The following is a 67,536-nucleotide window of genomic DNA, read 5'->3' as shown; positions in this document are numbered from 1 at the left end:
AAAAAAAAAAAAAAAAAAAAAAAAAAAAAAAAAAAAAAAAAAAAAAAAAAAACAAACCTCACTCAAATCTCACTGGTTAAAGTAATAATCATTTTTTATTGCTCATGAGTCTATGTGTTAAATAGACAGTTCTGCAAATCTTGAAATAGTCATAATATTCCTTTGTTGGATATGTAGTTTACAAATGTTTTATCCATTGCTGTGGCTTCATTTTCATCCTCTTAACAAGGTCCTTTACACATTAAGTTAAAACCCGAACGTTCCCTTATCCTACTGGCTGGGCATGTGACAGGGGTATGGCTCACTTCACTGGTGCCCAGATGCTCAAACCGCTAGGGGGAGCATGCAGACGGGCAGGTGCAGAGGCCGTGGGGAGTGCTTTCGGGCTCCCACCCCATGGCAGCGTCTAGGACTTACAGTGCACTCTTTCAGCTGTGCCATCTGCAGTCAGCTTGTGTTAGTCAACTCAACAGACCCTCTGCTTATTGCAAGGACAGGGGGCCAATGTGACAGCCTGAGCTCTTGCCCAGTGTATTGGAAGAATCAGATCATATGTGGGTTGAAAGGTTGAGTGCAAGGTTTTATTGAGTGGTGGAAGTGGCTCTCAGTGAGATAGATGGGGAGCCGGAAGTCGGGGGATGGAGTGGAAAGGTGGTTTTCCCCTGCGGTTGGCTGCCCAGTGGCAGGACTCTTCTCCGACTACCCCTGGCTAAACTCCCCTTCGGCATTCGTGTCCTTCCGCCATCGCTGATCTGCCCGTGTCTGCTGGTGTATTCTGCTCCTCTCGACGTCCAGCCTCGTGTCTGTGTCCGCTGAAGGTCTCAGGTTTATATGGGCACAGGATGGGGGGCGTGGCGGGCCAAAAGGCACCTTTTTGAGTGCAAAAACAGAAACCCCTGTCCTCGTTTAGGTCAGTGGGCACAGGCCCTAGGATAGAGCCCTCACCAGGGACTGCGCCCTTCTCTGCTGAGCACTTCCCTGCCCCACTCTTGTATCAAAATGCTTTTAATTTGAATGAGGGAAATCTCTCTTGGAAGATTTCAAGTGGTGGGGAATATGGACTTAAATAGAAGCAAAACATAGCTTAACCATATTTGAGCTTCTGAACCTCCTCACCTTCAAAAGTATGTAAAAAATAGTTTAATTTCTATCATCTGCATGGTTGTTTTGTTCCTAAAATGTGTATCTATTTTACCCCACTGTGAAAATAGAGTAAATGGAACCATTTCCTGCTTCATAGAGAAAGAAAGCATTCAATTGTGTCTTGAGTGATTAGAAGTATTGAACAGTATGAAGAAGGTAGCAGAAATTACAAGAGCAAATGTATGAACAGGCATTAAATTGTGTAAGACTGTTTTGTAAGGGTGTGAAGTACACTTAATAAAGTAACATTTATCTTACTCAGTAGTCAAAAATAAGATAAGATATGGTCCAAATGTTTAAAAATTCAAATGCCCTCCCAAAGTGAAATTTTTATCTAGTGAACAATGGAGACTCGTTGAATGTATAAAAATTGAAAAGTGGTTTTAGGAAAATGATTGCATCACTGGTAGAATGATTCAGGCTTCTTGCAGGCCTAACTGGGATACTTGGGAGAAGGATGTTCCAAGCAAAGGGAATAGCTTGAGCAAAGGTTCTAAGGCAGAAGTGTGCCTTGTGTATTCGAGGAATGGCTGGAAGGCCAATGTGTTGTGAAAAAATAAGCAAGGGAAAGAGGAACAGAGAGGAGGCAAGAAATGTAACAGGGAGGGGGATCATCTAGGACCTTGTAGGCCTATGTAGGCTGTAGGTTTTTCTCTGAGTGAAATAGGAAGCTACTGTATGGTTTAGCGGAAGAGTGACAGCATCTAACCTAAAGGATCACTCTGACTTCTATGTTGAGAGTAGACTCCGGGTTGGTGGCTAGAATGAGGGAGGCCAAGGTTAGAAGTAGAGGAACCTAAGAGGAGGCTATGACAACTATAGAAGATAAATCAAATGAGTCCCCACAGGGATTTTTAGTGCCCCTCCCAACTCTGCCATTCATAGGAACCTTCAGGGAGTTGGATCTAATTGGGGTTGATATTATAGTCTTAAATCTCAAAACATAATTAAAAGAATGTAAGAATTAAAGCATAAGAGTTTAAAAGTTGTGGGCTCTCAGGGGGCTGCTGCTGGGCCGCTGGGTCTCTCTTTGTGGACTTTGTCTCCTGAGGCCTGGAACAGGAGGAACTCCAGTCCGTTCCAGCCTCCATGGCAGCCCACGGTTAGGTGCACCAGGGTTTGCTGATGTCATCTTGTGCTGTTCCACCCTTGGCGCCAGCAGAGCTGCTGCCCCACTGTCCCAGAAAAGCCTGAGCCTGTAGTTTAGGTAGGATGCCACATCTGCATCCTCAAGACCTGTTATCCATGCGCAAAAAGATGTTGGGAAAGGCCATTTTGCCAGGAGGGGTTAGGGGAGGGACAGATAATCTATTTTTAATAAATAACATCCTAGAAAGACCAAAAAAATTTTTAAAAAATAATAAAAGTTTTGGGCTCCATGAACTGGAGAGGTCAGAGAAATAGAAGAATTGTAGGAGTTACTGAGATAAACAGAAGGTAGGTAGTGGTAGAACGATAGGATAATTTAAATAGAAATATTGAAAGATCTTTGTTGTTCCTTAAATGGTCTATAATCATGGAAGTAAGTCTGAAAAGGACTGGAGGGGAAAAAGACTCAGAGTATAGGAGGTTGAGAAACTTAGAAGCCTTGCGAGTGAATAAATTGTCTATGTGATGAGTAGTATTAAGAAAGATGACTGGATTAGTAGCAGGCAGAAGGACTGAATAAGAAAATTTCTGAAGGTAATAAGGTAAGTACAACGAGAAGGGGTATTATTATAAAGCAACATGTATAAAGCAGCAGGGCTTTAAAGTAGGAGGGACAAAATGATCTGGAAGCAGCAGGGAGGAATTCTGCACTATTTTCGTCTTGAAAGTCAGGACCTCTATACGTCCAAAAAAAAAAAAAAAAATAGAAGAATGACAAAGTGGAATTTGGCTTATGGCAGAACTCCAACAAACCTCAATTGCCTTGGGCACTCAAAATACAGGGATCTTCCACCTCAGTTGTCAATGATATCATGATAGGGATTTAGAAGGAATCCGTATATAAATATGAATATCAGAGAAATTATAACCAGTCAGAATGGATTGCAGGTATTATATAGAAACTTCTCATATACATAAGAAGCAAAATGTAAATTTGTGTGTTAAGGACATATAATCAGGGAGGAAACAGGGCAACAGAAGACTGGACATGTCTGTCTGCTTTGAGATACCCCAGTATGGGTCCTTACCAGGAGGCCTCATCAGTGCTCTGTGAGTGTGCACAGCGTTTAGCCAGCACCTGGCTCTTCTTATGCAGAATAGAGATAACTGGATCCTTAGATTCCAGGCCAGGTAGCTTACATTTAGTGAACTAACCTGCTTGTTCTAGCCACATTTGAGACACTCTTTAGGAGTAATGAAAAATCCCTTAATAAACATAAAGTTGAAATTGGCATTAAGAAGGAATGTCCACACCCATAGTAAAGAACTTTCTTTTACAATCTAGAAAACTTGTGAAGGAAATTTCTGTTTGCAACTTAGCGTTAGGAGAGAATGAAGGGGAAAGCGTAGTTCAGAAAACGTAGCCTTTCTCGGGAGCTCCCACCATTCTCATGGGATGGCAAATGCAGGAGGACGGGGAAATCTCCAGCATGGGTAGCCAAGGTTTATCTTACTCCTGTGTGTTTTGAGCAGAGAGAATATCTGAGGAATCCTCAAAACCCATCTCATAATCCTCAAACCAACCTAAGGTTTCCTATGTTGATACCTTCTCATTTACTCTCGTTGTCAGACCCTCAAACCACTTTTGTCTCAGGGGAGGGAGGAACAGAAAAGACTTTGCCCAGGACTGCTGGGAGGTAGAAGGAGAAGGGGAAACACCGGGGTTTCTGCACAGGAAAGGGGTGATTCTGCAGCGCTGTGGCTAAACTGCTGGCACAGAAGTACACAGCCGAGTCCCTGGGTTCTGAGGGCTGGATCTTCAGCGTGGAGAATGATGCCTCAGGCATCTCAGCTGAGAATCGATCCTTGGGCATCCCTGAATCATCTGTCGGATCCTTGTTGTTAAAGTAAATCAGGAACTCCAGTCCCCGCATCATGGTCTGTCTGTACCAGAAGAGGTAGGTATGGCCTGAAATTGGTTCGCATCTCAGAGTCACTTCTTTTCCCATCTCTGTCACCTTATGCCGGGGTGACTGGATAACTCCAGCATCTGTGTGCTCTATGAAAGAAGGAAGAATTGGGGGACAGAATAAAGAAAATATAAGGTATCATCCATGCAGGAGCCCAGTATGACAATGGTTAATATCCTGAAGACTCACTTGCTACCAGGATACAAAAGGACACACAGCAGAGAGTCCAGGAGCCCATGGCAGAGTGAGAGCAGATGTGGAACATTCCAGGCCCTCTGTGAGCATGAGCAAATAAATGAATGTTGTGACACTTTATCCCCACAGGATGCATCTGTCAGTGACATCACTGAATGGGCCACCAGCCCCAACTTCTTTAAGAGGAGGCTGCATCTCTGGGAGATGAATCAGGCAGGACTGAACTCAACTCTAATGGATCTGAGATACAGATGCACACATGCAGAGGCTCCCTGGGTATTTATTTTGATATTAACAATTCATAGCACCTTCTCCATAACATGCCTTACATAGGAGCCTGCCAACTATATCCATCTGCACCTCAGACTCCAAGTATTTAAAGATGAACTCATTGTCTTACTGCAGGTGAGCTTCTCTGCAAACTCTCTCATTCCTCTCACTGGTGGCTTGGTGCTTCTACTCCTTTATGCGTACTTCAATTATCAGTGAGTTAGGAGTTAGGCATCTGAGAAGATGCATGTCAACTGCATTGGTAGGGATACAGGAGCTGAGATGATGCCCTGAGAAATGATTATATTTGAAGCTCTTCCTTGCAGTGAAAAACCTGGGTTTATTTATCCTTGAACTGTATTGAATTCCCAAGGCCCATGGAATGGAACCTCTCACATTCTCTATTCCCACAATAAAACAGAGGATAAGATTGTCTTATTCTTGAAGACTTGCAGCTAAAATGTTCTATTCTTGAATTAAATCTTATTACTACCCCTAGAAAAGTTCAATGTTTTTTCATCATTAACACCTGGCCTTTTCCCCATAACCTCACTTCTGCAAACCTACTTCCTCTCAGGGATTATGGAAAGCTGAGAGAAAGATTTGTTTTTTGAGTTGGTCAATTCAGTTACTTGCCATAAAAGGGCATATTTTGACTCTTGGCACAGAGGTATGCTTCTGAGTTCACTGCATTCAAAAGTACTTGCCAATGTTAAAGGGCATTAGTTTGCAGACTAGCTTGTGTTACCGGAGGGGCCTATTTCCCTGTGGGCTCTATCCTTTTGCAGGGTCTGTTGTACCTAGGATATAAAACTGTGGTCATAATTCTGTCTTCAAAAATTTAATTGCTTACCACTCCCTGTAACCACGTACCAAGTGTGGCAGGCAGCATGACAACCTCTCAAAGATGTCCATGTCTAATTCCCAGAAACTGGGAATGTGTTAAATTATGTGGCAAGGGGAGAAAGGAAAGTTCCAAACGGAATGAAGCTTGCTAATCAGCTGGCCTTAATACAGGGAGCGTGTCCTGGATTTTCCAGGTGGGCCCAATGTAATCACAAGGGTCCTAAAATGTGGAAGAGGGAGAATAAAGAGTGAGCCTCAGAGTGATGCAGAGCAAGCAAAGGCTCAGCCAGTCCCTGTTGGCTTTGAAGATTGAATGGGGCCATGAGCCAAGGAATGCTGGTGGCCTCTAGAAGTTGAAAAGGAGAGAAAAACAGTTCTCCCCTAGAGCCTCGGGAAGGAATGCAGTCCTGCCAACACCTGGATTTTAGGCTGGTTTTGGACTTCTGACCTGCAGAACTGTAAGATAATTGCTTTTAGTTGTTGTAAGCCACCAAGTTAATGGTAATTTGTGTCAATAGAAATTGAGTACCTTCTAGTAGCCATGGAACTGATGGGTGAGAGACAGAAGCCAGATACAAAATATAGGTAGAGACAGATGCATGATCACATGGAATGAATTTCAAATCAGGCTAAAGGAAGTCTATAATGCAGCTGGGCTTTAGAAAAGGAGGAAGGAAAATAATCTGGAAGCACCCAGGAGGAATTCTGCACTATTTCCATCTTGAGTGTCAGGACCCCTGTATGTAAAAAAAAAAAAAAAATAGGAGAATGATGAAATGGAATTTGGCTTACGGCAGAACTCCAACAAACCTCAATTGCCTTGGGCACTCAAAATACAGGGATCTGTTGCCTCAATTGTCAATGATACCATGATAGTGATTTAGAAGGAATCAATATTAAATATGAATATCAAAGAGAAATTATAACCACTCAGAATGGATTGCAGGTATTGTATCGAAACTTTTCATATAAATAAGAAAAATGTAAATTTGTGTGTTAAGGACATATAAGCAGAAAGGAAACAGGACAACAGAAGACTGGACATGCTTGTCTGCTTTTAGATACCCCAGTGTGGGTCCTCACCAGGAGGCCTCGTTAGTGTTGTCTGACTGTGCACAGCCTTTAGCCAGCACCTGGCTCTTCTTATGCAGAATAGAGACAAATGGATCCTTAGATTCCAGGCCAGATAACTTACATCTAATGTACCAACCTGCTTGCTCTAGCCACATTTGAGACACTCTTTAGGAGTAGTGAAAAATCCCTAAGTAAATGTACATTTGAAATTGGCATTATAAAGGAATGTCCACAATCATAGTAACGAACTTTCTTTTACAATCTAGAAAATGTGTGAGGGAAATTTCTGTTTGCAACTTAGGAGAGAAGGAAGAGGGCCTCATAGTTCAGAAAATGCAGCCTTTCTCGGGAGCTCCCACCATTCTCATGGGATGGCAAATGCAGGAAGGCAGGGAAATCTCCAGCGTGGGTAGCCAAGGTTTATCTTACTCCTATGTGTTTTGAGCAGAGAGAATTTTTGAGGAATCCTAAAAACCCATTTTGTAATCCTCAAACCAACATATGGTTTCCTATGTTGATACCTTCTCATTTTCTGTCTTTGTCACACCCCCAAACCACTTTTTTCTCAGGGGAGGGAGGAACAGGAAAGACTTTGCCCAGGACTGCTGGGAGGTAGAAGGAGAAGGGGAAACACCGGGGTTTCTGCACAGGAAAGAGGTGATTCTGCAGCGCTGTGGCTAAACTGCTGGCACAGAAGTACACAGCTGAGTCCCTGGGTTCTGAGGGCTGGATCTTCAGCGTGGAGAATGATGCCTCAGGCATCTCAGCTGAGAATCGATCCTTGGGCATCCCTGAATCATCTGTCGGATCCTTGTTGTTAAAGTAAATCAGGAACTCCAGTCCCCGCATCATGGTCTGTCTGTACCAGAAAAGGGAGCTGTGGCCTGAAATTGGTTCGCACCTCAGAGTCACTTCTTTTCCCATCTCTGTCACCTCATGCCGGGGTGACTGGATAACTCCAGCATCTGTGTGCTCTATGAGAGAAGACAGAATTGGGCATCAGAATAAGGAAAATATATGGGGTCATCCATGCAGAAGCCCAGTATGACAATGGTAAATATTCTGAAGACTCACTCGCTACCAGGATACAAAAGGACACACAGCAGAGAGTCCAGGAGCCCATGGCAGAGTGAGAGCAGATGTGGAATATTCCAGACCAGGCCCTCTGTGAGCATGAGCAAATAAATGAATTTTGTGACACTTTATCCCCACAGGATGCATCTGTCAGTGACATCACTGATTGGGCCACCAGCCCCAACTTCTTTAAGAGGAGGCTGCATGCCTGGGAGATGAAACAGTCAGGAATTAACTATAATTGATTTGAGATAGAGATGCACACATGCAGAGGCTCCCTGGGTATTTGTTTTGATATTATCAACTCATGGTTCCTTCTCCATAACATGCCTTACATAGGAGCCTGCCAACTATATCCATCTGCACCTCAGACTCCAAGTATTTAAAGATGAACTCATTGTCTTACTGCAGGCCAGCTTCTCTGCGAACTCTCTCATTCCTCTCACTGGTGGCTTGGTGCTTCTACTCCTTTATGCGTACTTCAATTATCCATCAGCGAGTTAGGAGTTAGGCATCTGAGAAGATGCATGTCAACTGCATTGTTAGGAATACAGGAGCTGAGCTGATGCCCTGAGAAATGATTATATTTGAAGGTCTTCCTTGCAGTGAAAAACCTGGGTTTATTTATCCTTGAACCATATTAAATTCCCAAGGCCCATGGAATGGAACCTCTCACATTCTCTATTCCCACAATAAAACAGAGGATAAGATTGTCTTATTCTTGAAGACTTGCAGCTAAAATGTTCTATTGAATTGAATCTTATTACTACCCCTAGAAAAGTTCAATGTTTTTTCATCATTAACACCTGGCCTTTTCCCCATAACCCCACTTCTGCAAACCTACTTCCTCTCAGAGATTATGGAAAGCTGAGAGAAAGATCTGTTTTTGAGTTGGTCAATTAAGTTACTTGCCAACAAAAGAGAAGGGCACATTTTTTGCTGTTGGCACAGAGGCATGCTTCTGAGTCCCCTGCAGTTGAAAGCACTTCCCAAAGTTAAAGGGCATTAGTTTGCAGACTAGCTTGTGTTACTGGAGGGGCTATTTCCCTGTGGGCTCTTTCCTTTTGCAGGGTCTTTGGATCGGTATATAAAACTATGGCCATAATTCTGTCTTCAAAAAGTTAATTGCTTATTACTTCCTGTAACCAGGTACCAAGTATGGCAGGCAGCGTGATGACCTCTTAAAGATGTCCACGTCTAATTCCCAGAAACTAGGAATGTGTCAAATTATGTGACAAGGGGAGAAAGGAATGTTCCAAATGGAATGAAGGTTGCTAATCAGCTGGCCTTAATACAGGGAGCGTGTCCTGGATTTTCCAGGTGGGCCCAATATAATCACAAGGGTCCTAAAATGTGGAAGAGGGAGAATGAAGAGTGAGCCTCAGAGTGATGCAGAGTCCCTGTTGGCTTTGAAGATTGAATGGGGCCCTGAGCCAAGGAACGCTGGTGGCCTCTAGAAGCTGAATAGAAGAGAAAGGTAGTTCTACCCGAGAGCCTCGGGAAGGAATGTAGCCCTGCCAATACCTGGATTTTAGCCCAGTTTTGGACTTCTGACCTGCAGAACTGTAAGATAATAAGTTTTTGTCATTGTAAGCCATGAAGTTATTGGTAATTTGTGTCAATAGAAATTGAATACCTTCTAGTAGCCATGGGACTGATGGGTGAGAGGCAGAAGCCAGATACAAAATACAGGTAGAGACAGATGCATGATCACATGGAATGAATTTCAAATCAGACCAAGGGAAGCCTATTCAAAAACATCTTCTTATGTCTGCCTAGGCCTCATCTTCTTCCAGGAGACACACTGGACTATGCCTCATATGTGGATATGCTGGTGGCATCACTGTGATTGTCAAATCCCTGGGGAGAGGGTCCCTCTGCTGTGGTCCTGGGTAGCACCTCCATTTCTTGCTATTCTACTCTCTACAGAGCAGGTAGGGTTGGCCTTGGCTGGTTTGGGGCCAGGCTTTCCAAGGCTCCTTTGACACAAGAACTCCTTCTCTGGTTTTCTCAGCTCAGAACATGGGCCCTGCACCACCCCAGCTCTTTGTGCCCCCACATCTTAAGCGAGCTCAGAGGTATATGCACTGCAAAGCACACCTGTCACTCAGCCCCACTCAAAGCTCAGTTGAAAGCAAAACCCACCTCTACAATGGAGGAAGAAGGGTCGGTTACTAATTCCTTTATTCCCAGCCATCATTCAAGACGTCTGCAAACCAACTCCCCGAATCTAGGTCCAACCTCAGAGTAACCCTTAACCGTCTTTTTCCAGGGAGCAATCTCTGCTCCTCCCTGTAGACTCTGGACGACAGCGAAGCCACAGTGCCTCCTAGTGGCCAGTAGGCTGGAACAGCACAAATGTGCTGTCTTTTGCCAAGACACAGGGACTTGGGCTTTGTTTCACTGAGTACCAGGTGTATAGAATATTATGATTAGTTAGTGTTAGAAGGCCAGAGAATAATATTAGTGCTATGGGGTAGGACAGAGACACCCGAGACATTGACAATGCGGTCAGAAAGGTGGAAACATAATACCGGGTTTAATACTGATAAGCAGCAGGTCTCAATGTGAAACTTGATGGGCTGGCTAACATGGTGCTGAATCAGAATTTAACCATTCTCTGTCCCCTCCAAAGGGCAGGCTAGCCCTGCATGGAAGAGAAAGTTCGCCACTGATCTTAGCACACGTTGAAAGCGCACCAAAGAATCTAGCTTTTCTCTAGAGAACCAGTAGGAAAACAGGAAATAAGGAGAGACTAAAATGAAGAGAACAAATACTATAACTGATTTCCCTTCCATAGAGAAGATTTGGCAAGGAATGGGAAGATTAAAACAGGATTATTATTTTTGGGGTGCCCCATAAAATGGGGTAGGTGGAACAAACTGTTGTCCCAGGAGACTGGCTTTAAACGGGGTAAAACAATAGTAACATATCAGTTACTCCCTCCAATTTTGACCACTGCCCCTGGGGAATACTCATAAAACAGCAAAAATACATCCCCAGGGTGCAGTAATTAAATTAATTTGAAGCCCAATCTGTACTATCTGACCTAATCTCAACATTCTCTTGATTGTGTTTCTCATCTTGCCGTATGGTCCAATGGAACACAGAGGTTATGTGATAGAAATAAATAACAATATAAGAATACCCTAGTAATAACATGCCCCAAACAAAAATATGTCTCAACTGGATTATGAATGGCCTTTAAGTTTTTTTTAAAAAAGTATTTGATGTCAGAGTTTAATATCTCTATACCATTTAAGTTAAATATCAGACACATCACAAAGAATCTAACATTAAAATTCAAGGAAAATTAGAATTCCAAGTAAAGTTATTTTCACCTTAATCCCAATAATTAAGGATAATGGCACTCACTCTTTCTGTTGTTATCTACATAGTTGGAAAAAATATCAAAAACATTAAAAATTTCAGTTAATTAAAGTCCTAAAAAAATAATAATAAGGAATAACTTGGCTGGAATGTTGGTGAGGGCAAGAGCCCTGGGAGGTAAGCACAGCAGTCCATTTGTCCTAGAGGGCATTTGCAGATCCTGACTCAGCACTCAGGAAGCTGACTCACAGGCCGGGGGGTAAAGGCAAAAACCAGAACATACCAAATGTGTCATTGCCAAATTCCAATAGTAACAATAAGCCAGAGACAAACCTGTTCTCCAGATGCTCCAGGACACCTCAAGCCTTAAACTGATTCAGGGAGCCTGATCGTTTATACCTACATGCACTTTCAGAAGCACAGAAAAATGATCGCTGCTGAAAAATATGGTCCATCCTACACCAAAAATTATTTCCACAGCTATAGCATTTGGCACAATGTCAAACATCATCAGATTGGTAAGGAGAAATACAAACGCCATTAAAACTCAAGCAGCATAACTGAGAAACAGCACAAAAAGAAAATCACAAAAATATCCTGTGAAGATCTCAGGGGTGAAAATGATCAGACAGACTCTGAAACAACTGTGTGTCCTATGTTCAAATAATAAAAAGTGATCTCAGAAAATATGAGGGAGTTATTAACTATAAATAACATAGCAGATTGGAAAAAGAAAAAAATAGAAATTTTGACAAGGAGATGGTGAGTGAGTGGTCATTTTAATCCATCACATCGGTGAGGTTTTATTAGAGGAATAAGGAAAGGGAGATGTGCAATGAGCAAATGGACATAAAGCCTGACCTGCCATCAGGAATTAGATTGGATAAGGAGGGGAGGGAAGTCAGGAGGGGCTAATGGACAGTGACAATGCTTTCAGACAATTTCCAGTATGCTGCTTTTTAGTAATTCTAACCAATACTTCAGGAAGATTTCTAGAATTATCTTAGTTTAGGCAGAAGAAGAGTAGTGAATATGGAGCTAGACACACAGAGTGTATTATCAGAGAGGGCAATTGATTGCTTCAGAAGTTCTTACAAGGAATATTTTAATCCACCAAGGAACTTTTAATATATAAGGCAGACAAGTGGAAATGTCCTCTGAACTGACTGGTCCAGGTCTAGAGATACTCTTGGGCTGGGATGATTACATAGAAGGGTTAGACAGTTCAGGAGAAGCAGAATTCATCTGGAGCTAAGATTTGGGACTGGTTGCCGGGGTATCCATTTGTGTGCATTTCTTTGAACTAGAAAAAGGGCTGAATAACGTAGCTGAAATGATAATCACTATCATTAACAACATCATTATTAACATACTTTAACAAAAATAAAACAGAAGGGAAAAGATTTCCAAACGCATACTGTGTGTTGAGACTTTGCTAGACAGCCAGGGTGTCACCAAGGATAACAAGTCATTCACACGCTGACAACTACAGAGGGGGAGCCTGCTGTTTGCTGCTTGGTATAATCACTATCTGTATTACTAAGTTTATTGTACATGTTTCATGATCTCATACTTTTATGGGAGAGAAACTATCACTACCCCTGAGGACTCAATCTCTGATAAGTCACTTTAGGTTTCTTCAGTTGTCCCCAAGAAGTGTTCCAAATCCCTGAGACACATTTTCAAACAACAATGATAGCGCTCATGTTTTAAGAAATAGTTCATTTCCTCCCACTGTATGAATCCTAGCTATATCTGAAAACTCGCTTCTTCCCTGGGAGGATGAGGAATAAGGAAAGGCCGCTGTGAGCTGAGTAGAGAGGAGAGAGCCCTGCAGTTTTATGCACAGGAGGGAAGTGTCTCTGCATCGCTGTGGCTAAGCTGCTGGCACAGAGATACACGGCCGAGTCCCCAAGCTCTGCAGGCTGGATCTTGAGAGTGGAGTCTACTCCTTTGAGCCTCTCTGCGGAAAATCGATCCTTAGGAAACCGTGAATCATCTACTGCTTCCTCATTTTCATATCGAATCAGAAGCTCCGGGCCCTGTCCCAAGTTCTGCCGGTACCAGTAAAGGGTATTGTGGCCAGAAATAGGATTGCACCAAAAAGCCACAGGCTGTTTTTTCTCTGTGATCTTGTATCTCGGAGACTGGGTCACTCCAGCTTCTGTGAGTTCTGTGGGGGGAAAAGAATTTGAAAACAGAAGGAAATGACTAGAATAATCTCTGGGAGATTATGTGAGGATCATGGTGTTCCTAGAACTCACCTGCCCCCAGGAGACAGAGGGCCACCCAGCAGAGGAGCCTGGTGCCCATGGCAAGGTCAGGGCAGGATGGGAGCTTTGCCAGATCAGGGTCACTGTGAGCAGGAGCAGAGGAAGTGGGACGTCGCTGTCCTTACACAGAAGTTCCTACAGTGACATCATTGTCTCCACAAATGCCTAAGTTCTTAGAAAACAATTGTTGTAAACTAAAACACAGCTAAAAGTTTGTTTAACGTATTCATAGACTGGAAGTTCATCCAAGCATCCTCACTCACATATTCAGGGCTTAGGGGATTAGCTCTCTCACTACATCTCTAAGCCTATCCTGTGCTGGATGTTTCTACTTGAAAGTCTCAAAGGCAACTCAAAATATATGTATCAATTAGTGACCTCTTGATTTTAGCATTTTGCTAAGCATTTTCCTTCTCTTTTGGTATTTCTTTTCTACCAGGTCCTCCATGCTCCCAGTCCTCTAGGGTAATTGACACAGCTTTATCCTAGAACTGCATTGAACCAGCCGACACACTCTAACCGAAAGGGGTAAAATAATTCCCTAAGCACAAAGTTGGGAGGTTTCATTTTATCTGAAGGCCAATGACCAGTTCCCTTTTTGCTGTTACCAGTCTTCATTATGCGTTATGTATCAAGCCTTCACTACGATTCTGCCTGTAGTTCTTGGTCACCAATGTATTGAAAGTAAGTTCTGATATCTTAACCAAAACGGGCGAAGAACACTCTAACTCCTGAAAATATCAGGGTGAATATCTAACAATAAATGCAAAATTGAACAGAACTTCTGGGATCTTAAACACTTACACCTCTATCATATTTTACAATTGAATTGCAGTGTTAGTATCCAGCAGTTTTTTAAAAAATTATGCAACATTAGTTATGACACACTTCTCATTGTCTGAGTGGTAGAGTGGGAAGGCTTGAGGGATTGGAGAAGCCCTGAGAATCAATATGAATGAACTAACCAATGATATGTATGTTCAGAGAAAGGGAATAGTACAACTCAGCCTAGAGAAATCCAAGTTCCTAAAACCTAGGGGACACATGTCAAGGTTATCAGGTGAAGACCTGTGAGTGTAGAATTATCAGAACCATCTCTTTTCCATATAAATTGTTCATCATTGTGGTAGAAAAACTGCTAGTCGGAGGCCACCTTATGTCGACACCAATTAATAATTTCATGATGGAAAGTGTCTTCACATCACAGTGTCACTATGTCTTCCATCCTTGTGACCAGGGCTTAAGGCCCTGGATGACAACAGCATTGAGAGAGTGGAGGCTGGGTGGCTGGAGATAGGACCTATCAGGTTGCATGTGAAATACTTGAAATGGGGGCATCCCATTTCTAGGAAAGAGATTCCCCAGGTATTCTCAGGCCTCCCCTGCTTCCTGAGCACCAAAACAAATGAACAAAAAAACACCCATGATTGTGTCAGGGCCCAAAGGGCCGTCTCATTGCTCACGGAAGGAAATGCCAGAGTTCTAGAAAATCTGGTTCTTGTTAAGAATATTTGCGGTGTTGGCTGGGCGCGGTGGCTCACGCCTGTAATCCCAGCACTTTCAGAGGCCAAGGCAGGCGGATCATGAGGTCAGGAGATCAAGATCATCCTGGCTAACACAATGAAACTCTGTCTCTACTAAAAATTAAAAAAAAAAAAAAAATTAGCTGGGGGTGGTGGTGGGCGCCTGTAGTCCCAGCTACTCAGGAGACTGAGACAGGAGACTGGCATGAACCTGGGAGGCAGAGCTTGCAGTGAGCCGAGATCATGCCACCGCACTCCAGCCTGGGTGACAGAGACAGACTCCATCTCAAAAAAAAAAAAAAAAAAAAAAAAATTGCGGTGGTGTTACTGGCAACATCTATAATTGTCCACTCCCATCTTCTACATTCCCCTTACATCCTCCTGTCGATCATCCAGTACACACTAGAATAGGTTGGGTGTAGGGCAGGGCGCATTGCTAAGGTTTCTCTGATGTTCTCCCAAGGAGGCATATTTCTCTCTGCATTGGTCTGTGAGCATTCAGGTTTGGTTCCTGGCTCTCCTCCATCTACCCCTCAAGTGGGCTCAGAAGATTCTCCACTCAATGGTTTGCTACAGTTCAGATTTCACTGCTGACCAGAACCCACTGGCATCAGCGGAGAAAGATGAGTTTCTACTGACAACTCAAAACACCTGCAAACTAGATACTGAATGCTAGGATGAAGCCAGACTTTTCCTTTAAACTCGACTTCTCAGGCAACACTTAACCTTCTATCAAAAACATTTGGACCCCATCAAACCTCAGTGCCTCCTGATGAGCCACTGGGCTTAGGCCCTCCATACATGGCTCAGGGAGGGTGATGGGACTTCTAAACAATGGAAACTAGATCAGGGCTACTATCGGACAGTGTTTGTGGGGGACTGAAGGGAATTCCTTCCAGCTCCATCTGATCCTTCTGTCCTGCTAGAGACCCCTCCCCACAAACAGTGTTTCGGTCCTTCTAGAGTCCCCTCCTCTTACACAAACACATATTATCCAACCACAACTTAGAACAAGCACTACCACTCCTCTGCGTACGTTCAGGCAATTCCCCAACATCTGTGAGTTCTTTACCAACCTGTAGAGAACTCAGAATCTCCTGTTTCAGTTAAAGCAGTCCTATGTATTTACTAAACAGCTTCTTGACATGCATTGTTAGCTAAGTTTTGTACTCCTCTCAAAGATGTCAAGCTATTTTGTCCTCAGACTATAAATTTTCTTATCTTTTGGGGGGACTTTTAAAAATCATAGCCTGTCCCTATAGAAAAAGGATACTATAGGGTTAAAAGAAACCTTATCTTGTGTGTTCATTTTGTGGTAATTATAGAATATTTCAAAGATATTGAAAATGAATATAAAAAATACTCACCACAAAACTGAAATCATGTCAACATTCCAAGATCTTAAGATTTTTTTCTTCTAATTTTATTTAAAAAGCTGATACCTTTGGAAGAGCTGAATCATACAACAAACAGAATATTAAAATGTATTTCAATCATTAACATCATTTGACATTTGCTTTATCTCTTTTTGTGTATTTTACCCTCAATTTCTGAAGTAAAACACTTTATTCTTATTGATTCAGTATGTCTCTTCTTAAAAGAGGCCATTACCTTAGAAAACCACAAATGCCTTTATTACACTCAAAAACTTTATTTCAAAAACATTATTTTCTCATATATACTTCACATTCCCCTTTCTCCAGTTGTACCAATGTGTCCTTCGGTTTTATTTTTTTCTACAGGACATTATCAAAGATTATGCATTTCTTTTGGTTGTCAGGTCTTTTTAGCTACTTTAAAACTAGGTATATATTTGGCCCACTTATATTTTCCAATTTTCATGGTCTTGATTTTTGTAAAAGTCCATGTCCGCTGAGTGGTAAAATGACCCCCAATCAGAATTTGCACATTATCAGAGGTTAAATATTTTGGCAAACACCATGCCATAGTTGATGTGTGTTTCCCATTGCATCTGATCAATTACAGGAACATATAATGCTATCTTTACACATTTTTGGTGATACTAAATTTAGCATCATAGACATGAGATCTCTCCATTGTGAAGATATCATTTATCTTTTATAGTTAATAAGCAATTAGTGGAGTGATACTTTGACACAATACAGATATCTTGGTCTCCAATAACTTTTCGGATGTTGGTTTTGACATCACCTGATGGTCTCTGTCTGTAACTGCATTAATGGTTACATTGATTTTCTAATTAAATGTACTACCTAGCATTATTCTGTAATGAAGACATTCTTACCTACATCTTTTTATTGTCCTTATAGCCTTATAGATTTTTAAAATTTGTTATAATTTAGTGTCCTCATTATTATTCTCTAATGTTTAGATACTCCTGTTTGGCTAGTGGGAGCCCCGTGAAACTGCTACTGTGGATTTTTTGTATGTTTTCTGTGTCATGAGACTTCCTTGATTTCTGCCAAAAGATGTTTTTGACTTTCCCTGCTCTGGATCTAGAAGAAGTCATTTCTGCTTTGTTTCTTTTAGAAACATGTAGAAATTAAATACTATGCAATAATTCTGCCCATTACTGCTGGGAATACAGCTACAAATAAATAAAGCAATTGTCCATCGACTTTATATTGCTTTTTACGTATGGTATGGTTAGAGTTAGGAAATACATAATTTTTTTAAAAGTTCATATCGATACCTCCAATTCAAATAAACATCACAGATTTCTTCCTTGTCTTTCCCTATTTCTTATTTGTATCTCTCTTCCCGTTGTAAGAACTCTGTTTCCCAGCCATGTCAATGAATTTACTTATTCTCTGTTGTACAGTATATTAAAACTGTTTCGGAAATGTGCACTAAAAACACTAAGAGCAACAAATCTCCCAAGTGAAGTTCAACCCCAACCTCATGTAGCCTTATAATCGTAAAACTATTAAAATCTAAAGATAAAATGAAACTTTAAAAACCAGAAAAGAAAAGCCATTACCTCCTTATAAGATATACAAATGATCAATAATATATGAAAAGATGCTTAGTATGTAGTGTTTGGGTCTTCTATCTAAGTTCAGTTTATTACATGCAACATGTTGGAAAAGCTCTTTGACATTGGCCTTGGCAATGATTTCTTTGATATCATACAAAAAGTTCAGGCTACAAAAGCAAAAATAAATGGGACTAAATCAAACTGAAAAACTTCTGCACAACAAATACAACAATCAACAAAATGAAAAGGCAACCTGTGGATTTGAAAAAATATTTGCAAACCATATGTCAGCTAAGAGATTAATATACCAAACATATAAAGACCCCATACAACTCTCTGGCAAGAGAACATATAACCCTATTTAAACCGAGCAAAGGACGTAAACAGACATTTCTACCAAGAAGACATAAAAATGGCCAAGATGCTCAATATCACTAAATGTTAGAAAAGTGCAAATCAAAACTGCTATGAGATAGCACCTCACACCCATTAGGATAGCTATTATTAAAAAGATAAGTTGCAAGAGTATGGAGAAAAAGAAACTTTTATACACTGTTGGTGGAAAAGTAGATTGATGCAATCATTAAGAAAATTAGTGTAGATGTTCCTAAAGAAATTAAAAATAGAATTATATGACCCAGCAATCTCTTTTCTTGGTATATACCCAAAGAAAATGAAATCCCACCTTTTGGAGATATCTGCACTCCCATGTTCATTGCAGCATTATTTACAAAGCCAAGATATGGAAACAACCTAAGTGTCTACTGATAGACAAAGGATGAAGAAACTGTGGTATACATATACAGTGGAGTATTATTGGGTCCTAAAAGAATAATGAGATCTTGCCATTTGCCTCAACAAACATAGATGAACCTGGAGGACATTAGGCTAAGTGAAATAAGCCAGACACAGAGAAATAGTATATATTATTTCTATGTGAAATTTATAAACACTCAAATATACAGAGAGAATGAAATAGTGGTTACTGAGAGGATGGCAGGGGGAGGGAATAGGAAATGGGAATATTTAGGCCAAATGACATAAGATAGCAGATAGGCAGGATGAAGAATTCTAAAGATCTAATGTACCACATGAAAACTATAGTTAATAATAATATATTCAGAATTTTTTTCTAAATGAGTAAATTATATCTGTTATTGCCACAGGGAGTGAATGGTAACTATGTGAGATGATGGCTATATGAATTTGTTTCACTATAGTAACCATTTTCCTATAGGTATGTATCTCATAATATCATGTTATGTACCTGAAGTATACGTAATAAAATTTTAAAATTTAAAGTAAAAGTTCAAAAAAAGATGCTTAACATCATTAGTCATTAGGAACATGTAAATCAAAATCGCAATGAGGTATCACTTCGCATTTACCGGGATGGCTAAAATAATTTTTAATAAGAAAAACAAAACAGAAATTAAGTGTTGGCAAGGCTGTGAAGAAACTGGAAGGCTTTTACATTGTGGTGGGAATACAAAATGCTGAGGCTGCTGCAAAACACTGTTGGGCAGTTGCTCAAAATGTCAAATATAGAATTCCCATGTGACTCAGCAATTCTGCCCCTAGGTATACACCCAAAATAATTGAAAGCAGGAAATCAGACAGATACTTGTGGGCCAGTGTTTATTGCAAGATTATTTATAATAGTTAAAAGGTGGAAACAACCCATATGTCCATCAGCTGATGATGAAATAAACAAAATGTGGTCTATACACACAATGAAGTATTAAATATACACACAATGTCTGTATATTGTATACACAATGGTCTATACAGACAATGAAGTAGCTATGTAAAGGAGTAAAATTCTGACACATGCTACAATATGGATGAATCTTGAAAGCATTAGGCCAAGGGAAAGAAGACAGATACAAAGGGAAATATATTTTATGATTTCCCATAAATTAACTATTTAGAGTTGGTAAATTCATATAAACAAAGGGTAGATTAGGGGTTACCAGAGGCTGAGAAGCAGGGGAGATGTGGAGTTACTGCGTAATGGGTGTGGTTTCTCTTTGAGATCATGAAAAACATTTGGAAACAGCAGTGATGGTTCTACAACATTGTGAATGTATGTAATTCCACTTAATTGTACGTTTTAAAATTGTTAAAGTAAAAAATTATAGTTTTATGCACATATAAAACATTTAAAAATTAACATTTAAAAGCTGGTAATATATATTTTATATATATAAAACTGGTAATGTATATACTATATATTATACATATATGATGTAATGTATATACTATATATTATACATATATGATATAATGTATATACTATATATAATACATATATGGTTATACATATATTTATAACCACAGTTTTTAAATGTTAATTTTTAAATGTTGATTAAAACCTTCAAAATGGCTAAAATAAATATTGACAACTCAATTCTCCATGAAGGACCCTAAAGACAATGAAAGGAACTCAAGTAATTTAAACATACAGTCATCTCTTAGTATCCTGAGGGGACTGGTTCCAGGAAACCCTGCTGATACCCTAATCTGAGGGTGCCCACCTTCCTCACAGTCAACCTTTCATATCCTTGGGCTCCAAATCAGCTAATACAGAGGATCAAGTATCTTGCTAATTTATTTCAAAATGTTGCTTGTCAGAATATATCTCAGAAAGGGTTTTCTGATATAGTTATTGTATTAGTCTGTTTTCACACTGCTATGATGAAATACCCAGGACTGGGTAATTTAATTTATAAAGGAAAGAGATTTATTTGACTCACAGTTCACATGGCTGAGAAGGCCTCAGGAAACTTACAATCATGGCAGAAAGAGAAGGGAAGCAAGGCACATCTCACATGGCAGCAGGACAGAGAAAGAGAAAAGAAAACTGTCATTTATAAACCATCAGGCCCTGTGAGAATTCACTCACTATTAGGAGAACAGCATGGGGGAAACCGCCCCCATGATCCAATCACATCCCACCAGGACCCTCCCTTGACACATGGGGATTACAATTTGAGATGAGGGTGGTGACACAGAACCAAACCATATCAGTTATAATTTTCTTCTGTAGTATAATACAGTTCCACTAGTCATATCTTTTCTCATATTTGGGACTATCATTTCTTTGAAAACTTTCCAGTCTGGTAAGTTTGCATTCATAATTTACTGTTTCAGATTGGAATACTGTGATTCTAAGTGAAGTTAAGAACTTATTCTTTTTTTTTTTTTAAGATGGAGTCTTGCTCTGTCACCCTGTCTGGAGTGTGGGGGGTGATCTTGGCTCACCGCAACCTCCGCCTCCCAGGTTCAAGCAATTCTTGTGCCTCAGCCTCCCGAGTAGCTGCTGGGACCACAGGCACATCCCACCATGCCCGACTAATTTTTTTGTATTTTTTATAGAGACGAGGTCTCGCCATGTTGGCCAGGCTTGTCTTGAACCCCTGACCTCAAGTGATCTGCCCACCTCGGCCTCCCAAAGTGCTGGGATTGCAGGAATCAACCACTGCCCAATAACCTATTTTTATGTTAGTGGTAATTTATGTTTACTTTTCTGTGAAATGCCTATTTAGACTAAGTATTGCCATTTTATTGGGTTGTCTTTTTCTTAGTAAGTTATGAGAGTGCTTTACTCATTTTAGATACTAACTCTATTAGATAAGAAAAGCTATGCTACAGAAAACAAAATAAAAATAAATCTTAAAATTTCATTGGCTTAATTCTATGAAGTCTTACTTCCCGTGTCCACAAAGCCCAGCAGGACCTAAGTGGCTTTCTTCCATGGCTCTTCACCAAATTACGACCCAGTGAGCCAGGCTGCTTCCGTATTATCGTTAGTCAATCTATATCGCGTAGCTCCCAAGTTTATTAAGGCATGGCAAAAGAGTTGAAGGGTATCTGTACAGAAAACAGTCAACAGCAGGCTTGAGACTGCGGCGCTTAGGAAGTTCTGCTTGCAAGACTGGCATTTGGCTGGCATCTGGGAAGCTGTCTGGTGAGCAGTGCCCTGTACTGACATGAAGTTTCTCCTAACTGAGAGGAGTAGCTCATTGTGCCTAGACTGATATCGCAAACGGTATTGTGCTGAACACCAGATTTCCTTCTGGGCTGTGGATTTTGGGTTCATACTAGGCAGTGAGTGCCTCCATGTCCGGCCTCCACTGAAGCCTCTGGGGTGTTGAGTCTCTGAGGAGCTCCACAGGCAGAAACATTGCACACGTGTTAATGCATGTTTGTTTCTGGGAGAAGTGAGATCTGTGTGACCCCTCCTGGGAGGAAGAGAGCATAAGGAAGTCAATGTGTGAACTCCTCTAGATTCCTTCTGTGTGTTTTCTTCATATGATCCACTGCTGAATATTTACTATGACACTGTAATAAATCTCAACGGTAAGTGCAACTGTATGCTATATCCCATGAGTCTTTGCAGCTAATTTCTGTGTCTACTTGAGGACTCCCTTCACAGTGCCACAAGTTATTTCTTTTTTCTCTTCTTGTTCTTTCTTTCTTTTTTTTTTTTTTTTTTGAGGCGGAATCTCACACTGTCACCAGGCTGGAGTGCAGTGGCACGATCTTGTCTCACTGCAATCTCCACCCCCAGGGTTCAAGTGATTCTCCTGCCTCAGCCTCCTGAGTAACTGGGACTACAGGCGCCCGCCACCACATCCAGCTAATTTTTGTATTTTTAGTAGAGATGGGATTTCACCATGTTGGCTAGGATGTTCTCGATCTCCTGACCTTGTGATCCACCCATCTCGGCCTCCCAAAGTGCTGGGATTACAAGCGTGAGCCACCACGCGTGGCCGCCGCAAGTTATTACTAAGGGCCAGCCTTGGGATTGCCCGCATCAGTTCTGCACACATCCAGTTATTCAGAATCTCTTCATATGTTCCCAGCCCTTTAACTACAAGTGAAACCTGGAACCAAAGGGGAGCCAAGGCACTTTTGTAAGCATAAATGGAGTTTGTCATGCTGATTCTTCTTCATTTGTATGCATTCCTCATGTCTTTTCCAGGCTGTGGCTTGACTTTCCATTTTTTATCATGTGTTTTGATACATGATTAATACAGCTAATGTCAGATTTTTGTTGTTGTTTTGAGACAGAGTTTCACTCTGTCACCCAGGCCGGAGTGCTGTGCTGCCATCTCGGCTCACTGCCACCTCCACCTCCCAGGTTCAAGTGATTCTCATGCCTCACCTTCCAGAGTAGCTGGGAGTACAAGCGCCCGCCCACTCGCCAGGCTAATTTTTGTGTTTTTAGTAGAGATGAGGTTTTGCCATGTTGCCCAAGCTGGCCTTGAACTCTTGGACTCAAGTGATCCACTGTCTCGGCCTCCCAAAGTGCTGGGATTAAAGGCATGAGCCACCTTGCCCAGCCAGTATTATTTTTTATGGCTTGTGTTCTTTTGTATTTCCACTAAAAAAGTCTTCCCTCAAAGGATAAAAATATTTTCCTTAATTTCTTCTGGTAAAATTTAAGTTTTTCTGCTTATAGTTAAGAGTAAATGTACCTGAAAGCTACTCTCATGTGAGGAATGAAGTAGAGACTTGGGGATAAGAGGGAGGAACATATGCTCAGTGCAAAAAAAGTAATCTGTAAAAACACATCGAAACAACATAACACATATGAGGAAATAACTGAACATAGAGGAGTGTGGCTGGAGCAGAGAGAACCAGGGCAGACTTGTACAAAATGATGATGGAGATGTAGGTGAAGGGCAAATGAGAGAGGGCCCCATGAGGCTATTGCCCCGTAGAGGAAAGGCAGCCAGGAACAGAGGTCAGGAGTGAAGGTTCGTGACTATGAGTGGAAGGGATAATGGAGGATGGGGAAAGGGGCAGATGAAGAAGCCACTGAAGCCCACAGGTGAGAGAAGAAGTCCAGGCTTCGGGGTTAAGAGAATTATCACTAATCTCAACTAGTGATGCCTTTTCCTTTCTAAAAGCAGAAAAAAACAAGAGCTGCAGAAGAGAGACTAGGCAAGCTAAGGGTGTTGGGGTGACCTCCAGTTGGTTTGAGACTGGGGTAGGAATGGACGTCAGCACTGAGGGTCCTAAGGCCCCTGCTCTATGGCCTCCAGGCTGGCCAGGGCTCTCTGACTCCTGTGGAGGCCTGGACTGCCCAGGGTGGGGACAGACACAGAGCAACCTCAGTCTAACTGCCCTTTACGTGCAGAGAGGAGGCAACCGTGCAGCACTGTGGATTCACTGCTGGCACAAAAGTACACAGATGTCTGGGAGCGGGTAGCGGACTCCAGAGTGAGGAGGAAATCCTCTGTCTTTGATCTAGAGACACTGTAGCCATCTGAGACTTCTACTTTGTCAGTGTCTTCAACACCATATGAGTAATGGATCAGCCTCAGCCCATTCCCCAGGTCTTGTCGATACCAGTACATATAGCGGTGGTTCTCAGTCTGGTGACATCTCAGAGTCACTGGTGTTCCTGTCTGTGTGATCTTGTGTCTTGGGCTCTGGGTGATTCCAGCATCCATGTGTCCTGTAATAGAAAACAATAGACCCTGATGCTGTAATCCCAAGAAAAAGGCTTTTATTGAGGCCTTGGGAATTCCAGGGAAGGAAGCCCACCTGTGACCAGCCCTCACCTGTCCACAGGAGACAAAGGGCCACATAGAAGAAGAACCTTGTGCCCATTTCAGGTCCAGGCCAGGATCTCGTGTCTCCCAGCCCTGCTTGGGGAAATAGAACTTAGGTTCTCAGTGACTCGATAACATCAGTGCCCCTGACAAATAGTTGAGCTGCAAAGTTAACCTGCCACACCCCTTCCATTCTCCACAAAAATGAAGTGTGTGTGTGTATATATATATAAAGAGAGAGTGAATATATGTAATTTATGATATGCACAGCAATATTTTATAGGGCATATATACAATTAATAGCTCAGAATGGGAATAATCTGTAGACTACTTTTAAAGACATAAGTGCATATGCTCTTTGCAGGATTTTAGAAAGAAAATGCATTCCTCTCTGCATATTTTGTTCCCATTAGGATACCATTCTTCATTTTTATGCTGTTTTAATTGTTTCTAATATTTATGTAGTCTAAGGGACATTCTCATGGCAGTCTGGTGTCCTTTAGAACTCATCTCCTCAAATTTGCCTCTAAGTTCCTTTTATTAGATTTTATCTTTTCTCAAACTCTGGATAACTGGATGTCAGCCTACAGGAATGGCCTCTGTTAAAAGAGCCACCTGACATCTGGGAAGGTTTCAAAAAGTCTTAATGTTAGGGTCCATATAATTTGTATATTGTTTTATGCTCTGTCACATTAGTTCACCTCACAGGAGTCTCATTATCAGAGCTCAGACCTCTGTGTGTTCCCGCTGGTAGTGTGATGGTTAATTTTAGGTGTTAATCTGACCAGATGAAGGCATACCTGGATACTGGTACAGCAGTGTTTCTTGGTATGTCCGCGAGGGTATTTCTGGAGGAGATTGGCTTGTAGATTGATGAACTGTGTGGGGAAGATCTACTCTCAATGTGCATGGGCAATATCCAGTCAGCTGGGGGCCTGGATAAAACAAAAAGACACAGGAAGGGTGAATTTGCATTGTCTCTCAGAGATGAGACATGTGTCTTCCACTGCCCTTGGATATCAGAACTCCAGATTCTACTAGTTTGGACTCTGGGACTTGCACCAGCAATCCCCTGGGTTGTCAGGTTTTTGGTCTCGGGCTGAGAGACACAACATTGGCTTCTCTGGTTCTGAGGCCTTCAAACTTGGACTGAGTCATGCTACTGGCATTGCTTCATCTTCAGCTTGCAGATGGCTGGCATACTGGGGAACTTTTCAGCCTTCATAATCACGTGAGCCAATTTCCCTAACAGATTCTTCTCTTCTCTTCTCTTCTCTTCTCTTCTCTTCTCTTCTCTTCTCTTCTCTGCTCTTCTCCTCTCTCCTCCTCTCCTCTCCTCTCCTCTTCTCTCTTTCTCTGTCTCTCTGTATACATATAGAGTGTGTGTGTATGTATGTGTGTGTGTGTGTGTGTATATATATATATATAGTTTCTCCAGAGAAACAGAACCAATAGAATATATATATGCATATGTATACATATGTACTTTTTTTTTTTTTTGCTATGAGAATGCTTTACTAGGCAACACCACATACCATGAAAATGCTTTAAAATACAACAGGAAGAGATGTGAAGACGCAAAGAAAAAGTACATAGTGACACATGGCTATCAGAACACACTAAGTGATGATCCACACTGCTTCCATCCTTTATCCAGAAAAGGAATAATCTAGGTCACCTCCTCCTCAGAGAGAAACAGAACCAATAGAATACATACATGTATGTACATATATACATATGTATGACTAATACAGATATGACTTCTCCCTTTATTTTAGGGGAGGCCACCTGAGTCTCCGTCACCTAATAGGAATCTCATCATCAGAACTCAGACCTCTGTGTTCTCATGAGTTTTGTGATGGTTAATTTTAGGTGTCAACCTGACCAGGCTAGGGCCTACCTAGGTAGCTGGTAGAGCAGCATTTCTTGGTCTATCTGTGAGGGTATTTCTGCAGGAGATTGGCTTGTGAGTTGATGGACTATGTGGGGAAAACCCACTCTCCTTTTTTTCTTTTGTGTAAAAATAAGAGGAAGCTCATTAGGGAATCATATGAGATATTTGCCCACAAGTACACTAGTCTGGTGCCTTTAGGGTAACAGGGAAATGCCCTGTGTCCATTCAGAAGGTCTTATACCCACAAATGGGAGGATATTGATTGAACCATAAATGTGCTGTGGTGCAAAATTTACATCCAGTCAATAGTGGTACTATTGTTATTTCAGATACAGGTTACATCTCAGTGTGAGGCTCCCTTTTTGTGACTGCACATCTTGATGTAACCTGGGTGGCTAATTCCTACACTCATGCTCCAGTGAGAATGGATACAGAATCTGAAGTGGAGACAGGAGACCCATGAACACCCCCATGGAGAGGCTGTGGCTGGGGCCTGGCAATCCCAGGAAGAGCTTTCTCATCTATGCCCAGAACTCCCCTGGTCCTGGGATACCAAAAGGCACACAGAAAAAGAGATCATTGCCCATGGTTGAGTCAGGACAGGAAAGGAGAGTTTTCCATCTCAGGGCTCAGATTCTTTAGGGTAGGGCACATGGAATCCAAGAGCTCTGAGAATTGTTATCAAAATAAGGTGTGATCCATCAATAAATAAGGTGTGATCCACCAAGAGAATTCTCAACAATACTCTGACTTCTCTGGGGAGATAAACATCTACCAGGAGTATTTTCCTTGCATTTACATTTTTATTTCTTGATTATTATTGATTTACAAATTTTCTTTTGTTGAAAACATACACCTTATTTTGCAGCTTTGTCTGTTTTTTGTGCTAATGTTTCTCAAGCATTTACATGGTGCCTACACACGATAACTAGCTAGAAGTGAATCTGCCATGAAATCAATGAAGAATAACTTTAGGCCTTCTCACTTGCACAGAATTTATTTATTTTTTTAAATTTGAGACAGAATCTCACTCTGTTACCCAGGCTGGAGTACAATGGTATGATCTCTGCTCACCGCAACCTCCGCTTCTTGGGCTCAAGTGGTTCTCCTGCCTCAGTCTCCCAAGTAACTGGGATTACAGGTGCCCACCACCATGCCTGGCTAATTTTTGTATTTTTAGTAGAGACAGGGTTTTACCATGTTGGCTAGGCTGATTTTGAACGCCTGACTTCAAATCACCCACCCGCCTCGGCCTCCCAAAATGCTGGGATTACAGGCATGAGCCACTGTGCCTGGCCTTGCACAGAATTTTTTCAAGACATTGTCATTTTGTATTCTCTTTTTCAAAGTGGTCCCTAAAATTTTATAAGCCTCATGCTCCACAAAACTTGGATCTACTCTGCACATATGCTCGTTAAATTTTTGTTGAATGACTGAAGAAAGAAATGAATCCAGGCAGACCCTGAAGCTGTGAAACATAAACTTAGTCTATTCAGTTACAAATAAGCTCAGAGCCTTAACTGAGCAGAGACCCCTGTGAGTCTGTTGGAAACTCAGAATGAGTCCAAATGAACTTGGAAGAGATAGTTCACATATCATTATAAGACTTGTGAATGAATGCATGGCAGTATAACTAAAAGAAAACCACGGCCTTTTTCAAAGAGAAGTGTCTTAGAGGGTTATCCCATTCTATCACTGTCAAAGTTTTAAGCTAACCCTGAAGGCAAAGTTTGAGACGTGGGCTTTGGTGAAAGTAGTTTGCTTTGGAAAGGATCTCAGGAATTAGGAATAAGAGAGATGGGAGAATGAAATAGGGAGAGAGGAAACCAGGATAAAGGTACAATATTGAGTTTGTGCTGGAGCAACAGGAGATGGAATCCGTCAGGATTGCTCTGAATTCACACCTTTCTGGGAGCATCACACCTTGCATATCAGACTCAGTATCAAGCAGGAAATGCTGTAAGATGCAACATTTTTCACTTTCTCTTAAGGCACAACTGTTTATGTTACTTTTACCAGTGAATGATCAGACTACTATATCGGCATTTTAGATGACTTTGTGTCTGAATCATAGGTGAATCAGACAAAAGTAATTCGTGTCTGCCTTTGTTACCAGATTGCACAAAGTAAATAACTGCTCGACTAGAGATTTGTCAGAAAATTCATAGGGACCTAAGATTTATTGAGCCTATACTATGTATTAGACTTTGTCTTGTTTACAAGTTTAAAATTTCTGTAAGACATATATTACTGGCCTCAGTTTACAAGTGACAAAACTTAGCTAAATGTTTTTCAAGTCACTGACCCAAGGAATCAGAATATGAACCACTGAGGTCTCCTCATCTCCAAGGACCTTCCTCTTTAGCATGTAGCCTCCCACGTGAAAGATGTTATTCAAATGATTTGTGTCAGATGCATTGTTTCTAAAAGGGACATTTGGGTCAATGTTTCCATTGTTGAAGGTATCTTCCTCTACCAAAATGTATAGGGTGGAGTAACTTCAAGCATAGGTTGAAAGTTAGTATGGCCTAGGTGTGAGTCCAAGTTCAATATTTGTTAGCTGTACCTCCTTTAGAAAATTATCTAAATTCTCTAACAGTTTTTTACCTGTAATATGGGAGTGAATTGTTCTCCCTTATGAAGTTCTTAAGAAATTAATTGAAATAATGTACTTCGTATATGGCCCAGAGAAAATGGGATTAACAATATTGCTTGTTATTAGCAATCAACAAGGGAATTTTCTGTAAGTTCACATAAAAGAGGTAGAATTAAGTTGGTCTGTCCACTGTGTACTTGCATATGCATCTGCAAATGGCACATCATACACTTGGTAGCTGCTGTGCTGGTTGTTGTACATGTGCACCCAACGCTCCCCGCAACCCACTCTCGCCTCCCTGCCATGTACTGCCCTGGGCTGTGCCCCTGAAGACTGATTTCAGCAAAGGGTGCTATCCAAGGTTTCAGCTGGGCTTTCCAATGGCAGACACCAGCTGGACAGTGAAGGGTAGTGAAGAGAGAGTTCAGAATATCTGGGCTTCCCCTTCCTAGCTTCTGGTCCTGAGTTCCTCCCTTTGGAAAACTTTTCTCATTACTTGCATGCACCTCCAGGAACACAGCATTTCCCTCCCACCCCTTTCTCCATAGGCGCAGGAGTGGTACTGGCTTCTCAGTGTGCTGGAAACCCCTGGTCCCTTGAACACTCCTTGTGTCCCTAAGTCTGTTTATCCCTCTGAACACAGTCCTTTGATTAAATTGTTTTCACTTCAGCCTTTTTGAATGTGTCATCTGTTTCACACCAGAAAACTGACTGATTCAAATGACTCTCATACGTTGTAAATGCATGTATGAATAATTAGGAATATATTATCTTGCCAGACTTTAGATTTCTTAAAGACAAAATGTGTAATTTGAAAAATTACATCTCATTTTCTGTATTCCAAGGAAATTTTTAACATAATAGGTATTCCAGGAATATCTACTGAATAAATTAACAAGTGAACAACAACTAAATGACAACAGCAAAACTATATATATACATGTAATAAATTTTCATGGACAAGTTGACAGAAAATATAAAATTTATTCTCCCGCTTTCCATTTCTCTGCTGCATAGCTGGGTGTGCTGATGCTTGTCTATTGGCACTGAGTACCCTTAAATGTCCTCCAACAATCTCTCTCTATCTCTTATTGCAAGAGCTAGAAGACTTGAAAATACATGTCCCAGATTCTCCTGAGAGCAAGTTTCTGAAAACAGTTTTGCTTCCCCCAATAAGCTATACTTGTGGAAAAGTTGGAAGCAGAATAAAGACTTTTATCTGACAGCAACAGACAGGTGGATTTGCAATGACCTCTGGATACTTTCTTGTGAATCCCCCTCTTGGTCACTGCAAGACCACTGTGACTCTCAGCTATTTCCAGTAGTCCCTGACCTGGGCAAAAGTAGCAACTTCAGCCTTTCTGATCACTAGTGGTGGACCTAAGGGCAAGCTTCAGCCTTCTGAGAACCTCCCACTTCTCAGCCTTCCAGTGGTTTATAACCACTAATTCCCTGTATTAACTCCTATTCTCCTTGGAATTCCTAGAGGATTCTATTTCCTTGACTGAACCCTCTGATGTATTAGAAATGCCCCTTGTCACTATACGTCTATATTAGGACATATTGTGGCCCCATTCTATATGGAACTAAGACAGGACAAATATTCTCTGGCCAGAAGTTATATGTCCTGGAGGTTGGCAGGCCATAAGCCATAGTAACCACATTCCATAATATGTGACCCTCTTCTACTGCTTGGCTAGTCTTGAGATGGAAGAATAGTGCTTTGCTGTAGCTTCTTGACCAAGGCCCAGGAAACACTATAGAATTTTAGAAGTTTTATTTTGGAGGCATGGAGTCGTAGGTTTGGATCCTGGCTTTGATCCTTAGAAATATGAAATACTTGAGAAGTTCATGAGGCACAGTTCTGTATCTATAAAATAGTACACTGAAATCTTCATTTTTAAAGTGGATATACTAATGTCTATCTTTGCATTAAAACACATAAAGTCAGGAGGATCATTTGAAGAGTTTGAGACTAATCTGGACAACATGACAAGGACTCATCTCTACAAAAAATAAAAATTAAAAAAAAAATTAGCCAGGCAAGGGGACACGTCACTACAAGGTGATGTTTCCCTGTAGTCATAGCTACTCAAGCAGCTGAGGCAGGAGGATTGCTTGAACCCAGAAGCTCAAGGTTGCGATGAGCCATGATCACACCACTGCACTCCAGTCTGGGTGACAGCGTGAGACCCTGTCTCAAAAAAGAAAAAAACCACAATGTGCACTGCTATGATTTGACTGTGTTCCTAAATAATTTATACATTGAAAACTTGGTTCCCAATGCAGCAGCATTGAGAGGTAGGACCTTTGGGAGGTGACTAGGTCTTAAGGACTCTGCCCTCATGAAGGTTAATCCATTCATGGATTAATGGGTTATAGAGGGAATGGGTAGGGTATCATGAGAGTGGGTCTGTTATAAAAGCCAGTTTGGCCATCTTTCATGAGCCCCCTCATATGTGATATCCTGTGCCACCTGAGGACTCTGCAGAGTCCTCACCAGCAAGAAGATCCTTACCAGATGTGGGTCCTTGACCCTGGACTTCCCAGCCTCCAGAGCTATAAGAAGCAAATTTCATTTATTTATAAAATACCCAATCTCAGCTATTCTGTATGGCAACAGAAAATACACTAAAACACATGCCCATATGTTGGCACAGAGTAGGAGCTCCCACCGCTTGCTAGGAATTGAAAAGTACTGGCTAAGATGTGAGAACTTCCAGTGGGTCTGGAGTGCACAAGTGCAGGAGCTCTCACTGAGCTCAGCAGGATGGGGGAAAACGTTAGAAAAGAACTAGAAGCATCTCTGGGGCTTGGCTAAAGCTGTGTGGCAGCCCCCACCTCCTTCTCCCTGTTACATCCCCAACTGAGACAGAAAGGTTTGGGTACAGAAAGCCAGTAATTCTGCAGGGCTGTGCCTAAGCTGCTGGCACAGAGGTACACGGCTGAGTCCCCCAGCTCCAAGGAGCTCATGTTCAGTTCAGAATGATAGTCACTGAACTGTTGAGCTGAGAATCGATCAGGGATGCTTCCTTTTTCTCTCTGCATCTTTTGATAAAACGAAATGAGGAACTGGGGGCCCTGACCTGGACCCTGCTGGTACCAGTAGACAGTGTCGTGTTCAGGGATAGGATAGCATTGCAGAGTGGCTGTTTCCCTCTTTTCTTTGATCAGGTGCCTTGGGGACTGGGTGACTCCAGCAGCCACTGAACCTGTGGAGGAAGGAGACAAGCTGAAGACTCAGCTGAGGAGAGTTTGATACTTCAGCAACAATCGAATGCTATGGATGCAGGGATGTCCCACCTGTATTCAGGACTCACCTGCTCCCAGGAGACAAAGCATGACATGGCGGAGGAGCCTGGTGTTCCAGGCAGAGTCAGGCAGGTCAGGACTAAGCATCTCCCTTCTCAGGGTGCTGGTTTCCTGGGGTGAGAAAGCAGGGCTTTTGCTCCTCCTCACCGTTTTTGGAGGTTTTTACTGTGATGTCACTGTTCTGATGTCATCGTCCTGTAGGCTCCCATAGGCACCCTGTACCCCAGGACTAACTCAGCTAACTCAGGCTTTCCCCCATCCTGTCCAGCTTCCTGCAGGGCAGGGGAAGCTAGCTGTGCTGAGCAAGGGGTGAGAGGCAGGCTTCTGGGCAGACAGCCATCCCTACAGCTTCTGAGAGTTTCATCTGAGGCAGATGCTCCTTTGTCTCTGCCTGGCTTGGGTTATCCAGGCTGCCCTGCTGAAACCCTCCCCACACTCCCTGTCAAACTTAGGCACCTAGAGAGGTCACATAAGGCTGCAGTTCATGGCTTCCTGTCATGACAAATACACATGCATATCAGTTGATCTGATAAGGCTATGATTAACTCTTCCTGTGCCAGCACTACCTCCGGTTCATCTAGTAATATCCCTGATACAGAGACGAAATCAAGACTGTCTCTCTTAACCCTCTCTCTCCCAGACAGCGCTATCAGTGGCCCACTCAGTGGATCCACAGTGCCCTCAAGTGGCCAGTGTGTAGTCACTATGATGAAGCGCTAAGGACCCTGACTAGGGAGGCTGGGTGCTTCCAGCTCTTGCTGATTTCAGGTTTACCTGCCTCAAACTCATCTTTTGCACAGGGTAGTGAGGGAAAAGCAAATGTTTTTCTAAACAAGAACCAAAACTTTTACATTTTAATTTAAATTTTAAATTTCATCAAATAATGGTGTAGGAAAGGAGATATCAGCCAGTCATTAAATGCCAGCTGCCATAGGAATGGGGTGAGACCTGGGCAAAGCATTCCCTTTAACCAAAGGTGATTCCTGGAGGCAGCTGACAGTGACCTGCTATCAGTGAAACAACCACCTAAGCTGGAGAAATAAGCACATTAGTCTCATGAAAAGAAACTGCCTACTTATATATCTTTTATTTTTTTAATACTCTAGTCAATTTTTTGTTTTTAGTGAATTGTCTTCTTTATGATTGATGTGTAGGAATTCTTTATAATATGAATCCAGCCCTTTCTCAGATTACGTTTATTTTTTCTTAATATATTTTGAAGAACTTTTTGGGATTTGCATAAAGAACAATTTGCTTTTTTTATGGTTAGAACATTCTTTTGTCTTTAAGAAATCTTTGCCTACCCCATGATCATGAAGAGAGCTTGCTATGTTTTCTTCCAGAAGCTTTCGGGTTCTAGTTTTTTGATTATCTGGGATTTTTGTGTGTCTCTTACTAATTTTTGTTTATAGGAAGGGTCAGCAGTTGTCCTGTAAAGGGTGAGATAATAAATTTTTTAGTTTTGTGCATCATGCGGTATTTGTGTCGACTACTCAACTCTGCCATTGTAGTGCAAGAGCAACCATTGACAATATATACATGAATGACTGGGGCCATGATCCAACAGAACTTCATTTATGTTTACTGAAATTTGAATATCTTATATTTTTATTTTTTACTTCTTTAATTTTTGCTTTTTTAAAATCTTTTAAAAATGTAAAATTATTGTTAGTTTCTGAGCTGTATGAAAACAGACAGAGGCCAAATTTGGCCCCGAGGCCATAGTTTGCCCACATCTGGTTTATGGAGTGAGATAAGGCTAGAGATTCATTATTTTTCCGTATTATGCCATTTTTCTAGAACTATTTGCTAAAAAGACTATTTTATCCTCTTTTTGCTGTTTTTAGTATTTGATCTGGGAATTACAATATGCATCTTTGACTTATCACAGTTTGCTTGCAAAAATATTCTCCTGTTTAACCATGGGATGTCATAAATGTCCTTTTTTAGGGGAAAAAAATTTCTTATTACTCTGAGTTTGATAACAGTTTTCATCAAGAAAGGATGTTGAATTTTATCAAATGTTTATCTATAGATAACATATAGTTTTCATATTTTTACTACAGATAAGGTAAATGATATAGTCTGTTCTTTGAAATTTCAGACCAACATTGTGTTACTGAGATAAACCCTACTTGACCATGTTGTACTATCCCTCTTACATATTGTTGGATTCTCTAGGCTGTAATTGTAAAAGGATCATTGAATCTGTGTTCCTGAGAGATAGATAGTAGTAGCTTTCTTGGAATCTCTTAGTCTCATTTTGGTATCAGGGTAGTTCTGGCCTCAGAATGAATAGAAAATTGTCCCCTGTCCTTCAGTTTTCCTCTCAGTCCTGCTTTGGCAGCATCCTACCAACTTTGATATATTTTTATATTTGTTCAGTTTAAAATAACTCTTTTCTTTTGAACATTCTCAAACATTTTATGCATATATAGCAATTTCCTTAAAATAAATGCATTAAACAAAAAACACTCTGAGTCAAGGACTGTTAGCAATTTTAACTCTTTTGATGTTTGTTGCTAAATTACTAGACAAAAAGGATTTTACAATTTACTCTCCCCCCAAAAAAGAAAGGGCTGGGCCAGGCACAGTGGCTCACACCTGTAATCTCAGCACTTTGGGAGGTCGAGCCAGGTGGATCACCTGAGGTCAGGAGTTCGAGACCAGCCTGCCCAAAATGATGAAACCCCATCACTGCTAAAAATATAAAAACTAACCAGGCATGGTGGTGGACGCCTGTAATCCTAGCTACTCAGGAGGCTAAGGCAGGAGAATTGCTGGAACCCAGGAGACGGAGGTTGCAGTGAGCCGACACCGCGCCACTGCACTCCAGCCTCAGTGACAGAGTGACACACTGTCTCAAAAAAAAAAAAAAAAAATCTCATTTATCCATTTATCTTCATTCTCACCAGTATTTGGTCAAAAAGAAAAAAAAAATGACCAAAAGATACTATTAAAATAATTGTAAATTATCTTTTATCTTTTGATTTATTCTTTGCCGTATGAGTTATTTAGACAACTATTATCTAATTTTGAAATATTTAGGACTTTTCCAGAAATCTTTCTCTTATTGATTTCTAATGAAGTTTTACTGTGACCAGCAAGCACACTTGGTTTGACTTGAATACTTTTAATGCATGGATGCTTGTTTTATGGCCCAGAGTACATAGTCCATGCTGGCACACAGTCGGTGCGCTCTCCAAGAGAACATGTATTCTGCTACTATTGGATGAAGTGTTCTGTAAATGTCAATTAAGTCAAGTGGGTTGTTGGTGTAGTTCATATCTTCTGTATCCTTACTCACCTTTGTTTTTGTCAACTCATTAAACCAGTTACTGAAAGAGGGGTATTGAAATCTCTGTAATTGTGGATTTGTCTAATTCTCCTGGCAGTTCTGTTTTTGCCTTGGTATCTTGAAGATCCATTTTCAGGTACATAAGTATTTGATTGTTAAGACCTCTTGATAGACCAATACTTTTGTCATTAGGGTATGACTTTCATTATCTCAGATATTCTCTGCTTGAAATTTATTTTGTTTGATATTAACATAACTACTCTAGCTTTCCTTTAATTGGTGTTGGCGTAGTACATCTTTTTCCATACTTTTGTTTTATTTTTTTACATTATGAGTCTTTGTAGTATTCTGATAAGCAACATATAGTTGTTTTTTGATAGTATGTAATAATACTCAATAGTACAATCTGTGCTTTTAGATTATTTAGATTTGATGTGATTGTTGATGTGGTTACTTTTGTGTCTATCATCTTCTATTTGTTTTCTATCAATCCCATCGCTTCTATATTCCTTTTTTCTTTTTATGTTGTTTTTTATGGATTATTTGAGCGTTTTTATAACTCTGTATTGTGTTGGCTGTGTTTTGTCATCTTAGTGGTTGCTCTGTGATTTTCAGTATGCATCTCTACTTTAACACAGTCTACTTTCAAGTGACTTCACTCAGATTATGGAAACCTTCCAATGATACATGTGTTTATTTATTCCTCACCTGTCTTTATGCTAGTCTTGTTATAGATTTACTTTTGCATATATTAGAATCCCTGCAGTGTGTTGGAATTATTTCAGTGTAAATAACCAATTATCCTTTAAATAAATTTAAGTTTAAAAATTTGCCTTTGGGACTCTAATTACATATTAAGCTACTTAAAGTTGTCCCTCAGTTTACTGATGACCTCCTCTTATTCTCTGTATTTTATTAAGAATTGTTTATTTCTTCAAGTTTATTAATATTTTATCCTGTAATGTCTCATCTGATGTTAACTTCATCCAGTATATTTTTCATAACAGACATTGTAATTTTTATCTCTAGAAGCTTTGTTTGGACCTCATTATGCCTTTCCCCATCTCTACAAAGCTTTGAACTTACAGACCAGAGTTACAATAACTGTTTGCCTTTCTTTGTCTGCCAATTTGTCATTTCTGACTTGGTTCCTATTAATTAATCCTTCTCTTCGTTATGGATCCTTTTTTCATGCTTCTTTGCAGGTAATTTTTGATTGATGCCAGATATTTTGTATTTTATATTTTTGGGTGTTAGATATTTTTATATTTCTATTAATATTTTTACCTTTGTTCTGCGATGCACTTAAGTCAGTTGGAAACAAACAAAAACAAAAACAAAAATCCCAGCAGTTGTTATCTTTTTCTTGAATAATTTGGCAAGCTGATTTTAAAATGTATATGAAAAAGAGTGTCAAGAGTGCTCAAGAACACTCGATAAAAAGGAACAAAGCTTGAGAAATTATTCTACCGGATATTAAGAATGAGGATGAAGCTGTAGTAAGACAGTGTATTATCAGTGCAAGAACTGATAGAACAGACCAATATAACAAAATAGAGATCCGAGAAAAAAGGCCACACATGTATAATGACTGACTTATGACAAAAGTGGTATTACAGGGTGATGATGAAACTATTACCACTTAACAAATAGTATTGAGTAAATTGAATAATCATTTGGAAAAATAAAACTTGACCTCTTCCTCATATCACCTGCAAAGAATTAATTCCAGTTCAATTGTGAGTCTAAGTGTGAAAAGTGGAAAATATAAAGATTTTAGAAGGAAATATAAGAAAACATGATCATTTTGAAGTAAGCAAGGATTTCCTAAAGTGGACACCAAAATACAAAACACTAACTGAAACGGGAGAAACATGGAGTGATTGTCACTTAAGAACTTCTGTTTATCAAGAGAAACTAGTAGTAGAGGGAAAAACTAATCTACAGAGAGAGAGAGAAAAAAATTCCATCCAAAACTCTCATATACCTCTCATGGGAATGTAATTGGTACATCTTCTTTGGAAACCTCAAAGAATCCTACGTGGTTGATATAATTTTATTCAGGTCTTCTTTGAATTGTGTCCTTTTAACACCTTCCCAGGTGGGATTTATCTTATGAAACCAATCTCAATTTGTATTTCTATTTGTTTTAAGTTAGACTGGAGAAGAAGGAAATTAAACACAGAATGACTACAAGATTTTCAGAAGGAAAAAAGCAATGTATAAACATGAGTTAATATGCATTATTGTATGTAATAGTTATTTCTGAATAATTGATTTTGATGGAAATTCTTACTAAATATTCCAATTGTCTTCCAAGGGTAGCTGTAAATGTAAATGGCCTTAACAGTGTTTGCTTTTGGCTTCCCCACTCCTTGGTAGATTGTAGGTCTGAGGTGGTGACCACGTGGTAACAGTAGTTTAATATGAATGTGCTGAAACTTCATAGTTCTATAAGAGAATATTTAGTTAGTCACTATCCCTGAGACTAAGCTCTGTTATATCCTAATTATAGAAATTTCAATTATATGCAAGGAATCCCAGAAATCCATAAGCCACAATTATTACTACCTAGTGTTCCCTGTTCCTGTATTTCAGAGGTTATTTTCTGACCTCCTAGTATCAGAAGAACACCTGAAGTTCCAAATGCATTCATTCTCCTTGCTGAGGAAAGAGCAGGGCAGCTCCTTTGTTCAGGGCTTCTGAGAGCTGGAAGGAGAAGTAAGTGCCTGAGTGTTTGTGAACAGAAGGAGGCGACTGTGCCATGCTGTGGCTAAGCTGCTGGCACAGAGATTCATGGCCGAGTCCCCTTGCTCTGTGTGCTGGTTCATCAGGGTGGAGACAGATCCCTCAGGCCTCTCTGCAGAGAACCGATCACTGAACAGCCCTGATCTGTCTTGTTGAGCTTCATTCTGGAAGTAAGTCAGAAACTCTGGGCCCTGCCCCAGGGTCTGTCGGTAACAGTAAAGGCAGTTGTGTTCGGAAATTGGAACACACTTGAAAGATACATTCTGTCCCGTCTTTGTGATCTTGTGTCTGGGGTCTTGGGAGACTCCAGCATCTGCGTGATCTGTGGAGATAGAAGTTGGGAACAGGAGGAAAACAATTGTAGTCATCACGCACACATACACACACACACGCGCGCACACACACAGACACAATGAGATTGCTTGGTGTTCTAAGGACTCACCTGCCCACAGGACACATAGGGCCACCCAGCAGAGGAGCCTGGTGCCCATGACAGGGTCAGGGCAGGATGTGAGCTTTACCAGATCAGGGTCACTGTGAGCAGGAGCAGAGGAGGAGGGACGTCCCTGTCCCCACAGAGCAGTTCCCACAGTGACATCACTGAGCCTTAGGATCACCTGATACTGATTAATTAAGTCTAAGATAGCAGCAAATCTGATGCACACCACTTTATTATGTACCAGCAAGAAAGAAAATAATTACTGTCACTCATCAGAAACAATAAACGGTGTAACACCGTGAAGCATAGAATTCATGAAAAGTGATAAGTCAGAAGTGGGTTTCCACACACACAGCTTCTGTTAGGTCGGCTTTGTTTTCCCCACTCAGCCCTCCAGGGGGTTGCTGCCCACATTCCACCCTCCACCTCTGGGAAGTCTTCTCGCTTCTCTTATTCCTTTCACCTTGTCGGCTGGACGTGCCACCTGGCTGCTTCAACAGCACTTTACACAGAAGATCCCAGTACTGACTGTCAACCTTCCTTGGAGATCTCCTGTTTCTGGCTCTGTTCCTGCATTTTCCTGCCCGTCCATGGTCTGGGTAGGAGTGGGAGGTGTTTGGGAAGTGAAGGAGAGAATTGCTGGTCTTTTTCCTGAAAGAGTTTGAATTCACAGCTCAGAGGGGCAAGGAAGAAATGTTGCCTCCGGCAGGCACCAAGCTGAGTTGGGATCTTCAACTCATTCTAAAGGTTAAAAAAAGACAATTAAACAATTCCCCATATGAATGTATTCATCTTAATACTGTTTCTTTTTTGTCTCCACTACTTATCACGACACCTCCTGTGTTTCTAAGTCACCTCTGAAATAAATAAATGTTCCACAGCCTTTAGAAAGAGTCAGAACTGTTTTACCCTTGACATTCTGATGGGAGTAGTACAATTAAAAAATAGGGAGTTGAATTAATCCTTGGGGTTCCTAACAGTCTGTATTATGAGCAATTAATTTCTCATTTTCATTCCTAACTTAACTCTCAAAACTCCATGGGCACCGTCTTTCATGTGAGGGACAATAGTCACAATTCCTCTCACTGCAGGCAAGTTAGACCCAGATTTGAGAAGATCCTGCAAAGTGGAGGAAAAGTTTGAAGCAAAGCAGAGGAGATGGTTGAGCAAGGTCTTTGCTGCTGGCAAAAGGAGACCCACAGAATCCCACGCCCCTGGGGACATGTGTCCAGCTTATGGAGTGAGATGTTTGGTTGACCAGCTTGGAAAATGCCATTGTACCTTCAATCTCAGAAGTGCTACATCACAATAGTATAAAATTCATGCTGGTGCATTTCCAGCTGACATTGCTTCCCATAGATGATGCCAAAAGTAGCATGTATTCACACCTGTTACTGCTCCATCCCCGTTACCTGCTTTCAAGAGGTCTGTGTGAGCACAGGGTCATGAATGGAGATAGAACCTGGAGCTAGGACCTATGAGGCTGTATAGGGAATGTTTGGAACTGAGGCACAGCAGTTGCAGGGACAGGGATTTCCCAAAAAGGTTTCTCGAGCCACCTGCTTCCAGGAGACAAAGCACAATTGAGCAGAGGAACGTGGAATCCCCTCATGCTCTGAAAGGGAAATTGTTGTTTTTAACACAGACCCCGTACGTTTTCAAAATACATGGTTCCTCTGGCAAGGCTTGGCATACTTAGAGCTGAGATTCCCCCAGGTGCATCCAGTACACACTTAGTTTTGAGAAACCAAGGCATGTCCAGCACCCAGGAGAAGAGCCTGGATCCCATGGGAGACTGAGCAGGTAGAGGCCGTTCGGAGCTCTGGTGCTGCAAGAGGCCAGGATCTGTCATGAACCTGTGCCTGGCAAGTGTGTGTCTGTGGTGGTGCTGTTGCTGCTCATGTCACAGTTCACAGATCTCCCCGGCATGGTTCAAGGTCCCTTTTCTTCCCACCCAGTCAGTTTTCTCCTGCACTGACTCCTACACAGCAAGGGGTACAGAGCTGAGAGAAGCTGGATTCAGAGTAGATCCCTATTCTCACAGGTTTTCTGGTGGTTCTCTGAATTGTGCTGCCTGACCCGCCTCTAGGTGTGGATCTGGGATGGGGATGGGAATGGGGATGGGAAGACCCCCTAGGTGTCCATCATAGCACATCTTCCTCTGTAGCTAACAAAGAATCAGAGACCTCTGCCTACTGGATTTTAATCCTGTTCGAAGGTCTTCACAGGTCTGAAACCACCCGCACATCCTGTAATAGTGAGGGTTTATGTTTTCAGAGTTATATTTTCAGGGTTTGTAAGGTGGACTTCTTATTTTAGATATATGAGTGTATATATTAATATATTTTAATATCTCACATTCAATACCGATTCACAGTGTGGGTCATTACCTGTCATTTGTCTAGAAAGCTTTCTCATTCCTTGATCAAGCTGCATGGTGTAATCATGACTCTCCCAGTTGTCAAATCTTGACCTTCCTTCCATAGGGGCTGGGGGCTACCTGGGATTTGATCCCTGTATGTACTCGTATATCTAAAATACTCTTCACTCAACCCTACTGCTTCACTTAACAGTTCTCCCTCTCCCTACCCCTTCTACTCCTGATAATCCTGCTCATTCCATGACCAATAATACTTCATGGGTACTCAAGTAATAGAGTAACTTTAACCCTAACCCCCATAAGAACGGACTCACACATCAGGTCAATATTGGAAGTAAAACTTCACTTTAAAAAGCACCTAAAGAAAATGACCAAATGGCCCAGATTTTGCAAACTGCCAACACACTAAGTCCATCTTAGCTCTGTAGCACCAGCAAATTGTACCTGAAGGTGAGTCACTGCCACCATCTTCTGGGAGAAATTTGACTTGTGATTCCTCCAGGGTTTCATAAGCTTTCCCCTGGGATTTCTCTTTGTCTATTTCCTGAGCTCATCACCTTCTCCTAGACCCAGCCAACACCCTTTCACCCTTTCACCTCTCAACTTGCCAACAAGTTAGAGACTCTTAGAGTAGAAAAGGCCTTAGAAATAATCTTGTTTCCATTTCCAGGTGTGCTTTGGAAGGTGGACTTGTTACTAACACAGCTATTTGTCGTTCATTTCCAAAGAAATCACTCCCTCAGGTGTGCATCTGTGCTGAGACCTAAAAAATCCATTAGGAGAAGGAAGAGGGTTGCATCACAGCTGCACAGCTTAGAATTTGATATAACATGTCCTTTGTCTTCGACAGCCTGCGGCCACTCTGCCGTCTTCCCAACTGTCCCACCCCACTGCCTGCGCTTCCTTTTCTGTGATTCAAAGAAAATAAGATTTACCCAATTTTAGAATGCAGGAACATTTGCCAATTTCTGCCCCATGAGAGTCTCTCTTTGAACTCTGAGATATTTATTAAACTGTGACTCCATTGGCCGTGCCATTTTTCCCTTCGTCACCAGCCTTCAAAAAGCAAAGGAGATGTATAGGTGTTCACTTAACCTTGAAAATAAATTATCCCACCTTCCAACTACTTAAAAGAAAAACTGACTAAAATCAAATGGGATTCTAGTTAACATTGTTTTCCTCTACATTTAGTGTATGGGAAGTGACCACTTAGTTGCTTCTCTATCCCTCATTTTAACAACTCTTCACAGAGCTCCCTGGCTTAGTTTATCCACATTGATGTCTCTTCTACATCTTGTGAAGGGAATAATTTTTTTTCAAAGCTCTGATCTTCTGGTTCCAGACCAATAACCACTTACCTGGCTAGTACCTCCCCACTGCCAACACCATGATACTTGTACCTGCAGTGCTGTAGGGTACACAGACCGCCCTACCCCTGGTGTCCAATTTGAAAAAAAACCCGGATGGTTCTGGACTTCCCCTCCCTCAAACTCCAGTGACCCCTCTATCAATCCCACACAGAAGCTAGCTGACTGTCCTTCATCTGGCTCCAACATTTATTAGCTCGGAGACCATGGGCAAGGCCATTCATTACCGTTCCTGGACTTTAACCTCATTTGGCCTCATCTATAAAACAAGACTAACATTCCCTTCAATGCTTTATGAGGATTAACTGAGATACTGTGTAGTCTCTGGTAGGTTTGATAAATGTCTATCCTTTTATCCCTTCCTGTCTCCTCATGCAGGAGAAACCAATGGAGCTCTCAGACCTGCCAGGACTATGAGTGATGGAAAAGCTGGAATCATCAACTCAGTGCTGGAGTGAGGAGAACCAGGAAGCATAAATAGGCCATTCAGTCACTTTAGAAAAGATCTAGCAGAATTTAGGAGTCAGAAAATAGAGCACGAATGTACCTGTCTACCCTCATTATGCAATATGAAGCAGCTAATAGGAGCAAGGTAGGTCTATATCAACCAATCTGGAAAAATAAAGACCAAGGTATATTAACAGAAGAGTATGCATGTGACAGGTAAAGTGTACAGGTGAACCCATTTTCTGTAGGTGTACTTGGATAGAAAGGTATGCATGAACACAGAAAAGAGGGGTGAAAAGAAGCAAACCAGAGCGTTAATATTGGTTACCAATGGAAGGTGGGATTGGATTTGAGAGCATTATTGAAATCTTCTTTATATGTTATTTAATTTGTTTATTTAAAAATCTTCACCACATACAAGCTTTAAGTTACACCTTTCATCTGGTGTCAGACTTTGTAGTTTCTAAATGGGCAAAGTATAGAGAGTTTCTGTTTATGGAACCCCCTATAGAGGCCCATTTTTTGTAATAAACCGAGGATAAAGTAAAAGCGTGCAAGCTCCTGGTGAACACAGCCAGTCTCTGACTGCTGAGAAGGGTGAGCATCGAGGTCGATACATTTGATGGTGAGGTTGGTTTGTGCTGATTATGAACTAATAAGGCTTCTACCCCTGAAAGTCTGATCACCACAGGGAAGTGGAGGATCTCACCCCTTGTTCTAGAACAGGCTTTGAATAGCCCCCTGATTGGAAAAGGAAGAGAAATGGGCACCCTCTAGTGCCTACATTTCCAAACTCAGTGAGAGCTCGTTTTACATTTTTCAAGCTTATGTTTCTGATCCAATTAGTAGTAGTATTATGATGTCGATTGTAATGATATTCCAGCATTTATTAACAGCACACAGCTTTCTCAAATGCAGCTTTAGCGAGTGGGTGGAAGAAAATACTGCCCTAGGAAAGATGTTCTGACTTTGGTCTGCATAAGGTTCAATTATTTAAAATAGCTACTCTATTTTTGGTCTTTATTGCCTAAGAGGTAAAACTTCATTCGTCTTTAAAACTTGGATGCAAATCATTCTGGCAAAATTGGGGCTTCCTTCTATCTGTGGACCATCCTTAGTGACTGTATATTTGATTATTTCCACCCAGGATGGCTCTCACAATTCCTCAGGAACTAATACATAGCCCTGCTCTGTAAATGGAGCCTCTGTCTCACAACCAGCCTTTCCTGACTGGCAAAGGAGGGGAACAAACAAAGGTCTCTGCTCAGTGCCCTGCACCAAAATCAGGTGTGGGCTGGAGGAAGCTGGTGGCCATGAGCTCTATGTCTCTGGCATTGCCCACCAATTCATGGAAATGGACACCCATAATATGGCTCAGTGTATCAGGCACTGTGGCCTCAAAGCCACCCAAAGGGATATTTGTGCCTTGGAAAAACTCTTCCTAAGAGAATGGGGAAGTCAATTGTTTTCTTCTCCATCACCTTTTAATGCCAGTGTTTGATATTATGTTTCTGATCACTCTCTCAGAGTGATTAGGTGCCCTGTGTCTGTGAGACTCCCAAATCCAGGACACCTGTGAGGGAAGGAGATTGAATGAGGAGATAAGCCAGGAGGGCGATGGGCAGATAGGAAATTTAGTCATGTAGAAAGGCTTGGGATCCAGTGACTCATCCATGACAGGGATTTCTCATCTGTTTCCAGGACTCATTTGATCTTAGGAGGTGAAGGGATAGAGGGTCCCATTTAATGCTTACAGACTTCTGGAACAGTCTATGTGGGAACTCAGAGGGCCTTTCAATATCTGTTCTTTATTCTTTCAAGATTGATCAGTGGCACCTGGAACCACTGTTGGTCCTGATAATAAAATGAGGAACAAAACATCCACAATTTGTAAAATGATTCATTTTACAGTCTAGAATGCAAGAGAAGTGTCAAATAGTCACACAAAGTCAGGGAAAATGACTATGGTGCTAAATCTAATAATATTAATGCATATTATAAGCTGTGAGCATTTATAATAGGGAGGTGCAGCCTAGGAAAACTGTTGAAGGAGTGTCTCCCTAGAGATGGTGGTAGCTAAACTGAGATTTGGAGAAAGAATAAAAAAGAAGAGACTTGTGATGAGCCAGAGGTTACAACATGTAGTAGAAAGGTCTTTGGTGGGAGGAGCATGACGCATGAGGAATGGCCTGAACTGGGGCAGCTGTGGTTGACATGGTGATGAGGGTGCAGAGGAAGGGAGAGGACAGCTGGGAGCAGACATCACATGGAGGAGGCTGAGGACTGACATGAGAGTGATGTGGGGAAGATGGAGTTGTGAAGGCCGACAGGGAAAAGAACATAGATTTGTGTTGTCAATGCTGTCTGCAAATAAACAATTTCAAATGAACTTTCCTTTCTGAGAGCAACTGAGTAAGAGGACTTCTGAGGCCAGAGCTGTAGGAGGGGCCTGGAAGAGAGGCTGCCTCTGCTCACATCATGGTGACGTGCCTTCCCCCGTCCAGCTGAGACTGACCTGGGAGAGCTGCTCAGAAATCTGAGGGCCTCAGCCTGGGCAGTATCGGGGAAACTCCTATGGGACAATGTCTTCCACTGCCTGGATCATGGTCTCATGAAGACAAGGCCACCTGTATCTTCCACTGAGCTCTGTGTGCAGAGGAAGGTGGCTGTGGGGAGGAGGCTGGTGCAAGAGGGCATAGAGGTCTGGGAGAGGCTGTTGGACACCAAGGCCACCTATTTGGCTTTGAGAGAAAGGCACAGACCCTTAGGGATTTCTCTGTAGTGTGTGCTGGGATGAATCAGCTGTGCACCAGCTTCAGCTCCTATTAATGCCTACACATGTAGTCATGGATGACAGTCTCACGCATCTCCGTGCCACTTCATGTCTTGCCTTTGTTCTCTGGTATCTTGGGATCTGGTTGTCCCAGCTTCTGTAAAGTCTATGAAAGAAAGAAGTTAAGTGTCCAAGGAGGAACTCCAATAATGTAGACCTGAGGTAAAGGCTTAGGCTAGGATGTGGTTAAACAAGAAAGAGGCTTTAGGGGACTCACCTGCCCCCCAGGGGGCAGAAGGCCACACCACTGAGGAGTCTGGTGGTCATGGCAGGGTCAGGGAAAAATAGGCCAATAGTGGGGAGTTTTTTCAACTTGTGTGTTGGGGACATAATTCCTGGATGTAAGTAGAGTCAGCTGGTGATTCCAACTGCCCCTGCCAGCCAGTGACTCTGTCCTCTGCTTGCTATTCCTCCCTCTACCTGCTGCAACCTTCACCCTAGAGTCAAGTCATAAACCTTCACCCATGTGGTCTCTGCTCCTGGCTGCCTTTCTTCTACAAGACAACAGACTGACTAGGGTCGTGACCATTTGCCCTCCACCTACCATCAGCTCCTCCTACCATCACCTACCATCAGCTCCTGGTGTCCACTTTAGGGCTCTGTTTGACAGGCTATTACTTCTTCACTGAACATGTGTGCTTCCCTCCCATTCCTAGGTCTCTATCTTACTTCTTACATAAGATATATTTCAGGTACATTTATTCTTAGTGGGGAAAATAAAAAATTAAATTTTACCAGAGTAAATTGAGAAAACTATGCTTAGACATTTATATGAGAAAGCGCTTTTTGTCTACACATGAAAAAATTGTTATTTTGTTGCATTAAATTATATTCTTGTGCATCAAAAAACACCATAAAAATTAAAATATAAGTTGCAGACTGGGGAAAGACATGGGGAATGCATATAAATGATTTTTTAAAAGGGCGAAATTTAACATTCCTCAAAGTTGCTAATGAAGAGGCCATAGTAATGACCCCTGAAGACAACTGCGGCCCTGCTGGTCACTAGAGGACAGTGTGAGGGCTCTGACTTACTGACCAGGATGCAGAAGGTGATGATGGAGCAGGGGAGTAGGTGGAAACTGTATGGACTAGTTTGTTTCCTACTTCTGGTCCTTACAAGCCAGGAGACACGGGAAAATGGCTCAATGTCCCTGAGCCTCCCATCTATAAAGGAAGAACAAGAATGTTTGATGTGCAAGACTGTTGAAAAGCTCTAAGCTATATAACAAATGCAAAGAATCAAGCACACATCTGGGGCTCAGCAGTCACTCTTCTCCTGAAGTTACCCAGGAAGTGACAAGCTGCAAGAGGAGGCAGCAGAGAAGCGGGCACTCTCAGAGCACAGGAAACCTGGGCTCTGTTGGTTGGGAGAGCTTCGTGCTCGGTAGGACACAAGACATGCCTTCCAAACAACTTAAAGGAGTGGAACCCGGGTGGGGCCTGCAGCTCTCAAGTGAAAGCTAAGGCAGGAAGTTTATATACAGAATGTCAGTGACTCTGCCAGGCTGTGCCAAGCTGCTGGCACAGAGATACAGGGCCGAGTCCTCCAGCAACAAGGCGCTCACATTCAGCTCAGAGCTATAGTTAGGGAACTGGTGACCTGAGAATCGATCAGGGAAGTTTCCTTTGCCTCTCTCTTCCTCCCGATAATACTGAAATATCAACTGGGGCCCCTGACCGAGGGCCTGTTGGTACCAGGACACAGTATTGTGCCCAGAGATAGGAGAGCATCTCAGAGTCACTTGCTGTCCTCTCGTTTTGATCAGGTGCATGGGACTTTGGGTGACTCCAGCATCCACTGAGCCTGTGGGAAAAGCAGATGGAGGATGAGCCAGGAGACAGCCTGGAGGCCCTCCCCAAGGTAAAGTGGAGGACACAGGGGTGGGAAAGCTGAGAATGGGGCTGCTGTCCAGTGCACAGGACTCACCTGCTCCCAGGAGACAAAGCAGCGCCCAGCAGAGGTGCCCGGGGCCCATGGCACAGTGGGGCAGGCAGCACTGCACCTGACGCAGGGCTTGGTTCTCCTGGGATAGAGTTGAGTGAGTTCTGGGCCTTGATTTTCCTGATGGGAGGGGCATCCTGTGATGTCACTGTCCGGTGTCCTCCCCATGCAGGCTTCCTTAGGTCTAGTGCTCCACGGACCCTGGACTCTACCTGTCCTGCAGAGCTGGAGGGATGGGTGAAGGCAGAAGCTTCTGTGATGATACAGTTGATCCTCTGCCTACACCTCCCCACTCACAGGCTGCCTCATCACCCTCTCACCTTCCTCCCACCTAGTGCTGCGGTGCTCCATGCTGGAGCTCACACACCTGCCCATCAGCAGAGGGTGAGGAGCCTGTGATTAAACCTCAGGTTCCAGCTCTTCCTGACTGTCCTCACATCATCTCTCTGATGCTAGATTCACACCAATGTTTCTTATCATATTTTCCTGTCCCAGGCAACATTCCCAGCCCCTTTCCTGACTGGCCAGCGGTGCAGAGTCCCCAATATCAGGTCCATCTGATCAGATCCAAAGCAGACCTGGATTGTCTGTAAATTATCAAGAGTACAGTTTCCCCAGAAATTATTCTGGGGCCTCATCAGCTCACAGCACAGACCTAACCAGCTTGGGACTCAGCATCCTCAAGGCCATCCTATATGTAGTGCTCTGGACAGTTTATGTTAATCCCTCCAGATCCACCCTGCCTTCAGAAGCTGACCCCAGTGTATCATGTTAACTGTCTCCCCTTTTCTCTAACTCTAGAGTGAGTTTGGCTTATGGGAGACAGGACAGCAGAGGGAGGTAGGGTCACCATCTGTGCTGGTTTGCAAAATCTATTCCCTTGGCTCCCTTCTTGCTGGGTTAACTTTCCTGGTGCCTGAAAGTAGTCACACAGGAGCCTGAATGCTTAGCCGCTTAGATACTTCTTTCAGCAGATATCCTAGCAAATGGGTCATAATTTTTTTATTCCATAAAGTCCTAGAACAGGACATAATTTTACCAAGGTTTTTGCTACTTACAAGGATGGCATTTACTTCAATTTCCAATACCTTGTTCCTCATTTCACCCTGAGATTTCACCAGAATTGTCCTTCATGCTCTATTTTCAGCAGTCTAGGCTTTTGCTAGTCTGCTTCTCCGCATTCTTCCAACCTCTATCCATTACCCGTTTGCCATTAACCAAAACTGTTTCCACATTTTCAGGTACTTGTCATAGCAACAGCCTCACTCTCAGCACCATGTTTGCTTTCAATTTCTTTCCTACTGCTATAGAGAAATTCCACAGACTGGGTAATTCATAAAGACAACGGAATTATTTGGCTTATAGATCTGGAGAGTGGGAAGTCCAAGATCAAAGGGCTATAACTGATGAGGGCCTCCTGCTGTTATCAAAGGCAGTAGAAAGGGGAAGCAAGCACCGAAGTCAGAGGAAATGACTGAATTCATCCTTTTTATCAGAAAACCATTCCCAAGACCACGAATTCGCTCCCACAGTAAGGGCATTGATCTCTTTCTGAGGGCAGATCCCTCATGACCTAGTCATAACTGTCCCACCTCCCAATACCATCACATTGACAAATTTCAACATGAGCTTTCTTGGGGACATGGAAGCGTAGCACACACATCTACACTGAGTCAGTATTTCCACTCTTATGTCTATACTTAAAAGAAAATTTAAAAAAAGAATGCGTATGTCCACAAGAAAGAATTCCACAAGAATGTTCACAACAACTTTATTCCTAATAGTTGAAGACAGGAGTAACGTGGATCTCCATCAACAGGAGCATGGATCAACAAGCTGTGGTGTATTTATGCCATGGAATATTAGTCATAAGAGAGAATGACCTACTGATACACCAATATGAATACACTTCAGAAATGCTAATTTTGGAGGAAAATAACTCAATAAAAATGGTATATGATTCCATTTATATGGAGTTCAGGAACAGACCAACCTAGTCAATGGTAATTAAAATAAAAGTTCTGGACCAGGCGCAGTGGCTCATGCCTGTAATCCCAAAAATTTGGGAGGCTGAGGCGGGCAGATCATGAGGTCAGGAGTTCGAGACCATCGTGGCTAACATGGTGAAACCCTGTCTCTACTAAAAATAGAAAAAATTAGCCGGGTGTGGTGGGCATCTGTAGTCCCAGCTACTCCAGAGGCTGAGGCAAGAGAACGGTGTGAACCTGGGAGGCGGATCTTGCAGTGAGCTGAGATCACGCCACTGCACTCAAGCCTGGGCTATAGAGTGAGAGTTGGTCTCTAAATAAATAAAGAAATAAATAAGAAAAGTTTTTATTTCTGGGATAGAAATTGATTGGAAAGGAGCATGATGACACTTTCCTGCACGACGGAAATTTTTTCATAATCATTTCAGTTACTGTTGCACTGGCATATGCATTTGTCAAAATGTACCAGGATGTCCTTGTATTAATATTTCTGTTTTACTCTCTATTGTGCTTTCATAAAAGGTATTACTAAAAAGTAAACAGCTAAATTGCATAAAATATGGGAGTCATTTACAAATGTATGTTTGTATTCTGTATAGCCCAATTTTAAAATGAATCACACTAAAATGAGAAAAGACAGGAACGCACCTATCTGTATAAGTTATGGAGAATGTGAATAGTGCTTGGTGACTGAAGTGGCAACATTGAAATTTGGCATCAAAATCAGCTCAACTGATGAGTGGGCTGAAAAACAACTAGGACCAAAATCAAGGAAAGCTGTAGACAAACAAAAACTTTAAAAAATATCTTCATATGCTGTTGAAATCATTCTGAGAACCATGAGCTGCTACAAATTTCATAACTTGGAAAATTGGGCATTCATCAGTCTCACAATTGAGACTTTCCTTTCATTTTTGCTTTGAACAGATTGGCCAATTTTTGAATTGATTTTTTTGCCAAGCAAGAAGCTTACTCTCCTCTTTGTGAGTGGGGTCCTGGGTGACCTGGGCCTCCCCCTTTGGCAGCCTCACAGAGGGGAGTTGGGCACAGCACAGACACATGGGCTTCCCTGCACATGTGGTTTGCACTCCCTGTAAAGCCCAGCTGTGGACCTCACAGTCCTGTAGTTAATGGATCCAAACTAAAGAAACCTTGCTTTCAGCTTCACCTGTTAGTGCTAAAGAGGCGTTGGCTTTACCTGTTAGTGCTAAAGAGGCGTCAGCTTTACCTGTTAGTGCTAAAGAGGGATACAGGCTGGATAAAAATAAAAAGTTTGTTCAATATTATTCTGTAATATTTAACAAGAAAATCAATTGAGGAGTTAATGGATTTTCATCCAAGCCAAAGTCATGATAATAGCTGAATTCCTTCCTTAATCTACACTGATAGGACTCAAACACTGCTCTATGCCCACAAGTACTTAGTACAGACTTATGTATAGTCTCTTTTGTATAATTCTACTACTCTGTTATCTTCAGGTCTAACGCCACAGTTTGCTGCATCTACTAACATTTTCCTTCAATAGTTTGTTTACTTAGGTGTTTCAGAAATTGTTATCAATATTTTTTGTCCTCCAGAGAACACATGCTCTGTGCCCAATGGAATCTCAGCCAAGGTGATGTTATCAGTAAGACTTATGAAGTTGTAGAATCCCAGAACACTCAACAGGTTAAAGCTGTCACCTGCTGAGACATGCAGAGAGGATGAGGTGCAGCAGAGATGCACTGGGATCAGGGCACAACCCACCCTTCACCTGTCCCTTTTCCTCTGAGGCAGTTGCTCCTCTGTCTACACCTGCCCCGACACCAAGGCTGCCTGGCCAACATTCTTCAACTGTAGATCTCATTAAAGATTAGAGGGACTTCCCACCTCTTGCACAGCTGTAGGTAGCCTGGCAATAACTGAAAACTGCTGCAACATCTGCATAATATTGGATCCAAGCCCTAATTTTTCTTAACCCTTTCCCTCCTAGGCTGCTCTCCCAGAATCCCCAGAGCCCTTCAGATCCCAGTGGACCACAGTGACATCTTGTGGCCAATAAGTGAAGGATTCATCATTGTTTATTCTGCAGTGGCCCAAGGAATGCTGGGAAGTGTCTGCAGAGTGAGCTGGAAAAATATTCCAGAAGTGCCATCCCGCACGTTTTATGAGCAGCTTCCCTAAACCCTAATTCCAACATTAGTTCTAACCCTAACTATTGCTTTGAGTTACCAATCTTAATATCCCACCCTCATGCTGAATAACTCTTACCACATAGCTCCAGTTATAGTCTAACTTTTTCTCCCTTAAAACTACCATCTAGAGAAAGAGGAACAGAATGAGAGGAATGAAAGAAAGTAGTATTTGGTTTTAAATAGTAAGAAAACACAGACACTGAAGCACAAAGAGATTATTTAATCTGAATCACTAAACAAAAACATCCTCCAAAAATGACAATGTTACCCCAACAGTATATATCAGCAAAAGGTGAAGTCAAATGTCTAATTAATAAAAAGTAAAATTGAAATATATAAAATGAGACCTCTTACAAGGCAATAAGCAATGGTGGCGGGAGCAGTACCTGATGCAGAAAATAAGGATGGATATAGCTAAGACTAGCAAAGGGGTTGTTTCAGGAAATGATCAGCTTGTACAATGCGCATCCACTGATCTGAGCAGCAAACAGGGAAGAGATGATTCTGGCCAAGGCAGAGGAACAGCGGGAGATGAGAACACGCTGGTGCAAAATAGTGTCATAAGGAAGCAAATCAGCCTGGGGACTGTGGATTAGATGACTTTGCTTTCTCCTGTCTCCTGTGACAGCTGAACTAGGCCATTTTCCTCTCCAAGGATTTGTTCCTGCACCCTGAGTTAGATGCCCCTGGGATTTGCTCCTCCTCAGCTTCCCATGGATGAACTCCCTCTCCCTCCTTGTTGAGCACAGTCTGAAGGAGAGGTCATCTCTCCTTCCCCTTCAATCCCACAGAATTGGGGATTGGCACGGACTTCTCCATTGGCATCGATCTCTCTCATCGCATGCTCACATGCCTCCTAACTGTGCCTTTTCATTTCCACTAGACTGAAAGTTAGATGAGGGCAATAAAACATAACACCTTTATCATAGGATGCACAAGTGACTGCTTTCAAAATTCTTGCTGTTTTTTTCACTGCCTTGGGTTATAGCTGAACAGGAAAAAAAAGGCACAATTTCTTAATGTGGCTTAACCACAAAAACCTTCCTAAGTGCCAAAAACAATAGAACTACCAAGGGATTGCTCTCCTCATTGGTGAGATGGCAAAATAAAACAACAAAGAAAATTTTGTCAAATACTTTAAAGGAGACCCAGAATTCCAGTCCCTCTTATACAAACATTATTTTACGGTCTCCTTCTAACTAAGAGACAGGCAGAGCCATTCCCGTGCCCTGCACCTGGCAGGAAAGCCCTGCTGCAGTCTGTGGGGAGCTGGCGAGGATGAACCTTGGTGATTCCGCCCCCAGAGCAGGGATTCTCAGGGAGCTCTGGACAACATCCAGGGACTCAGATGGAGAGTGGCCATACTCAGTCTTGGAGAGGAGAATACTTATATTGTGATCCTTCTGACCTCTCAGCCTAAAGTAAAAGCAGAGTCATTCCTGACTGTTGTGGAGCTGCTTAGTTTCCAAAGCAAAAAAGTCCTTGTTTCAGGGTCTGTTGGTGACACAGAAGAATAGCGGGGCTGTACGTGGTTCACAACCTAGAGTTGCTGCTTGGCCATCTCTGTTCCCAATGACTCCAGCATCTGAATATTCCATGTGAGGAAAGATAATTTGTAAATAATGAACTGGTTCAGGGATACCTTTAGGGACATTCAAGATGGTTATCATGTTCTAGATTCACATGCTTGTAGGAAAAACAGAGCTACAGAGCAAGAGAATTTGGGAGTTGAATAGAAATAGGAAAAATTGAGGAGCGCTTAGATGATGGCTTCTAAGAACAAGAGTAGAGGGGAGATAAATTCTGAGCCCTTTTGTCCCCATAAGACATGGCATAAGAGGGACATCAGAAAATACTCCAGTGATATGCTGCTAAACTGGGTGTCTGTGAAGGTGGGGGCATGGCTGGTAGCATTTCCTAATTTCTGTTGTACCAGCATCCCCACCATGGCAGATTTCAAGCAGCCAACATGGCTTCTCTGAATGGGGAGCTGGGAAGAGTACGCCTATTTACTGCTTCTAAGTCATACAAGTTGCCTCCAGCACATCCCTAGACTCAAGAGCAAGGCTTTCAAAGTTCTTCAAAGCTTCCTACTCAACACACTGAAAATGAGGCCACAGCAACTATAGCACACCTCCTTATTTTCATGATAGGATCAGAGTGTGAGATCCTGGGTCTTGGAAGGGACAAAGGGACGTTTGTGCAGAAAAGGGATTTCTGAGTCCTCTGAAGCTGCTGAGACCACAGAGCAAAGAGCTATGCTGGTTGGTTGGGGAGCCACTAGCCTTTGACTTGAAGTAATTGCAATGAAATGTTTCTCCTGCTTAACTTAACAGAATGATTTCATTAGAACAGAAACCCTATTCCTTCCTATTTGTTCGTTAGTAACGTCTGCCCTTTGCTCCTTTTGCATGTTCATTCTCAGTATAAATTGGAAACCCTGCTCACTTTTCTTACATGTTCTTGCAGCACCGTTTACAACTGTGGACTGTGTTCTCTTCAGCCTTAGTGTCAGAGCTTGTCTACTGTTAGGACCAGGTGTCTCAGGAGTCACATGGAGGAAAGTGACAACAGTTAGAGAAGAGGTCTAGGGAGACAAGGAATTCCCATCTGTTCCCTTGCCTTACTCAGTCCCAGGAGACACAGTGCACCCGAGCAAGGAGTGATTTGATGAGGACACAAGAAAAAGTGGGTCCAGAGCAACTCCCCGCCATCATTCTCTGAGGAAAGAAATTTGGTGTCTGTACCACCACAATTTCTGATCAGTGAGTTTGGAAGGACTATGATGCCCCTCTTTTTTTTTTTTTGAGACAGAGTCTCCCTCTGTCACCCAGGCTGGAGTGCAGTGGCGTGATCTCAGCTCACTGCAAGCTCTGCCTCCCAGATTCACGCCATTCTCCTTCCTCAGTCTCTCAAGTAGCTGGGACTACAGGCACCTGCCACCACGCCCAACTAATTTTTGTATTTTTAATAGAGACAGGGTTTCACCGTGTTAGCCAGGTTGGTCTCAATCTCCTGACCTCGTGATCTGCCCGCCTTGGCCTCCCAAAGTGCTGGGATTACAGGCCAACGCGCCCGGCTGATGCCCCTCTTAGCTATGAAAAATTCAGGGCACCTCTGTCATGGCTGTGTGTGAGACACTGAGTCCCAGACTTGGAGAAGTGGCCTGTTGCCAAGAACTCTCAGAAACCCATAATCCATAATCACATCAGCTCTGACCAGTGCGTTTGATTTCATAGATACAAACTGCAGCATCACCCATAGAGAGATGGAAGATTCTATTGCAATATAATCATTGTACTTCTATTTATAACAAGTACTGTATAACACTATATATTATGAAAAATAAAAGGGAATAGTTTCAATATTAAAAATAAAACACTTCTTGAGTTAAAGTCCTCAGGAAAATTATTTCAAATCAAATGAGTTGGACAACAACGAAAACACTCAAGAGTCTAAAAATCAGATTTCCTGAGGGAATCAAGGTGAACTGGCAGCAGTGGTGAATGCATGCCTGTGTGTATCAGAACAGCAGCAATGGCAAATGGAAACAAAATAAAGGGTACATGTGGCTTAAAGTAGGCAGAAAAAATGAAGTCTTATTGTTATCATGATTGTATTTATCACGTAAGGACCACAAAAGTTGCAAAGACCTTTACTTCAAACAGGAAGAGAGGTTTGATATTTTGTTGTAGAAAACTTCCAAGGTGACAGGGATAGAAGAGGCTTCAAAAGAAAGAGGCTACATCTTCGTGGGGATGTAGCCTCAGACCTTCCAGATGCCCCAACATATGCAGAAGAGGCATGTTTCCTGCCCTTGACAACCTCATGGATGTGGGCAACACAGCAGCCTCCAAGACCTATAGAAGATGCATGTCTGCCCTGAAGGCCGAGGCTAAGACACCCACTCCTTGCTTGGAGAAGTGAGTTGGCTGCGAGGACTCCTAGAGCACAGTGGGCCCTGATTGTTTTCACCACCTACATTTGCAGTCACTGTGTTTCAGAAATGAATCTGTGGTCTCTTTCTACCCAAAGGACAGCCAAAGTCCAAATCCACCTCTTTCCCATGAAAAGTGAGGAGCAAAGAGAGGCCTCTGTCAAGAGTCTCTGGGAACTGCAGGAGAGCGAAGGATGAGGTTTGTGAACAGGAAGGAGGTGACTGTGCCACGCTGTGGCTAAGCTGCTGGCACAGAGATACACGGCCGAGTCCTGCTGCTCTGTTCGCTGGATCGTCAGAGTGGAGACAGATCCATCAGGCCTCTCTGCGGAGAACCGATCATTGGGCAGCCCTGATTTGTCTGGTTGAGCTTGATAATTGAAGTAAGTCAGAAACTCTGGGCCCTGCCCCAGGGCCTGTTGGTACCAATAGAGGGCTTCATGACCCGAAATTGGATCACACCTCAGAGCTACATCCTGTCCCTTCTTTATTACTTTGTACCTAGGAGACTGGGAGACTCCAGCACCTGTGTGATCTGTGGAAATAGAATCTGGCAACAGAATAAGGAAAACATTTGTAGTCATCACTCACACACAGACACACACACGCACACACGCACACACACACACCTACATACAGAAAAAAAAATGAAACTACTTTGTGTTCTGAGGACTCACCTGTCCCTAGGAAACCCAGGACCACCCAGCAGAGGAGCCTGGTGCCCATGGCAGGGTCAGGCCAGGACGGGGGCGTTACCAGATCAGTATCACTGTGAGCAGGAGCAGAGGATGACGGATGTCCTTGTCCCCACAGGGCAGTTCCCACAGTTACATCACTTCCTCTCTCAATCCCCAGGAACTCAGGGTCACAGCATTTATACTAGAACACACCTGGGTGACACTTTAAATATTTATAACCTCCGTTTTAACAATATCAATGTATGGCTCATCGTTTTGGGCTCCAGAGCTGTCTGTACCCGGAGGCCTCACACTGCATCTCTGATTTCATCTTCTCATCCCACAGCCGCTCCTCTGTCTGCTGGGCATGTCCTGTAGGATGCACCAACACTGCCCCTAACATAGGGCACAAAGAGGTGAGCTCATTGTCTTTCCTGCAAAACAGGATCCCCTCTGCCATCCCCATTCATGCCCCAGACTCCTCCATTCCCCCAGTCACTGGTGCCCAATGGGACTGTCACATCACATGGGTTCCCTCATGAACTGCCCTCATGCCTTTCTTCTGGGATCACTTCCCACCTTTGTTAACTGTAACTCAGAAAAAATACCCATAGAAAATCATCTCAAGCATAGAGTGACTTACTAATGCTCATCTATTCCATGCCCTGGACTGGGTAACTGGGAACTTCCATATGAAAAACACCAGGACCTAAAAAGTTCTAGCATCTAAGATTTGTTTTACCACTGTCCAATTTAAGACACTGATGGAAGAAAACTACTCAGTTTACTGTTTAGGTCCAATTTATACAAATGAAATTAACATTCTTTACTCTGAAATCATATGTTCTCCTTTGAGTAAGTTAAAAGGTCACACAAATCATGAATTAAACCTACCAGGCTAGACTGGGCCAAGAGAAGATAGAGCTTTTTTCTGGAAAGTCTGTTTCTGGGGTTAGTCAATGTGGTGCTGGAAGGAGGCTGGCATGCGAAGTATTTTTGCTTGTTGGAAGATGCTGGGATGTGTGATATCCTGGGTACTCAGCTGATCTGGGAGGAAGGGTGGTTAGGCGTGTAATACGAGGGACCAATTGTTGTCAGCAGGATTGTCCTGGGAAATTGTCTTTCAACCATCTGAGACATATTTTGAGCTCTTTGGCCCTCTCTGCTCTGTCCTGTTTGGGGGCCAGGTCTCTACATGGAGAGAAGGCATCTCTACCACACAGTATTCTTGCCATCTTCACAGAAATGCAGGGCAATTTCTGCAGATCTGAGGATTTCACTTCGGGTTTGCCATCAAATCATTGAGCTGATCAGTTACAAATTCATGAAGCACATTTCTCATACTGCAGAGCTCAAAGAGAGACCAGAGTGCTTGCTTTGGTTATAAAAGAACTGGATCCAGGAAGGCAGCAAGACATGAGATTCCCTCCCACTCCACAGGTCGCTACACCTCCGAAGAGGTGAGCTTCCCTCCCTCTCCACAGGTCGCTACACTCTGAGCAGGAGTCTGATGTCCCAGCAACACCAGCAGGACGGAAGCTCAGGAAGGAAACAGAAGCAGGAGGCAGAGCCCTGCCTCTGGGTGGAGTGAGATTTCAGGCACAGGATTAAAAGAAAAGTTAGTAGCCAGTGTCTGTAATATCTACATACAAATTGTGTCCACATTCACCTGAGCAGCACAGGTGTCCCCCAGAGAGGAGTCCACGGACCATGGAAGGTTGAGACAGTCGTTGATCTGGTGCCTAATCTGGGAGAATCCCTCCTGTGCTGGATTGTATTAAGTCAACTTTGCAAAGGTAAGAGTCTGACTTTCCCACAATGCCATTTCTCTTATCATTCTGGGTTAGAGATGGTCAAAGATAAATGTGGTAAAATTTAGAAGATGGATATAAAACAGTCACTATAACAATCGGCAGGTCATTGTGGTCAGACAGTGAGAGTTAGTGACCATCAGATACAGAGGCATCCAACAGACCTTGGAAGTCCTGTTCCTTCTGCACTCTGTGTCCAGTTCATCTGGCCAACAGCAGCCAGGCTGCCCCCGGTATTTGGCAGTGCACCTGCAGGGGTGGCCCCCACACAGAGGGAACAGCTTCCCCAGAAGCAGGTTTCCTTGGCCTTTTCCTGTTCTCCCAGCTCAAGATCCCACTGCATGGCCTGGCATGCTCTGATCCTCTCATGTCTCTGCCACTCCAGCCTGTCCTGCCCAGACCTCCAGAAGCCCTGGCTACTGACTGGCTCCTTCACCTTCTGACTTCTCTCCTCAAGACCTTGTCTTCCTCAGCAAACCCCACATATGCATAAAGTCTAATTCTGATCATAAATCTGTTACACTCTCAAACTTGTAGTACCCCTGTTTTATTGATGCAAACATAATGGAGATTTTCTTACCAGATGTGGTTTCAAGGAACAACCTTTAAGGATGGAATTATAGAGGTAGATCTCTGATCTGTCTTAATTTGTTGTGGGGGAAGACCCTGAAGGAGAGCACAGAGACCTGGAGGAGGTCAGGTGCTGCAGCCACAAGAGGAAGCCTTGAGCCAGGTGTGGACGCCATGATAGTGATTCCCCATCAATTTCCAAGACTGACCTGAGCCCAGCAATCAAAGGGGTGGGCTTTCTTATACTTAATGCTAGATCTCTGCCAGGTTACAGTAGATGTAGTGTGTTCCTACTATTGGTTCATCCACCCACTCATCACCCACTCAGCCTGTCATTCACTCATCCATTCTCTGTGAAATGGGTCTCCCCACATGCCAGGCACCNACTCAATGTCCCTGAGCCTCCCATCTGTAAAGGAAGAATAAGAATGTTTGATGTGCAGGACTGTTGAAAAGCTTTAAGCTACATAACAAATACAAAGAATCAAGCACACATCTAGGGCTCAGCAGTCACTCTTGTTCTGAAGTTACCCAGGAAGTGACAAGCTGCAAGAGGATGCAGCAGAGAAGCGGGCGCACTCAGGGTACAGGAAACCTGGACGCTGTTGGTTGGGAGAGCTCTGCACTCAGTAGGACAGTAGACATGCCTTCCAAACAACTAAAAGCTTCCCTTGAAGGAGTGAAAGCTGGGTGCGGCCTGTAGCTCTCAAATCAAAGCTAAGGCAGGAAGTTTACATACAGAATGTCAGTGACTCTGCAGGCTGTGCCAAGCTGCTGGCACAGAGATACAGGGCCGAGTCCCCCAGCAACAAGGCGCTCACATTCAGCTCAGAGCTATAGTTAGGGAACTGGCGACCTGAGAATCGATCAGGGAAGTTGCCTCTTCCTCTCTCTTCCTTCTGATAATACTCAAAGATAAACTGGGGCCCCTGACCCAGGGCCTGTTGGTACCAGTACACACTGCTGTGCCCAGATATAGGAGAGCATCTCAGAATCACATGCTGTCCTCTTGTTTTAATCAGGTGTGTGGGACTTTGGGTGACTCCAGGCTCCACTGGGCCTGTCGGAAAAGCAGATGGAGGATGAGCTCAGGCGACAGCCTGGAGGTCCTCCCCAAGTTAAAGTGGAGGATATAGGGATGGGAAAGCTGAGAATGGGGCTGCTGTCCAGTGCACAGGACTCACCTGCTCCCAGGAGACAAAGCAGCGCCCAGCAAAGGATCCCGGGGCCCATGGCACAGTGGGGCAGGCAGCACTGCACCTGACGCAGGGCTTGGTCCTCCTGGGGAAGAGCTGAGTGAGTTCTGGGCCTTAATTTTCCTGATGGGAGGGGTATCCTGTGATGTCACTGTCCTGTGTCCTCCCCATGCAGGCTTCCTTAGTTCTAGTGCTACACAGACCCTGGACTCTACCTGTCCTACAGAGCTGGAGGGATGGGTGAAGGCAGAAGCTCCTGTGGTGACACAGTTGCTCCTCTGTCTACCCTGCCCAAGCTCACAGGCTGCCCCATCACCCTCTCACCCTCCTCCCACCTAGTGCTGCGGTGCTCCATGCTGGAGCTCACACACCTGCCCATTAGCGAAGGGTGAGGAGCCTGTGATTAAACCTCAGGTTCCAGCTCTTCCTGGCTGTCCTTACATCATCTCTCTGATGCTAGATTCACACCAATGTTTCTAACTATATTTTCTTGTCCCAGGCAACATTGCCAGCCCCTTTCCTGAGTGGCCAGCGGTGCAGAGTCCCCAAGATTTAGTCCATCTGATCAGATGCAAAGCAGACCTGGGTTGTCTGTAAATTATTGAGAGTACAGATTCCCCAGAAATTATTCTAGGGCCTCATCAGCTCACAGCACAGACCTAACCAGCTTGGGACTCAGCACCCTCAAGGCCATCCTATATGTAGTGCTCTGGACAGTTTATGTTATTACCTCCAGATCCACCCTGCCTTCAGAAGCTGACCCCAGTGTATCCTGTTAACTGGCTCCTCTTTTCTCTAACTCCAGAGTGAGTTCGGCTTATGGGAGACAGGACAGCAGAGGGAGGTAGGGTCACCATCTGTGCTGCTTTGCAAAATCTATTTCCTTGGCTCCTTTCTAGCTGGGTTAAAATTCCTGGTGCCTGAAAGTAGTCACACAGTAGCCTGAATGCTTAGCCGTTTAGATATTTCTTTCAGCAGATATCCTAGCTAATGGCTTATAATTATTTTATTCCATAAAGTCCTAGAACAGGACACAATTTTGCCAAGGTTTTTGCTACTTACAACAAGGATAACATTTACTTCAATTTCTGATACCGTGTTCCTCATTTCCCCCTGAGCCTTCACCAGAATTGCCCTTAATGCTCTGCTTCAGCAATCAAGTCTTTTGCTAGTCTGCTTCTCCAAATTCTTCCAACTTCTATCCATTACCCATTTGCCATTAACCAAAGCTGCTTCTACAATTTCAGGTACTTGTTATAGCAACAGCATCACTCTCAGCACCATGTTTTCTTTCAATCTCTTTCCTACTGCTATAGAGAAATACCACAGACTGGGTAATTTATAAGGACAAGAGATTTATTTGGCTTATAGATCTGGAGACTGGGAAGTCCAAGATCAAAGGGTCATAACTGATGAGGGCCTCTTGCTATTATCCAAGGCAGAAGGAAGGCGAAGCAAGCACCGAAGTCAGAGAAAATGACTGAATTCATCCTTTTTATCAGAAGACCATTCCCAAGACCACGAATTCGCTCCCACAATAAGGGCATTGATCTCTTTCTGAGGGCAGATCCCTCATGACCTTGTCATAACTGTCCCACCTCCCAATACCATTACATTGACAAATTTCAACATGAGCTTTTGTGGGGACAGGCAGGCACTGCACACACATCTACACTGTGAGTCAGTATTTCTACTCTTAATCTACACCTAAAAGAAAATTTTAAAAAAAGAACGCATATATCCATAAGAAAGAATTCCACAAGAATATTCACAACAACTTTATTCCTAATAGTTGAAGACGGGAGTAACGTGCATCTCCATCAACAGGAGCGTGGATCAACAAGTTGTTGTATTTTTATGCCATGGAATATTAGTCATAAGAAAAAATGACCTACTGATACAACAATATGAATACACTTCAGAAATACTAACTTTGGAGGAAAATAACTCAATAAAAATGTTATATGATTCCTTTTATATGGAGTTTAGGAATAGACCAAGCTAGTCAATGGTGATAAAAATAAGAAATGTTTTGGCCAGGTGCTGTGGCTCATGCCTGTAATCCCAGAACTTTGGGAGGCTGAGGCAGGTAGATCATGAGGTCTGGAGATTGAGACCATCCTGGCTAACACGGTGAAACCCCGTCTCTACTAAAAATACAAAAATTAGCTGGGCGTGGTGGCGGACACCTGTAGTCCCAGCTACTCTGGAGGCTGAGGCAGGAGAATGGCGTGAACCTGGGAGGCAGAGCTTGCAGTGAGCTGAGATCACACCACTGCACTCCAGCCTGGGTGACAGACTGAGATTCTGTCTCTAAATAAATAAATAAATAAATAAATAAATAAATAAATAAGGTAAGTTTTTATCTCTGGGAGAGAAATCGATTGGAAAGGAGCATGACCTCCCTTTCTTGCATGACAGAATTTATTTTATAATCATTTCAGTTGCTGTGCACTGGCATATGCTTTTGTCAAAATGTACCGGGATGTCCTTGTATTAATATTTCTGTTTTACTCTCTACTAATTATACCTTAAATAAAATTATTACTAAAAAGTAAACAGCTAAATTGCATAAAATATGGGAGTCATTTACAAATGTACGCTTGTATTCTGTACAGCCCAATTTAAAAATGAATCACACAAAAACAAGAAAAGACAGGAACACACATACCTGTGTAAATTATGGAGAATATGAGAAGTGCTTGTTGACTGAAGTGGCAACACTGAAATTTGGCATCAAAATAAGCTCAACTGATGCGTGGGCTGAAAAACAACTGGGGATCAATATCAAGGAAAGTTATAGACAAACAAAAGCGTTTTACAATATTTTTATATGCTGTTGAAATCATTCTGAGAACCATGAGCTCCTATACATTTCATAACTTGGGAAACTGGGCATCCATCACTCTCACAACTGAAACTTTCCTTTCATTTTGGCTTTCAATAGATGGGCCAGTTGGTGAATTGATTTTCTTTTTGCCAAGCAAGAGGCCTGTTCCCCACTTTGTGAGTGGGGTCCTGGGTGACCCGGGCCTCCGCCTTTGACAGCCTCACAGAGGGGAGTTGGGCACAGCACAGACATGTGGGGATCCCTGCACGTGGGGTTTGCACTCCCTGTAAAGTCCAGCTATGGACCTCACAGTCCCGCAGTTAATGGATCCCAACTAAAGAAACCTTGCCTCTAGGTGTCCGCTTTACCTGTTAGTGCCAAGGAGGGATACAGGCTGGAGAAAAATAAAATGTTTGCTCAGTATTATTCTGTACTATATTACAAGAAAATCAGTTGAGGAGTTCATGGATTTTCATCCAAGCCAAAGTCAAGATAATAGCTGAATTCCTTCCTTAATCTACACTGAGAGGACTCAAACACTGTTCTATGCCCACAAATACTTACTAGAGACTTAATTTATAGTCTCTTTGCGATAATTTTACTAGTAGATTATCTTCACGTCTAACAGCACGGTTTGGTGCATCTACTAACGGTTTGGTGCATCTACTAACATTGCCTTTCAGTAGTTTATTTACTTAGGTGTTTTAGAACTTGTTCTCAATATTTTTTTTTCTGCAGAGAACACGTGCCTGGTGTCCAATGGAATCTCAGCCAAGGTGATGTTATCAGTATGACTTATAAACTCGCAGAATCCCAGATCACTCAAGCAGGTTAAAGCTGTTGCCTGGCCAGACCTGCAGGGACGATAAGGTGCAGCAGAGACGCACTGGGCTCAGGGCATAGCCCACCCTCGCTTTTCCCTATTCTGCTGAGGCAGTTGCTCCTCTGCACCTGCATCAAGGCTACCAGGCCAAAATTCCTCAACTGTAGATCTCATTAAAGATTAGAGGGACTTCCCCAGTCTTGCATAGCTGTAGGTAGCCTAGCCTAGCAATAACTGAAAACTGCTGCAACATCTGCATAACATGGGATCCAAGCCCTAATTTTTCTTAACCCTTTCCCTCTTAAGCGCTCTCCCGGGCTCCCCAGGGCCCTTTAGATCCCAGTGGACCACAGTGCCATCTTGTGGCCAGTAAGTGAAGTTTCATCATTATTTCTTCTCAATGGCCCAAGGAATGCTGGGAAGTGTCTGCAGAGTGAGCTGGGAGAATATTCCAGAAGTTCCATCCAGCAGGTTTTATGAGAGGCTTCCCTAAACCCTAATTCCAACGTTAGTTCTAACCCAGACTATTGTTTTGAGTTACCAAGCTTAATATCTCACTTCATTCTGAATAACACTTATCATATAGCTCCAGTTATAGACTTTTTCTCCCTGAAAACTACCATCTAAAGAAAGAGGAATGAAAGGAAATAATATTTGGCTTAAAATAGGAAGAAAATACAGACGTTGAAGTATAAAGAGATTGTTTCATCTGAATCACTAAAAATAAACAAAAATGTCCTCCAAAAATGACAATATTACCCCAAAAGCATACATCACCAAAAGGTGAAGTCAAATGTTTCTTAATAAAAAGTAAAATTGAATTATATAAAAAGAGACTTCCTACAAGGCAATAAGCAATGGTGGCAGGAGCAGTACCTAATGCAGAAAATAAAGATGGATATAACCAAGATTAGCAAAGGGGTTGCTACAGGAACTGATCAGCTTGTACAATGCGCATCCACTAATCTGAGCAAAAAAACAAGGAAAAGATGATTCTGGCCGAGGCAGAGGAGCAATGGGAGACAAGGACATGCTGGTGCAAAATAGTGTAATAAGGAAGCAAATCAGCCAGGGGACTGTGGATTACATGACTTTGCTTTCTCCTGTCTCCTGTGACAGCTGAACTGGGCCATTTTCCTTTCCAAGGCTTTGCTGCTGCGCCCTGAGTTAGATGCCCCTGGGATTTGCTCCTCCTCAGCTTCCCATGGGTGAACTCCCTCTCCCTCCTTGTTCAGCACGGTCTGAAGGAGAGGTCATCTCTCCCTCCCCTTCAATCCCACAGTATTAGGGACTGGCACAGACTTCTTAATTGTATCGACCTCTCTCATGGCATGCTCACATGCCCCCTAACTGTGCCTTTTCATTTCCACTAGACTGAAAGTTAGCTGTGGGCAATGAAACGTAACACCTTTATCATAGGATGCAGAAGTGACTGCCTTCAAAATTCTTGCTGGTTTTTTCACTGCCTTGGGTTATAGCTGAACAGAAAAAAATGCACAATTTCTTAACGTGACTTAACCACAAAAACCTTTCCAAGTGCCAAAAACAATATAACTACCAAGGGATTGCTCTCCTCATTGGTGAGATGGCAAAATAAAACAACAAAGAAAATTTTGTCAAATATTTTAAAGGAGACCCAGAATTCCAGTCCCTCTTATACAAACATTATTTTACGGTCTCCTTCTAACTAAGAGACAGGCAGAGCCATTCCTGTGCCCTGCACCTGGCAGGAAAGCCCTGCTGGAGTCTGTGGGGAGCTGGCGAGGATGAACCTTGGTGATTCTGCCCCCAGAGCAGAGATTCTCAGGGAGCTCTGGACAGCATCCAGGGACTGAGATGGAGAGTGGCCATACTTAGTCTTCGAGAGGAGAATAGTTATGTTGTGATCCTTCTGATCTCTCAGCCTAAAGTAAAAGCAGAATCATTCCTAACTGGTGTGGACCTGCTTAGTTTCCAAAGCAAAATAGTCCTTATTATAATGCCTGTCATTGCCACAGAAGAATAGCGGGGCTGTACGTGGTTCATAACCTAGAGTTGCTACTTGGCCTTCTCTGTTCCCAATGACCCCAGCATCTGAATATTCCATGTGAGGAAAGATAATTTGTGAATAATGAACTGGTTCAGTGATACCATTAATTACATTCAAAATACATGCCATGTTCCAGACTGGCATGCTTGTAGGAAACACAGAGCTAAAGAGCAAGAGAATTTGGGAGTTGAATAGAAATAGGAAAAATTGAGGAGCACTTAGATGATGGCTTCTAAGAACAAGAGTAGAGGGGAGGTGAATTCAGAGCCCTTTTGGCCCCACAAGACATGGTATAACAGGGACATCAGAAAATACTCCAGTGATGTGCTGCTAAACTGGGTGTCTGTGAAGGTGGGGGCATGGCTGGTAGCATTTCCTAATTTTGGTTGTCCCAGCATCCCCACCATTGCAGACTTCAATCTCCCAGCATGGCTTCACTCAATAGGGAGCTGTGACAGTTATGCCTATTTGGTTCTTCTGAGTCATACAAGTTGACTCCAGCACATCCCTAGACTCAAGAGCAAAGCTTTCAAAGTTCTTCAATGCTTCCTACTCAACACACTAAAAATGAGGCCACAGCAACTATAGCACACCTGATTATTTTCATGATAGGATCAGAGTGTGTGATCCTGGGTCTTGGAATGGACAAAGGGACGTTTGTGCAGAAAAATGATCTCTGAGTCCTCTGAAGCAGCCAAGATCACAGAGCAAAGGATTATGCTGGTTGGTTGGCAGCTGCTTGCCTTTTACTTGAAGTAATTGCAATGAAATGTTTCTCCTACTTACCTTAAGACAACAGAATGATTCCTTTAGAGTAGAAACCCTATTCCTTCCTATTTGTTCATTAGTAACGTCTGCTCCTTGCTCCTCTTGCATATTCATTCTCAGTATAAATTGGAAGCCCTGCTTGCTTTTGCAACATGTTCTTGCAGCACCGTTTAGAACTGTGGATGGTGTTCTGTTCAGCCTTAGTGTCAGAGCTTGTCCACTATTAGGACCAGGTGTCTCAGGAGTCACATGGAGGAAGGTGGCAGCAGTTAGAGAAAAGGTCTAGGAAGACAGGGAATTCCAATCTTTGCCCTGGCCTTACTCAGTCCCAGAAGAGACAGGGCACCTGAGCAAGGAGGGATTTCATGATGGCACAATAAAGATGGGTCCAGAGAAACTCCCTCCCGGAGACCATCATTCTTTGGGGAAAGAAATTTGGGGTCTGTACCACCACAATTTCTGGTCAGTGAATTTGGAAGGACTACGATGCCTTACCTAGATATGAAAGTCTCAGGGCCCCTCTTTCATCTGGGACACTGAGTCCCACACTTGGAGAAGTGGTCTGATGTCGAGGACTCTCAGGAATCCATGATCCGTAATCACATCAGCTCTGACCAGTGCATTCGATTTCATAGATACAAACTGCAGCATCACCCACAGACAGGTGGAAGATTCTATGGCAATATAATCATTGTACTTCTATTTATAACAAGTACTATATAACAATTTATAATATGATAAATAAAATAAAAAGGAATAGGATCAATATTATAAATAAAACACTTATTGAGTTAAAGACCTCAGGAAAATTATTTCAAATCAAGTGAGTTGGACAGCAGTGAAAATACTCAGAGTCTAGAAACTAGATTTCCTGAGCGAGTCAAGGTGAACCAGCAGCAGTGGTGAATGCATGCTTCTGTCTATCAGGACAGCAGCAATGGCAAATGGAAACAAAATAAAGGATACATGTGGCTTAAAGTAGGCAGAAGAAATGAAGTCATATTGTTATCATGATTGTATTTATCAAGTAAGGATCACAAAAGTTGCAAAGACCTTTACTTCAAACAGGAAGAGATGTTTGATATTTTGTTGCAGAAACTTCCAAGGTGACAGGGATAGAAGAGGCTTCAGAAGAAAGATCTGCCTTAGACCTTCCAAATGC

General features: G+C 42.6%; 1 protein-coding gene and 7 gene segments (V, D, J or C); all 8 read right to left on the bottom strand.

Annotated features, from left to right (window-relative positions):
* Positions 1 to 3,866: 3,866 nt before the first annotated feature.
* Positions 3,867 to 4,484, bottom strand: LOC112621722. The segment is given in 2 exon segments: positions 3,867 to 4,291; positions 4,392 to 4,484. Coding segments are annotated over 2 exon segments (501 nt in total).
* Positions 4,485 to 6,832: 2,348 nt separating this feature from the next.
* Positions 6,833 to 9,910, bottom strand: LOC112620211. The segment is given in 3 exon segments: positions 6,833 to 7,561; positions 7,662 to 7,752; positions 9,807 to 9,910. Coding segments are annotated over 2 exon segments (498 nt in total).
* Positions 9,911 to 12,736: 2,826 nt separating this feature from the next.
* Positions 12,737 to 13,343, bottom strand: LOC112621721. The segment is given in 2 exon segments: positions 12,737 to 13,164; positions 13,256 to 13,343. Coding segments are annotated over 2 exon segments (477 nt in total).
* Positions 13,344 to 14,290: 947 nt separating this feature from the next.
* On the bottom strand, positions 14,291 to 24,412 carry LOC112621720. The segment is given in 4 exon segments: positions 14,291 to 14,297; positions 19,242 to 19,251; positions 23,907 to 24,215; positions 24,322 to 24,412. Coding segments are annotated over 4 exon segments (375 nt in total).
* Positions 24,413 to 31,552: 7,140 nt separating this feature from the next.
* On the bottom strand, positions 31,553 to 32,468 carry LOC112620212. The segment is given in 2 exon segments: positions 31,553 to 32,014; positions 32,123 to 32,468. Coding segments are annotated over 2 exon segments (474 nt in total).
* Positions 32,469 to 38,105: 5,637 nt separating this feature from the next.
* On the bottom strand, positions 38,106 to 38,939 carry LOC112621719. The segment is given in 2 exon segments: positions 38,106 to 38,482; positions 38,603 to 38,939. Coding segments are annotated over 2 exon segments (426 nt in total).
* A 16,784-nt stretch (positions 38,940 to 55,723) lies between these two features.
* On the bottom strand, positions 55,724 to 56,807 carry LOC112621718. Its single transcript, XM_025381097.1, has 3 exons — positions 56,647 to 56,807; positions 56,348 to 56,511; positions 55,724 to 56,205 (listed from the first exon to the last, which is right to left on the bottom strand). Exons 1-3 carry the CDS (start codon positions 56,805 to 56,807, stop codon positions 55,724 to 55,726), a joined length of 807 nt encoding a protein of 268 aa, XP_025236882.1.
* Positions 56,808 to 59,459: 2,652 nt separating this feature from the next.
* LOC112621717 lies at positions 59,460 to 60,039 on the bottom strand. The segment is given in 2 exon segments: positions 59,460 to 59,788; positions 59,913 to 60,039. Coding segments are annotated over 2 exon segments (378 nt in total).
* Between the last annotated feature and the right edge of the window lie 7,497 nt (positions 60,040 to 67,536).

This window comes from Theropithecus gelada, chromosome 3 (assembly GCF_003255815.1).
Source record: "Theropithecus gelada isolate Dixy chromosome 3, Tgel_1.0, whole genome shotgun sequence".
NCBI classification, from domain to species: domain Eukaryota; kingdom Metazoa; phylum Chordata; class Mammalia; order Primates; family Cercopithecidae; genus Theropithecus; species Theropithecus gelada.
Note: the sequence above shows the minus strand (reverse complement) of the source record. Positions and strands in the feature narration are given on the sequence as shown.

What these genes read in the sequence shown, in the direction of transcription:
- LOC112621718 (XM_025381097.1), bottom strand. Translation starts at nt 56,807, where the DNA reads ATGGCAGAGGGGATCCTGTTTTGCAGGAAAGACAATGAGCTCACCTCT. An exon ending in ATGCAGTGTGAGGCCTCCGG is followed by an intron (nt 56,512 to 56,646) that starts GTACAGACAGCT and finishes GGGGATTGAGAG; the next exon opens with AGGAAGTGATGTAACTGTGG. An exon ending in CCTGGGTTTCCTAGGGACAG is followed by an intron (nt 56,206 to 56,347) that starts GTGAGTCCTCAG and finishes CTATTTCCACAG; the next exon opens with ATCACACAGGTGCTGGAGTC.